The 72,089-nt window shown below is 44.7% G+C and overlaps 1 protein-coding gene and 1 long non-coding RNA gene across 3 annotated transcripts; both read left to right on the top strand.

Moving 5' to 3' along the window:
* The first annotated feature begins 19,244 nt into the window (after window positions 1-19,244).
* LOC145541155 (histone-lysine N-methyltransferase PRDM9-like) lies at window positions 19,245-31,372 on the top strand. 2 transcript variants are annotated; one of them, XM_081576857.1, is made up of 7 exons: window positions 19,245-19,398; window positions 20,345-20,442; window positions 20,849-20,972; window positions 21,280-21,390; window positions 26,743-26,792; window positions 28,538-28,697; window positions 30,049-31,372. In XM_081576857.1, the coding sequence occupies exons 2-7, from the start codon at window positions 20,368-20,370 to the stop codon at window positions 30,915-30,917; spliced, it is 1,389 nt and encodes a 462-aa protein (XP_081432983.1). In that variant the 5' UTR covers window positions 19,245-19,398; window positions 20,345-20,367; the 3' UTR covers window positions 30,918-31,372. The 2 variants fall into 2 exon arrangements, with proteins under 2 accessions (XP_081432983.1, XP_081432979.1); XM_081576853.1 differs by lacking the exon at window positions 19,245-19,398 and having other exon boundaries at window positions 20,351-20,442; window positions 28,541-28,697; window positions 30,049-31,369.
* A 9,066-nt stretch (window positions 31,373-40,438) lies between these two features.
* Window positions 40,439-47,272, top strand: LOC145541181 (uncharacterized). The gene is made up of 2 exons (XR_014078848.1): window positions 40,439-45,151; window positions 45,681-47,272. It is a non-coding gene; the product is annotated as an uncharacterized LOC145541181 (long non-coding RNA).
* Window positions 47,273-72,089: the final 24,817 nt, after the last annotated feature.

Raw genomic sequence — 72,089 nt, 5'->3', positions numbered from 1 at the left:
TGTAGCTAACAGGACTGGAACTACTGTATCAGTCATCGACTGGAACAAGCACTGGATTTGATAAATGACAAGTAGTGGAAGCCAGGTTTCTTACCCCTGGAGTGGGAAGTTACAGGTGGACAAAGGGAGAAGGTTACAATACCTGTGTCATAACAGGTCAGGTGGGAGACATAATTATAAACTATCTTTAGCCTAATACAGAAACACATAGCTCCCTGTGAAAATCTTCATAACTGTGTGTATGCATAGTCTGGGATACATGCATATGTATTTTCATGCATTGTCTTCTGAGAATAGTAAGTTCCCACATACAAGTTTTTATTACCATTCTCTAATAAAAAGGAATAAGGATTCTTTAAATATGTGGCTGATACTAGGACTGAGACAGTAAATATGTAAAGCAAGATAATCTTAAAATATGAGAAAGAAGCACCAAAAAACCCCATGAAAGCTGAATTATGTAAAATAAAAACAGGAGAGCATGGAAAAAGCTCTTAATAGCCAAAGCAAGAATAAACTAAGCAGTCTAATAACGTAATGCTAGATTATAACCAAACGTTTAAAATAATTTTCATGTGTCCAAACTGGTTTAAAAAAAAAGTTACATAGGTTTTATGAGTAGTGTTGAATAAATATCTCTGTGCAGAGAGATTCTAACAACTGATGCAGATGCTCAGCGTCCATCAAGCGTGTGAGGCTAACTCCCCTCCTCAAGTGTGGGTCCCACATCATGACTTCCTCCGTCATACGGTGCACAGGACGGACATGGGGAAAACCGACAATAAAGACAAATAACAAAGGTGGCAAAAATGTACAGAAAGTGGAACTCCAACTTTACTTGTGGAGATGTAAAATGGTGCAATCGATGTGTATAAAACTTCAGCATTTTCTCAAAAATATAGAAATATAATTATCATATGTTTTGGAAGCTCCACTCCTAGACATACGTACAAAGAATTTAAAACAGGTGTTCAAATATAAAGTTGTACACCAATATTCATAGCAGCACTGTTCTCAACAGACCAAGGTAAAAACAATGAAAATGTCCACCAACAGGTGAATGAATAGGCAAAATAAGGTAGATCCATCCATAAGATGCCATATAAAGGAATATAGTAAAATAGAGCCACAGCTGCAGAAAACAGTAGGGGGCTCCTCAAAAACAAACACAGAGTTAACATAGAATCCATCAATTCCGGTCCAGGGAATACACCCAAAATATTTAAAACCAAGAACTGGAACAGATAACTGTATCCCATATTCACAGAAGCGTTATTCACAGTAGCCAAAAGGTGGAAGCAACACAAGCGTTCCACAGATGAATGGATAAGCACAGTGTAGTAGATACACAATGGAACATGATTCAACCTTTACAAACAAGACAATTCTCACACATGCTCTAATGTGAATGAACCTTCAAGTCATTATGTGAAGTTGAAACAAAGCCGACACAAAAGGAAAAGTGTTCTATGATTCCACCAGTACGAGATATCCATATAAGACAGATTCCAAGTAGAATAAGGTAGCCAGGGATTGAGGGTGCTGAGTGTTTAATGGTCACAGTGTCACTTCGGGAAAAGGAAAAGATTCTGGAGATAAATGGTGAGGATATTTTTACAACGTGAGTGCAGTTAATGCTATAGAAGTGCATACTGAAAATGACTCAAATGATAAATATTATATGTTTGTAATCCCAATGAAAAAATCATACAGGTTACAACATGGAAAAGCACTGAAAACATCCTCAGTGAAAGACGCCACACAGAAAAAGCCACGCAGATCACAGTCATCTTGTCACTTTAAATCTACGGAAGTTTTTAACATGAGGGAAAGCCCCAGTGGTGGTCCCAGAAAAAGAAAACTGCCTTAGAATGGAGAAAGACATTTGCACAAAGTTTGGGCAGCTGATGCAAGTTGAAGTGGTCCTATGGATAGGATTGTAATGTGGACACCATAACTATCCCCCATTTTGGGGTTATGGGCTGGTTCCCTGGGAAAGTGACCCTGTTTTGGGTAAAACACATTGCATTTTTCAGTGTGAATATGGAAAATTTTGTACCACTATTTAAACTTGACACTTTTGAAATTTTACTAGAAAGTAAATTACTTTTCAGTACAACCATGTAAGTCACATGGCAGAAAATCAGAGATGGCATCAAACATTGTAATAGAGTCCAAGACTTAACCAGACCAAATTCAACTAAAGTAGTGATGCTAACTGCCTTGTAGTAGTCCACATGGTATTAAAAGTCACCATAGGAAGAGTAGCCACCATGCCTTGGGTGCTGTGGATGGCCCTGATGGAACTGAAACTATGAGATGTCTGAATTCTAGTTTTCCATGTAACACCACACCAAAGCAACTGTCAGAACTATAAAGTGAATTCAGGGACTTCCCTGGCAGTCCAGTGGTGAAGGTTCTGCATATCCACTGCAGGGGATACGGGTTTGATCCTTGGTCAGGAAACTAAGGTCCAACATGCTGAGTTGCATGGCCAAAAAATAAACCAGTAGAACTGCAAGATCATGTGTGATTCTCTACACTAATAATAAACTATCAGAAAGAGAAATTAAGAAAATAATCCCCTGTACAATTGCATCCCCCTAAAACTAGAAATTTAACCAAGGACTTGAAAGAGCTACAAGCTAAAAACTGCAAGAGACAGTGCTCAGTTAAACTGAACAGATATGAAAAGATACCCCATGCTCATGGGTGACAATACTGTTAAAATCTCCATTCTAACCAAAGTAACGTACACATTCATGCAATCACTACCAACATCTCATTGACATTTTTCACAGAAACAACAACAATGTTAACATCCGTGTGGAACCACAAAGGACCCAGAAGAGCCAAAGTGACCCTGAGGAAGGAGAACAGGCTGGCAGCATTTCCATCCTTGACTTCAATCTACATTACGCACCTAAAGGCACCACAGGATGTGTGGAACTGTATCAGAAACAGGCACAGATACCAGAGAGCTCAGAAATAAATTGATTACCAATTTATTTTACAATTGCATCAAACATTGCAATAGAGTCCAAGACTTGTAAATTGTAATCAATTTACAAGGAAGGAGCTAAGAACATATACCCAGGAAAGGACACTCCTCTCAATAAACCATGCTGGGAAAAACGGACACCACACACCAAGGAACAACACTGGACACCATTCTATACCACAGACAAAAACTGACTAAAAACCCACAGCTTTCCACATCGAGCCCTAACTGTCCTGGGTCCTCTGAAGACAGACACTCAGCAACAGCCACACACAGAAAGTTTCTTCCCAATTTTCCTCACCCTTTCCTTCAGCAGCACCACCTCCCTTCAGGTCCTGAGGAAACCAGGCTCCTGTCAGCCTGAACTGAAGCCCACAATGTCCCAAAGCCAAAGCTCTAATGGGTTCTGAGGGGCCAGACTCCCATCACCCTGGATTGAACCCCAAAATGTATCAAAGCTCAAAACCCAATGGGTCCAGAGAAGACCAGACTCCTGTCAGCTTAAGCTGAACCCCGCAACATCCCAAAGCCGAAGCCCTAGTGGGTCCTCAGTGGCCAGACTCCTGTCTCCCTGAACTGAACCCCACAAAGTCCCAGAGCTGAAGCACCAGTAGGTCCTGAGGAGACCAGACTTCCATCAGCCTGAACTAACCCCACAATGTCCCAAAGCCAAAGCCATAATGGGTCCTGAGGGGCCAGACTCCCATCACCCTGGATTGAACCCCCAAGTGTATCAAAGCTGAAACCCCAGTGGTCCCTGAGGAGACCAGACTCCCATCAGCTTGAACTGAACACCACAATGTCCCAAAGCTGAAGCCCCAGTGGTCCTCAGTGGCCAGACTTCCTCCAGCCTGAAATGAACCCCACAAAGTCCCAAAGCTGAAACCCCAGTGGGTCCTGAGGAAACCAGACTCCTGTCTCCCTGAACTGAACTCCAAAAAGTCCCAAAGTTGAAGCACCAGCAGGTCCTGAGGAGACCAGACACCTATTTAGCCTGAATTAACCCCACAATGTCCCAAAGCCGAAACACCAATGGGTTCTGAGGAGACCCAACTCCCGTTAGCCTGAAGTGAACCCCACAATGTCCCAAAGACAAAACCTGAGCAGGTCTTGAAGAGACCAGACTCCCTGTCTTCCTGAACTGAATCCCACAACGTCCCAAAGCTGAAACCCCAGTGAGTCCTGAGGAGACCAGACTGCCTTCAGCCTGAACTGAACCCCACAACGTCCCAAAGCTGAAACCCCAATGAGTCCTGAGGAGACCAGACTCCTGTCAGCCTCCACAGGCAGCCAGGTGCTCAGTCAGAGCGGGAATTTCGCTTGGGGAGGGAGTGGGTCAGGGAAGCGGGCTCCTCGCTCCCTGCCAGCCAATGAGAATGCAGATCAAGCCTCCCTCACTCGCGCAGGCACAGCTAAGTGGAGACTCCGCCCCTCAGGGCAGTTCTGCCAGGTCCATTAAACTATGGAAATTCAAACTGAAATATTGCCAATATCCAAAACTTCTCCAAAATAGTTAAGGAATAATTAACTTGAAACTGTATATCGCCAGCCCAAGTTTGATGCATGATACAGGGTGCTCAGGGCTGGTGCACCGGGATGACCCGAAGGGATGGGATGGGGAGGGAGGTGGGAGGGGGGTTCTGGAAGGGGAAAACATGTACACCCATGGTGGATTCATGTCAACGTATGGCAAAACAAATACAATATTGTGAAGTTAAAAAATAAAAAATAATTTTTAAAAAAAGAAAAAAAAAAAGACCTGAACAGACACCTAGGCAAAAAAGTTATACAGATAGTACAAAACAGAAACACGCTCAACATCATACACCATTAGGGAATTACAAATTAAAGTCACGAGCTATCACACTAACATATTAGGACTGCTAAACTCTAAATATATGACAATACCAACTGCTGGAGGCTGAGGACTAGCAGGAACGCTCCCTCACTGCTGGTGGGATGCATGCACAGCCACCTTGTAACACAGTTGGGCAGTTTTCTCCAAAGCTAAACAAACCTCACCTTGGGATCCAACAATCATACTTCCAGTATTTAGGAAACTGCTTTGAAAAATCCATGCCCAAATGCAAACAAAGATGAACTTAGGCACAGCAGCACTATCCATAATAGTTAAAAGCTTGAAGTAATCAGGGTATCCTTCAATAGATGAATGCATAATCAAATTGGGGTATATCCATGTCAAAGCAAGTAGAACATGCCACCCCAAAATATGCCTCTCTGCTGTGAGGATTGCTTAAGTCCACTTCCATGAAAAAAAAAAGAGGAGTCTCTGGAAAATATATAGCAATTGCCATTTTGTGATGGACATTTGCAACAGAGAAATCTCTGCATTTAAGGGTTGTCCCTGTTTGCACCAGAAATAAAAGGATAATTGAAACTCAAGTAACTTATCAATGAAGAGGTCTCAACTTAAATCTATAAACAATCATACCCTTCTTTACTGTGTTTTGTATAATTACCTTCCATAATAGGCTTCTCATATTCTTCAGGGTCTTCTGTTTTTAGCTGAAGATGGTATTTAAGGTGATGACTTTGGACATTTCAGGGAGTGACTCAGGTTTCTTTGTTAGCTCCCCTGTATACAGAAGCTATTTGTTGTTTTAGTCACTAAGTCGTGTTTGCCTCTTTGCGACCCCACGGACTGTAGCCCGCCAGGCTCCTCTGTCCATAGGATTCCCCAGGCAAGAATACTGCAGTGGGTTGCCATTTCCTTCTCCAGGGGATATTCCCAACACAGGGGTCAAACCCAAGTCTTCTATATTACAGGCAGATTCTTTACCACTAAGCCACCAGGGAAGCATAGAGGAGGTATGCTTCTGTTTTTTCTCCTGGTAATTTATCTTTTGTTACAGAAGGGCAGAGTGAAAATTGTTTTTCCTCCCATACCCATGCAATGGAGTATTACTTATCAGTTGTAAGGAATGAACCACCAAACCTTGAAAAGCATGGTTAAATCTCACGTGCATATCACTCAGTGAAAGAATACAGTCTGGAGAGAGAGCACACAGTATGACCTCATTTATGACATTCTAGGAAAAGCAAAGCTACATAGATAATAAGCAGATCATGTGCTGAAGGGGGTTGAAGTATTCCCCGTGATGCTTTAGAATGGACACCTGTCACTGCATTTGTCTACACTCATCGATTTGTATAGCCCAAGGGATCAAACAATCTATTCAAGTACAGTTATTTAGAGTGTAAGAGAGTCACAGGACAGAATACACAATGCAACAAAACCTAAGCACATTAGAAATGCACAAAAAAGATATCTCACTGTAGGAGATGGGGCAAAATGTGTTGACTTTGGAAATGAATGAAATCTATATACAAAAGGCAAAATGGCCTGCACATAAACACTGGGCTTCATTTTATAGAGATCTTTCCAGAGTGCAGTAGCTAGCAGTTCTGAGCCCACTGTACATGAAATCTGAAGAGGAGAAAAGAGCTGACAAATGCAAATGGTGGGGGCCAGGCTCCTCACTGCAGGATTGGGAAGTTACAGATAAGCAAAGAACAAGAGGATGAAGCTGAGCCGCTGACCACCACTCCTTATGGCTCTGAGTTGTGTCCAACGGGACCACCATCACCTGCACGTAGGTGCTATAAGCCACCTGCCCCCTCTTGGCCTTTCCCCTTCCTCCCTGTGATGATTCCAGTGACATTTCCAGCCTGCACCCCTCTTCCAGGCCAGGTGCATCTGTCCATCCATGGCCTCCCCATCTCATCCTGGGGGCTAACAGGCCCCTCGAGGACTGCGGTCCTGCTGCTGCCCACAGCCAGGAGGCAGCCCCAACTTCTCCAGCTGCTGAGCCCAGACACCTGGTGTAACCAAGCAGGAGCCTATGGGGCCCTCCCAGGACAGACCCCATCCCGTATCCTCTGCTGCAGCTCCTCTCTGAAGTATGGAGATAGTAGTATCTGAGGTACATTCAGGGAGTTGTTTTACAGCTGCCAGAAGCCCCACTGAGTGGAAGAAGTTAACTACTTGATGAGCATGAACACATCACCCCCAGAGTGTCCAGTACCTGAGGATTTGTGAGGTTAGCCTCCTGTTACCTCACCAACCAGAGAACTGTGCACCAGCCAATCACATACTCTGTGACCCTCCTCCCTCATGTGGCCTGTAAAACTGCTTTCCTGAAACCCTTCAGGGACTTCAGGGTTTAGAGCACGAGCTACCTGTCTCCACGTATCGGTGCCTTTACAATTAATGCTGCACTTCCTTTACGGCAACTGGTGTCAGGCAACCGGCTTTGCTGCACTCGGGTGTGTGGACCCCAGTTTGGTTCAGGAACACGGAGCCTCCCAGGTTCCCAGTTCCTTGTGCCCCGGGGACTGTCAGCTCCTTCTCCAGGGCGTACGGCCAACCCCCACACTAATTCCCCTCTGCACCCTCAGCCTTGGCCCAAGCCTAATCTCTCCACCAGGCCCTGACAAAGCTCCCTGCCCTCACGGTGCGTCTCACATCCCACCCAACACGGTCTTTTGAAGCCTGAGCAAGACCATGCCCCCTCCTCCCTGTGATTCCCCTCACCTGATGAAGCCAGGCCTTGATCCGTTCCAGGTGATCCAGGATCCTCATTCTCTCCAGATCCCACCTGTGTGGCCGCTGTCTGTGCCCGTCTATATGGGCCTGTGTGATCTCCTAAAATAAGGGTTATTTTATATACAGATAATGGGGTGAGTGGTGGCCCCAAAACATATGTCCCCCCAGAAACGAGAACAGGGCCATATCTGGGAAAAGGGTCTTTGTAGATGTAGTTAAGGATCTCAAGGTAAGATCATCTAGGGTTAGGGTGACCTTCAATCCAACTGACAAAGTCCTTATAAGAGATGAAACAGGACACAGATGAGAAGCCTCATGAAGATGGAGGCAGAGATGGGAGGGAGGGGGCCACAAGCCCCGGGACCCCTGGAGCCCCAAAGCTGGAAAAGGCAGGAAGGACCCTATCCTGGAGCCTCTGGAGGGACCTCAGCCCTGCGCTACCTTGCTCTCAGGTGTCTGGTCTCCAGGACTGGGGGAGGATGAACTCCTGTTATTTTAAATCACCCAACATGTGGTCGTCTGTTAGAGAAGCCACAGAGAACTCACACAGGCCCTGCTCTGTGGGATCCTAGAAGTGTGGGTCTCACTAAAGGAAGATGGAGGCTGGATTACAGAACCCTTAGAGTCAGCACTGGGCCCTCAGAAATGCTAAAGCAATGGCTGGGCCCCAAAATGTTGAGGGGTCAAGTCTGAACCCTGTCCCTAGGGTTACTGGCTGCACATGCCTTCCCAGATTCTTACACCTGTATGTGGCATAGTAAGTATCTAGTCCTGACTGAGGACATTTAATGTCACTGTTGACATTGCTCATTAAGAACCCACCAGTTACACAGGTGAAAACCCAATTAGGACGCTTGCTACACCAATGAGCAATTCTGAACATGGTCGGGGGTGGGGACTTACGTGCAGACAGCAGCCCTTCCACTCTCCCACCCCTCCTCCACACTCCCAACCCCCTCCTCTTCCCTCCCAACCTCCCACTCCTACTCCCACAAGGAGGGTCCTCAATGGGAAGCTGGGGGACCACGCAGAGGCATCTTGAAGTAAATGCTGCCTGATCCCTAGGCTAGCTGCTCCTGAACATTCTCCACCCATCCCAGTTAAAATACTCGAATATGTGCAAAGAAAATTAGAGATACCAAGGGAACATTTCATGCAAAGATGGGCTCAATAAAGGACAGAAATGGTATGGCTCTAATGGAAGCAGAATATATTAAAAAGAGGTGGCAAGAATACACAGAACTATACAAAAAAGATCTTAATGACCCAGATAACCATGATGATTTGATCACTCACCTAGAGCCAGACATCCTAGAGTGTGAAGTCAACTGGGCCTTAGGAAGCATCAATATGAACAAAGCTAGTGAAGGTGATGGAACTCCAGCTGAGCTATTTGAAATCCTGAAAGATGATGTTGCTAAACTGCTGCATTCAATATGCCAGGAAATTTGGAAAACTTAGCAGTGGCCACAGGACTGGAAAAGGTCAGTTTTCATTTCAATCCCAAAAAAGGGCAATGCCAAAGAATGTTCAAACTACCACACAGCTGCACTGATTTCACATGCTAGCAAAGTAATGCTCAAAATTCTCCAAGCAAGGCTTCAACAGTCCATGAACCAAGAACTCCTAGATGTTCAAGCTGGATTTAGAAAAGTCCGAGGTACCAGAGATCAAATTGCCAACATCCGCTGTATCATAAAAAAGCAAGAGAATTCCAGAAAAACATCTACTTCTGCTTCATTGACTATGCTACATCCTTTGACTGTGTGAATCACAATAAACTGTGGGAAATTCTTAAGCAGATGGGAATACAAGACCACCTTATCTGCCTCTTGCAAAACTTTATCCTGGTCAAGAAGCAACAGTTAGAACTGGACATGGATCACTGGACTGATTCCAAATTGGGAAAGAAGTATGTCAAGACTGTATATTGCCACCCTGCTTATTTAACTTACATGCAGAGTACATCATGAGAAATGCCAGGCTGGATGAAGCAGAAGCTGGAATCAAGATTGCCAGGAGAAATATCAATAAACTCAGAGATGCAGATGACACCACCCTTATCGCAGAAAGTGAATAGGAACTAAAGCGCCTCTTGATGAAAGTGAAAGAGGAGAGTGAAAAAGTTGGCATAAAAGTCAACATTCAAAAAACCAAGATCATGTCATCTGGTTCCATCACTTCATGGCAAATAGATGGGGAAACAATGGAAACAGTGAGAGATTTTATTTTCTTGGGCTCCAAAATCACTGCACATGGTGACTGCAGCCATAAAGTTAAAAGATGCTTGTTTCTTGGAAGAAAAGCTATGACCAACCTAGGCAACATATTAAAAAGCAGAGACATTACTTTGCTGACCAAGGTCCATCTAGTCAAAGCTATGGTTTTTCCAGTAGTCATGTAAGGATGTGAGAATTGGGCCATAAAGCAAGCTGACTGCCAAAGAATTGATGCTTTTGAACTGTGGTGTTGGAGAAGACTCTTGAGAGTCCCTTGGACAGCAAGGAGATCAAACGAGTCATTCCTAAAGGAAATCAGTCCTGAATAGTCATTGGAAGGATTGATGCTGAAGCTGAAGCTCCAAATATTTGGCTTCTTGATGCAAAGAACTGATTCATTTGAAAAGACCCTGATGCTGGGAATGATTGAAGGTGGGAGGAGAAAGGGATGACAGAGGATGAGATGGTTGGATGGCATCACTGACTCGACGGACTTGAGTTGAGCAAGCTCTGGGAGTTGGTGATGGGCAGGGAAGCCTGGCGTGCTGCAGTCCATGGGGTCGCAAAGAGTCGGACACAACTGAGCAACTGAATTGAACTGAACTGAACTAGGGAACATTGAGTTAAAATCATGAGATATCACACCGCACTTATTAGGACTGCTAAACTCCATATACATGACAATATCCACTGCTGGAGGATGAGGAACAAGAAGTCTCCCTCACTGCTGGTGGGATGTATGTACGGACACTTTATAACACAGCTGGGCAGTGTTTTCCAAAGCCAAAACACTGGATCCAACAATCATGTGTTCAGTGTTGTCAACTGCTTTGGAAGTGTATCCCAAATTCAAACAAGGATGCAATTATGCACAGCAGCACTATTCACAATAGCTAAAAAATTGAAAAAAAAAAATCAGGATATCCTTCAGTATATGAAAGCATAAGCAAATTGGGGTGCATCCATGATAAGGTGAGTAGAATATGCCACCCCAAAATATGCCTCTCTGGCATAAGGATTATTTCAGTCTAACTTTTAAAAAAGAAAAAACAGAAATCTCAGAAAACTAAGTAGCAATTGCCCTTTTGTGAAGGACATTTACAACAGAGAACTCTACATATTTAAGGGCTATCCCTCTTTGCACCAGAAGTAGATGACAAGTAACTCTCAAGTAATTCTTATCAGTGGAGAGGTCCTGACTTAAATCTGCAACAATCATACATTTCTTTACTATGTTTGCATGATAACCTGTCATAACAGGCTTCCCCCTTTCCCCAAGGTCTTTCTTTTATTTTTCTCTGAAGATCTTACTTGAGGTGATGGCTTTGGACATTTCAGGGAGTGACTCAGGTTTCCTGGATAGTTCCCCTATATACAGGAGGTATACAAGTTGTTAAACATCTGCTTTTCTCCTGGTGATGTCTCAAACTCACTGCTTTTATACAGGAACTGGAGAACGAGGCTGGGCTCCTGAAGGCCACTCCTTCTCATCTAAGTTGCTTCTATCAGTGTTGCAGTGAAAAGGAAAAGAGAGAAATGATTTTCTTTTCTTTCCTGAGAACAAAGAAAATAAAGAGCACAGTGAGCAGGCCGGGTCCCCCCAGGTTTCCCTTCCCTGCTCCTGCTCTGTGCTCTGCAACCAAGTCTGCTTTCCTGCCCCTAACTCTGCTTGAGCTGCATCCTGCACCTATTCTCCTCTAACCCCATGCTACTTACACCCTGGAGCTTGCCTTTACCACACACCACCCCTTGTAGTTTTCCTTCTTTTTGCATTTCCCGAAGAAAGCAGCAGTGCAATGAACCAGAGACAAACAGACCTAATTACCGGACTACCTGATACCAGCTCTGATTTTTGTGGGGGTTTATTGCTGTTGTTATTTTATAATCTTATTTATTTATTTATTGTCTATTTTTTGGCTGTACTGGGTCTTTGCTGCTGCGTGGACTTTCCTCTAGTTGAGGAGAGTGTGGGCTTCTCCTTGTTGCAATGTGACGGCTTCTCATTCAAATATTGAGCCTGTGCTCAAGAGCCTGGGAGCCACAACTGCCGAGCCCATGGGCTGCAACTACAGAAGCCCACACACCCCGGAGCCTGTGCTCCACAACCAGAGAAGACACTGCAGTGAGAAGCCCTCACATCACAAGGAAGAGTAGCCCCCACTCACTGAAACTAGAGAAAACCCACGCACAGCAACAAAGACAGTGCAGCCAAAAATAGATAAATGAAATAAGTAAAATCAACATTTTTAAAAATTAAGGTAAAATAGATAATCAACAAGGACCTATTGTATAACACAGGCAACTAAACTCAGCATCTTGTAATAACTTATAAGGGGAAAGATGGCAGAGTAGAAGGACATGTGGTCATCTTCTCCTGCGAGAACTCCAAAATTGCAACTCTCTGCGGAACAACCATCAACAGGAGAATGTTGGATCCCACCAAAAAAAGATACCCCACATCCAAAGGGAAAGGAGACATCCCAGTAAGACGGTAGGAGGGGCAAAATCGCATTTAGAATCAAACCCCATGCCCGCCAGAGACACTTGGAGGGCTCAAACAAAACCTTGTGTGCACCAAGACCCAGGGGCCCCGCAGAGACTGACCAGACATGCCTTTGAGTGTTTGAGTGTCTCCTGCGGAGGCAAGGGTCAGGAGTGGGCTGCTGCATGGACAGGGGCTCTGGCTGCAGCAGACCTGGGTCCAGCAGCATGTGGCATAAGCCCTCTTGGAGGAAGTTGCTATTAGACCCATCACAGAGACACCGAGCAGATGATCTACAAACTGCAGAACAATTATACCAAAGAAATTCTCGCACTGTTAAGTAAGTTCTAGGATCCACAACAGATTTCCCAACCTGGGGATCTGGCAAAGGGACTGAGAACCTCCAGGGAATTAGACATTGGAGGCCAGTGGGATTTGATTACAAGACTTGCACAGGACTGGGAAACAGGCCCTTGGAGGGCACAAACAAAACTGTGTGTGCACCAGGAGGAAGGAGCAGGGTCCCCGCAAGTGACGGAGCCAGACTTCCCTGTGAGAGTCCAGGAGTCTCTGGTGGAAGCCTGGGTCAACACTGTGGCCTCAGGCCAAACAACAGGGAGGGAATACAGCCCCACTCATCAACAGAAAATTGGATTAAAGATTACTGAGCATGGCCCCGCCCGTCAGAACAAGACCCAGTTTCCCCCACAGTCATTGTCCCCCATCAGGAAGCTTTCACAACTCTCCTATCCTTATTCATATGAGGGCAGACAGAATGAAAACCACAATCACAGAAAACTAACCAAACTGATCGCATGGACTACAGCCTTGTTGAACTCAGTGAAACAATGAGCCATACTGTGTAGGGCCTCCCAAGACGATCGGGTCATGGTGGAGAGTTCTGACATAACATGGTCCACTGGAGAAGGGACCACTTCAGTATTGGCAAACCACTTCAGTATTCTTGCCTTGAGAACCCCATGAACAGTATGAAAAGGCAAAAAGATATGACACTGAGAGATGAACTCCCCAGGTCAGTCAGTGCCCAATATGCTACTGGAGAAGCGTGGAGAAATAACTCCAGAAAGAATGAAGAGATGGAGCAAAAGTGAAAATAGTGCCCAGATGTGTATGTGACTGGTGATGGAAGTAAAGTCCGATGCTGTAAAGAACAATATTGCATAGGAACCTGGAATGTTAGGTCCGTGATCACGGGATAATGGATGTGGTCAAATAGGAGATGGCAAGAGTGAACACTGACATTTTAGGAATCAGTGTACTAAAATGGATTGGAGTGGGCGAATTTAATTCAGATGATCATTACATCTACTGCTATGGGCAAGAATCCCTTAGAAGAAATGGAGTAGCCCTCATAGTCAACAAGAGTCCAAAATGCAGTATTTGGGTGCAGTCTCAAAAATGACAGAATGATCTCTATTCATCTCCAAGGCAAACCATTCAATATCACAGTAATCCAAGTCTATGACCCAACCACTAATCCCAGAGAAGCTGAAGTTGAATGGTTCTATGAGGACCTACAAGACCTTCTAGAATTAATGCCAAAAAAAGAGGTGCTTTTCATCATAGGGTCTGGAATGCAAAAGTAGGAAGTCAATCAGACTATACTACAAAGCTACAGTCATCAGGACAGTACGGTACTGGCCCAAAGACAGAAATATAGATCAACAGAACAAAATAGAAAGCTCAGAGATGAATCCACGCACCTATGGACACTATATCTTTGACAAAGGAGGCAAAAATATACAGTGGAGAAAAAACAATATCTCTTTAACAAGTGGTGCTGGGAAAACTGGTCAACTACCTGTAAAAGAATGAAACTAGAACACTTTCTAAGACCATACACAAAAGTAAATTCAAAATGGATTAAAGATCTAAATTTAAGACCAGAAACTCTAAAACTCCTAGAGGAAAACATAGGCAGAACACTCTCTGACATAAATCACAGCAAGATCATCTATGACACACCTCCCAGAGTAATGGAAATAAAAGCAAAAATAAACAAACAGGACCTAATTAAATTTAAAAGCCTTTGCACAATGAAGGAAACTATAAGCAAGGTGAAAGACAGAATGGGAGAAAATAATAGCAAATGAAACAACTGACAAAGAATCGATCTCCAAAATATACAAGCAGCTCATGCAGCTCAATACCAGAAAAATAAACGACCCAATCAAAAAATGGGCCAAAGAACTAAACAGACATTTCTCCAAAGAAGACATACAGATGGCTAACAAACACATGAAAAGGTGCTCAACATCACTCATTATCAGAGCAAGGCAAATCAAAACCACAGTGAGGTACCATCTCATGCCAGTCAGAATGGCTGCCGTCTACAAGTCTACAAACAATAAATGCTGGATATGGTGTGAAGTAAAGGGAACCTTCTTACACTGTTGATGGGAATGCAAACTAGTACAGCCAATATGGAGAACAGTGTGGAGATTCCTTAAAAAACTATAAATAGAACTGCCATATGACCCATCAATCCCACTGCTGGGCATACACACCAAGGAAACCAGAATTGAAAGAGACACCTGTACCCCAATGTTCATTGCAACACTGTTTACAATAGCTAGGACATGGAAGCAACCTAGATGTCCATAGGCAGATGAATGGATAAGAAAGTTGTAGTACAGATACTCAGTGGAATATTACTCAGCTATGAAAAAGAACACATTTGAGTCAGTTCCAACGAAGTGGATGAAACTGGAGCCTGTTGTGAAGTAAGTCAGAAAGAAAAACACCGATACAGTATATTAATGCACATATATGCAATTTAGAAAGATGGTAACGATGACCCTACACACAAGAGCAAAAGAGACACAGATGTAAAGAACAGACTTTTGGACTCTGTGGGAGAAGACGAGGGTGGGATGATATGACAGAATAGCATTGAAACATGTATATTACCATATGTGAAATAGATGACCTGTCCAAGCTCGATGCATGAAACAGGGCACTCAATGCTGGTGTACTGGGACAACCCAGAGGGGTGGGATGGGGAGGAAAGTGGGAGGGGGGTTTGGGACAGGGGGATACAAGTACACGGTGTACCCCCGTGGCTGACTCATGTCAACGTATGGCAAAAACCACGACAACATTGTAAAGTAATCCACCTCCAGTTAAAATAAATAAATTAATTTTTTTTTAAAAGTAGGAAGTCAAGAGATACCTGGAGTAACAGGCAAGTTTGGCCTTGGAGTACAAAATGAAGCAGGGCAAAGGTTAACAGAGTTTTGCAAAGAAAATGCACTGGTCATAGCAAACACCATTTTCCAACAACCCAAAAGAAGACTCTACACACGGACATCAAAAGATGGTCAATACCAAAATCAGATTGATTATGTTCTTTGTAGCCAAAGATAGAGAAGCTCTGTACAGTCAGCAGAAACAAGATCAGGAGCTGACTGTGGCTCATATCATGACATCCTTATTGCAAAGTTCAGACTTCAATTGCAGAAAGTAGGGAAACCCCCTAGGCCATTCAGGTATGACCTAAATCAAATCCCTTATGATTATACAGTGGAAGTGACAAATAGATTCCAGGGATTAGATCTGATAAACAGAGTCTCTGAAAAACTATGGACGGAGGTTCCTAACACTGTACAGGAGGCCATGATCAAAACCATCCACCAAAATGAAATGCAGAAAGGCAAAAGTGTTGTCTGAGGAGGCCTTACAAATAGCTGAGAAAAGAAGGGAAGCTAAAGGCAAAGGAGAAAAGGAAAAAGATATACCCATCTGAAAGCAAGGTTCCAAAGAATAGCAAAGAGATATAAGAAAAACCTCTTAAGTGAACAATGCAAAAAAAAAAAAAATAGAAACAATAGAATGGGAACGAATAGAGATCTCTTTAAGAAAATTAGAGATACCAAGGGAACATTTCATGCAAAGATGGGCACAGTAAAGGACAGAAAATGTAAGGACCACTTCTGAAGCAATAGATATTAAGAAGAGGTGGCAAGAATACACAGAACTGTACAAAAGAGATCTTAATGACCCAGATAACCACGATGGTGTTATCACTCACCTAGAGCCAGACATCCTGGAATGTGATGTCAAATGGGCCTTAGGAAGCATCACTACGAACAAAGCAAGTGGAGGTGATGGAATTCTAACTGAGCTATTTCAAGTCCTAAAGGATGATGCTCTTAAAATGCTGCACTCAATATGCTAGCAAATTTGGAAAACTCAGCAGTGGCCACAAGGACTGGAAAAGGTCAATTTTCATTCCAATCCCAAAGAAAGGCACTGCCAAAGAATGTTCAAACTATTGCACAACTGCGCTCATCTCACATGCTAGCAAAGTAATGCTCAAAATCCTCCAAGTGAGGTTTCAACATACGTGAGCCAAGAACTTTCAGATGTTCAAGCTGGATTTAGAAAAGGCAGAGGAACCAGAGATCAAATTCCCAACATCCACTGGATCATAGAAAAAGTAAGAGAGTCGAGAAAAACACCTACTTCTGCTTTATTGACCATGCCAAAGCCTTTGACTGTGTGGATCACAACAAACTGTTGGAAAATTCCCAAAAGATGGGAATACCAGACCACCTTACCTGCCTCCTGAGAAATCTGTATGAAGGTCAGGAAGCAACAGTTATAACCAGACATGGAACAACGGACTGGTTCTAAATTGAGAAAGGAGTATGTCAAGGCTATATATCGTCACCATGTTTACATAACTTATGTGCAGAGTACATCATGCGAAATGCCAGGCTGAATGGAGCACAAACTGGAATCAAGATTGCTGGGAGAAATATCAATAACCTCAGATTTGCAGATGGCACCACCCTTATGGAAGAAAGTGAAGCAGAACTAAAGAGCCTCTTGATGAAAGTGAAAGAGGAGAGTTAAAAAGCTGACTTAAAGCTTAACATTCAGAAAACAAAGATCATGGCATTCGATTCCATCACTTCATGGCAAATAGATGGGGAAACAATTGAAACAGTAACAGACTTTATTTTCTTGGTCTCCAAAATCACTGCACATGGTGACTCAAGCCATGAAATTCAAAGACTCTTGCTCCTTGAAAGAAAAGCTATGACCAACCTAGGCAGCATATTAAAAAGCAGTGAATTAAAATAAATGTAAACCGAAGTGTGATCTTTTTAAGGCACACAAAAAAAAAAAAAAGCAGTGACATTTCTTTGCCAACAAAAGTCCATCTACTCAAAGCTACGGTTTTTCCAGTAGTCATGTATGGGTGTGAGAGTTGGGCCATAAAGAAAGCTGAGTGCCAAAGAATTGATGCTTTTGAACTGTGGTGTTGGAGAAGGCTCTTGAGAGTCCCTTGGACTGCAAAGAGATCCAACCAGTCAATCCTAGAGGAAATCAGTCCTGAATATTCATTGGAAGGACTGATGCTGAAGCTGAAGCTCCAATACTTTGACCACCTGATGTGAAGAACTGACTTATTTGAAAAGACCCTTGATGCTGGGAAAGATTGAAGGTGGGAGGAGAAGAGGATGACAGAGGATGAGATGGTTGGATGGCATCACCGATTCAATGGACATGAGTAAACTCTGGGAGTTAGTAATGAACAGGGAAGCCTGGGGTATTGCAGTCCATGGGATCACAAAGAGTCAGACACAACTGAGCGACTGAACTGAACTGATTAGTGGAAAGAATATGAAGAAGAATAGCTATCTATATCTATATCAAGAATAGATATCTATATCTATACCAGACCAGCTGGAATGTAAGGGATGCTGATGGTGACTAGTTCTAACTGTCAAGACTTCAATCAACTGAAGCCTGGAGTCTGCCACAGCCCAAGACCCTTAGTGAACACGCCTGTCAAGTTAACATGTTAGTCACTTACTTGTGTCTGACTCTTTGCAATCCCATGGACCACCAGGCTTCTCTGTCCGTGGGATTCTCCAGGCAGGAATACTGGAGTGGACTGCCACGCCCTCCTCTGGCAATCTTCCCCACTTAGGGACTGAACCCAGGTCTTCTGCTATGGGCAGATTGTTTACCGTCTGAGCCACCATGAAAGCCTGAACATGCCTGTACCCATAGATTAAGCTTCCCCAAGTTTGCAATTTAGAGAGACACTGCTCTGGAAAGATCCATGGTGTTCTCCATAGTTCTGCAAGTAATACACTTTTCCTTCCCATGAGCTTTGGCTGGGTTGTATCTTCTGGCTCAACACCCACCAAGAGGTAAACTCACTTTTCTGGTAACATTTCTCTGTCCAGACTCCAAACCACCACTTGATACTAATTCTACAGTCAGTTGTCTTGCTTCCAATACATGGAAATCACGTTGTTTTTCTGTGAGCAAAGCTAGCTAAGGGCCAGAAACAGCATCCCTATTTTATCTTGTGAAGCCAGTAGGTGTCAAGCAAACTCAGCTCTGTGGATCCTTTCTCCTCCAGTTCGATGCCCCGTTTTACAGAAAACACTTGCAAAGCTTTGAGGTTTTATTTATACCTCATTTCTGAAGGCTTTTAATACCTACAGATGACTCATCAGTGCCACTTCTACTTTGAGGTTTAAAATCCTCCAAGTTTTTTCTAACATACTTATTCCATGCCTTGCGTTTAAATCTTTGACCATATGTTGTTTATCCTGTGTCTCATCAGAATTTGGTTAATTGCACCCTTTTGCCCTGAATAATGCTGTACTCATCACATGGAGTTCTTGCCAAAACTGGATTTGACAAGGTAGGGCACAAGTGGGCCTAGAAGAAAGTCCGGGAGCATGACTACAGTCTGGTGGAGCCGAGATTCCAGTTGAGGGCACTGGAAGGAAACACCGAGCCTGAGGACAACCCGCCCACTTGAGGATCCAGGCATAGGAGGCCTTGCCTGAAAACAAGCAAAAAAAACGACTAAGATGCGCCTGCGCGCTGGAGGCTTCTTGACAGACACGCCCCCAGAGTAGCCAATCCCCGAGCGGTTGGGTGGGGCCTCCATCGCGCTCCGCACCCTCCGGGCGCCTATTGGCCAGACTGCCTCGGTCGCAACGCCGATTGGTCGCTCGTGCCTGACAGGGTACAGGCCGGCTGCTCGCCCTTCACTTCGCCTCAGCGCGGGAGGACTGGACGTCGCCGAGCTACTAGCGCGCCCCAGGCCGGGTTGGGCAACGCATCAGGACAGCTGGTAGACTGTCGGGAACACACCCTGAACAAACCTCATAAACCTTTAGCCTGACGGCTTCAAATTCCAGGGTGGGAGGCCCCAAATCCCGTCAGCTTTGAGGAATTTGAGTCCTAACCTGAAGGAAGCTTGCGTCTCGTCAGCTTCAGGGACTACAAGTCCCTTCACCCACAGAAACACCGAATCTCCTAGTGCTGCGACCCTCAAATACCTAGAGTGACCCCAGTTCCCCTCAGCCTGAGGCACCCTAAAAATAGCACCGCAGAGAGACCAAATTTCCTTAACCTCTGAGACCTTGAATACCTCAGCCTGGGAGCTCTTAAAACTCTTCCTCCTCAAGACCCCAACTGCCATGCCTGTTGGAGACCTAAAGCGCCTTAATAAGAAACCCCCGATTTCCTCAGCCTCAAAGATCCCAAGTTCTCTCACCCTGCGCATTCTACATCAGCCAAAAGATCCCCAGTCCCCTCTGTCTGAAGAGCCCACTTCCTTCAGGCCGTGTGACCCAGCTCTCCTCAAGCCAAGTGACCTGTCCCTTAGACGTAGAACCCACGTTATGCCCAGATTTTTCTGAGTCTCCAGGCGGAGGTCCTCAAAACCCTTCTTGGAGAAATATTCCCTCTCCTGCACTGAAACAGAGCCCTGATTTCAGCCTGACCCCAGTCCAGCAGTTAGGGGCTTCCAGGTCTCCTCAGGACTCCCTCCGTCACCCACAGACACATCCCTCCCAGTGCCTTTCCTCGGAGGGGCTGAACTGCAGGGGAACCATAGAAACCAAATCTAGTTCACATTAGGCTGGTCTGTCATAGCTGGTCAGGATCCGTCCATCCCACCAATACCCTCACCCCGACTCTCCCCTCACCTTCCTGCCCTGGACACTCCACCTAAGGAAGACAGACCAGGCTCTGGACAGTGGTCTGGGCTATCTCAGCACCTTCTTCTTCCACAGGCACCTTGGCCTTGAGCACTCCAATGGCCATGAGGCCGAACAGGTCTCCAGAGGAGAGCACTGAGGGAGATGCCGGGAGAACAGAGTGGAAGCCCACGGTGAGAGGCAGAGGCGGCAAAGCTGGGCTCTAAGCCAGCTCTATAGGAAGGACACGGCGCTGGTCCCTGAAGGACCACAGACTGCTTGCCTGGGAAGCTGAGTGAACTTCTCTGTGACCATACACAGGATGGGAATGCCTGGTCTTGTCTGCGATGGTGGGCTGGAGTGGGACAAAACAGGACACTAGCATCATCAACTGCTCTGTGTCCAGGGAGAGTTAGGAAAATGTTCAGTGTTTGTTCAGTTAAGCAGGACACAGTTGGGAAGGAAAGTCTTCATCCCTGCCTCACAGAGACCATCCAGCAGCTTCAGGCTACTCCCTGCACAAAAGGTGGAGGAAAAGGCCCAGCTCTAAGTTCTGACTTATATTAGTAAATTACTGATGAAATCTATTATTTTCCTTAGGCCAAAGATGCTTTCAAAGACATCTCTGTATACTTCTCCAAGGACGAATGGGAAGAGATGGGAGAATGGGAAAAAATTCGATATATGAATGTGAAAAGGAACTACGAAGCACTGATTGCTATAGGTAACAGGAAGTGCTGGGTGCCTGTAAGCCTGGGAAACATGAAACAGGTCTTCACCCTCAGTGCTCACTTGGCCCTCTCTTAGGTGGCTTCATTTGCTCACAGTTGCCTTTTGTGTGGAGGCTAACCTGGAGGAAATTTTTATTGTTTTGTACCAAAGGGAGGTTGACCCTGCAGCGCAGAGCTCACCTCTTGCCTTGTTCTAGATTCTCCCAGCTCATCCTACTGATTTCCCTGACTTTGTGACACTTTCCATTGCTTCAGTGCTTTGTTCCTCCTTCTTAGAACAAATATTTTGCTTCTTTCCAGGTTTCAGAGCCACTCGACCAGCTTTCATGCATCACCGCAGGAAGGTCATGACACTGCCCCAGGTAGATGACACTGAGGATTCTGATGAAGAATGGACACCAAGGAAGCAAGGTGAGGGGCCAGGAGGTTTTAGCGGTGTCTTCCTGAAAACTACATCTCAGCTGCTAGCAAAGAAAACATAATTTTCAGCATTCTGTAGTGGTTGTGGCTGAATATTGACATAAGCCTGAATGGAGGTGAAGGTATAGGTTTTCCAGTATAATTCTCAAAAGTTTTGTTTAAAGTTTATCATCCTTTTTAAAAAGAATTATTTTTGCTAAACATTCTTAATGAATGGCAGTTAAAGAAACCTTAGAAATAAATTCACCAAAGAGATTTAATATTAACCTCATAATTGATTATTGAATTAAATCTCTTAGAAGAGGAAATGATTAACATGTTATGTCAAGATACATTATTTATGTATGTATATAACACAACACATGATCTTCTTACCCTAAGGTGAAACTAATTCTTTGTTTTAATTCTGGGAAAGGGTTTGAGAGAACTATTTATTCTCCCTGATCTTTCCCACATTTCACTGACCAGAGACAGCATCAGGTAAATAAAATGAAGTGCACTCATTATACAAAAGAAGTGAGCAGCTCATTTCCTCTTCTGCTGCTCAGTTTAGAAGAGTTAATCTTGCTAGACTGGAGAAAACAATTTAGATAGTTCTATAATTCTCCGTCTATGAATTTCTGTTCTCCCAGATTTTTAAAAATTATTTATTTAGTTTTGGCTGCACTGGATCTTCGTGGCTGTGCACAGGCTTTCTCTGGTTGCAGTGAGTGGCTTCTCATTGCAGAGCACATGCAGGCTCAGTAGTTTGTGACACTGTGCCCTCTACATCGGCAGGCAGATTCTCATCCACTATGTCACCCGGGAAGTCCCTCTGTTCCCTTAGGTTATTAAAACTAGTGAAAGGGATATGAAAAACAAACATTTGGTTGTCTGCAAAGGTTTTGACATGAAGAGAGATTCTTCATAGGGAATACATATGCCACGGTTCACCATACCTCTGCACATCTTTATTTACCTTCTTAACAATTTCTGAGTGTATGGTACACTCTTGCTAATTATGTACACATTAGTGTTAGTGGCCATAGTGTTAATCACTCCATCGTGTCCAACTCTTTGCGTACCCATGGACTGTAGCCCGCTAGGCTCCTCTGTCCATGGGATTCTCCAGGCAAGAATACTGGAATGGGTTGCCATTTCCTACTCCGGGTGATCTTCCCAACCCAGGGATCGAACCGCGTCTGTTGCATCGCCTGCATTGCAGGCGGATTCTTTACCGCTGAGCCACCGGGGATATATATACACATTGCTGTACAACAAATCTGTAGAACTTTTCCATCTTGTGTGACTGAAGCCCTAACCCACTGAGGAACAATTCTCCAATCCTTCCTCCTCATAGCCCTTGGCAACCATGTTATATTTTCTGTTTCCATGGATTTGATTAATTTAGATACCTCATAGAAGTGGAATCAGGCAATATTTGTCTTTTTTGGATTGATTCATTTTACTTAGCATATCATCAAGACCCATCCCTGATGTAGCATATGACAGAATTCTTTTTTAAGGCTTAAAAACATTCCATTGTGTGCATGTGTATATAACAGATATAAGATATATCTTATATATAATCTTTGTTTATCCACCAGTGAACATTTAGATTGCTTCCACATCTCATCAACTGGGAATAATGCTGCAATGACCATAGATGTGCACACTATTTATTGAAGATCTTGTTTTCAATTTTTTATGGAAATATACTCTTGAGTTCGAGTGCTAGATCATACAGCAGTTCTACTTTTCTGAGGAAACTCCATACTGTTTTCTATGAAGGTTGCAACATCTTACATTTCCAACAATAGTGTATAAGGGTTCTAATTTTTCCATATCCTTACCAAACTTGCTATTGTCTTCTTATTCATATTGCCCATCACAGAAGGTTTCAATTTGTATTTCCCTATTGATTAGTAATATTGAACATCTTTTCATATGTTTGTTGGCCATTTGTGTATCTTCTTTGGAGAAATGTCTATTTAATTCTGTCTCCCACTGTATTAGTCAGCTCAGACTGCCATAACAAAACAGACTGCATGCCTTTAACAACAGAAATTTGTTTTCTTACAATGCTGGAGCATGGAAGTTTGATATCAGGGTTCCATCGTGGTCAATCAGGTTCTCTTTCTGACTTATAGGAAGGCTTCATATTGGTGTATGCTTATTAACCCCTTATCAGATACATATTTTACAAATATTTTCTACCATCCTGTAGGTGGCCTTTTCACTCTATTCACTGTGTCCTTTCCTGCACAGAGGTTTTAAGATTAATGTAATCTCATTTGTCTATTTTTACTTCATTACTAATACTTGTGCACTTGGTACCATATCTAAGAAATCATTGCTGATTCAGTGTCATGAAGCTTCACCCTTGTTTTCCTCTAAGAGTCTTATCAAGTCTTGCATTTAGGTCTTTAATCCATTCTGAGTTGATTTTTCTTCATGATGTAAGATCTTCGTTATTTTGCGTATGGATATTTTGTTTCCCCAGCACCATTCGTTATAGGGATTAAACTTTCCCCATTGTCTTGACACCCTTGATGAAGATCATTAGACCATGTATCCAAGAGTGTCAGTCAGTTCAGTCTCTCAGTCGTGTCCAACTCTTTGCGACCCCATGAATCGCAGCACGCCAGACCTCCCTGTCCATCACCAACTCCCGGAGTTTACCCAAACCCATGTCCTTCGAGTCGGTGATGCCATCCAACCATCTCATCCTCTGTCGTCCCCTTCTCCTCCTGCCCTCAATCCTTCCCAGCATTAGGGTCTTTTCCAATGAGTCAACTCCTTGCATGAGGTGGCCAAAGTATTGGAGTTTCAGCTTCAACATCAGTCCTTCCAATGAACACCCAGGACTGATCTCCTTTAGGATGGACTGGTTGGATCTCCTTGCAGTCCAAGGGACTCTCAAGAGTCTTTTCCAACACCACAGTTCAAAAGCAGCAATTCTTCGGCGCTCGGCTTTCTTTATAGTCCAACTCTCACATCCATACATGACCACTGGAAAAACCATAACATTGACTAGACGGACCTTTGTTGGCAAAGTAATGTCTCTGCTTTTAAATATGCTATCTAGGTTGGCCATAACCTTCCTTCCAAGGAGTAAGCATCTTTTAATTTCATGGCTGCAATCACCATCAGCAGTGATTTTGGAGCCCCCAAATATAAAGTCTGACACTGTTTCTACTGTTTCCCCATCTATTTCCCATGAAGTGACGGGACCAGATGCCATGATCTTAGTTTTCTGAATGTTGAGCTTTAAGCCAACTTTTTCACTCTCCTCTTTCACTTTCATCAAGAGGCTCTTTAGTTCTTCTTCGCTTTCTGCTCTAAGGGTGGTGTCATCTGCATATCTGAGGTTATTGATATTTCTCCCAGCAATCTTGATTCCAACTTGTGTTTCTTCCAGCCCAGTGTTTCTCATGATGTACTCTGCATATAAGTTAAATAAGCAGGGTGACAATATACAGCCTTGACATACTCCTTTTCCTATTTGGAACCAGTCTGTAGTTCCATGTCCAGTTCTAGCTGTTGCTTCCTGACCTGCATACAGGTTTCTCAAGAGACAGGTCAGATATCTGGTATTCCCATCTCTTTCAGAATTTTCCACAGTTTATTGTGATCCACACAGTCAAAAGCTTTGGCATAGTGAATAAAGAAGAAATAGAAGTTTTTCTGGAACTCTCTCGCTTTTTCAATGATCCAGCGGATGTTGGCAATTTGATCTCTGGTTCCTCTGCCTTTTCTAAAACCAGCTTGAACATCTGGAAGTTCACGGTTCATGTATTGTTGAAGCCTGGCTTGATTTCTGTTTATTTCTGGCTGTCTATTCTGTTCCATTGATTGACATGTCTGTCTTTATGCCAATGGGCTCCCTCAGTGGCTCAGCAGGTGAAGAATCTGCCTTCAGTTCAGGAGACACAGGAGATGCAGGTTCAATCAATGGGTTAAGAAGAGACCCTGGAGACGGAAATGGCAACCCCGTCCAGTAGTCTTGTCTGAGAAATCCCCTGGACAGAGGAGCCTGGTGGACTACAGTCCCAAAGGTCACAAAGAGTCAACATGACTGAGTGACTGAGCACACACTTTATGCCAAAACTACACTCTTTTGGTTCCTGTACTTTTGTAATATGTTCTGAAATCAGAGGCCTCCAGCTTTGCTGTTCTTTCTAAGATTGTTTTGCATATTTGGGGTCCTCTGAGATTTGGTATTAACTGTAGGATGGATTTTCTATATCAGAAAAAAATTCCAGTTGGATTTTAATAGGAATTGCATTGAATCTTTAAATTGCTTTCGGTAGTATGAACAGCTTAATAATATTAAGTCTCCAAATCCATAAACATGAGATGCCTTTCTATTTACTTGTGTCAGATTCCTTTCAGCAATACTTTTGTAGTTTTCAATGTATAAGTCTTTCATCTCCTTAAGTTTACTCCCAATTATTTCATTCTTTTTGATGCTATTATAAATAAGATTATTGGGACTTCTCTGGTGGTCCGGAGGCTAAGACTCCACACTCCCAATGCAGAGAACTTGGGTTCAGTCCCTGGTCAGGGAACTAGATCCCACATGGTGCAAGAAGACCTGGCACAAATAAATAAATAAAAATAAATATTTTTAAAAATTTAAATTTAGATCTTGAATATAGTTTTTAAAAAATCAAAAATAAATAGGATTGTTTTCTTATGTTCCTTTTTGGAATGGTCATTGTTCATGCATGGAAAGATATTTGAATGTTGATTTTGTACTGTGTGCAACTTTCTCTGCGGGTTTTTTTTGTGTGTGGAATTTTAAAGATTTTTCTATACATAAAATCATGTCCTCTGTGAACAGACATAATTTTACTTCTTTCTTTCCAAATTGAAGCCTTTTGTTTCCTTTTCTAACCTAATGCCCTGGCTAGAACTTCTAACATTATGGTGAATAGAAATGCTGAGAATGGGCACCCTTGCCTTTTTTTCTGGATCTTAGAGAAGTTTTCAGCTTTTCACTGATGACTATGATGTTAGAGGTATTCTCTTCATATATGACCTTTATTATATTCCAGTCACTTCCTTCTATTTCTACTTTGTTGAGTATTTTTGTCATGAAAGGCTAGTAAATTTATTAGATACTTTATGGACATCAGATGAGGCACAGATGAAGTTTCATATATTTTTTTAATTTTAAGAAAATTATGTAATGCTCCCAGTGGAAGCATAGGAGTTGATGATACAGAAATCATTTTCCATTCCTCCTTTGGTAATCCTTGTCCTTGTCACTCTCTGGCTCAGAATTATGTGTCCTCAATTAGAATGCCCAGAGTTTGGAAACATTTACCAACCGAAACACTGATTCTCATCATTTTTTAGGTAAACCTTCTAGGATGGCCTTCAGAGTGGGGCACAGTAAACACCAGAAGGTGAGTATTTCCCAAATCCTGTTGCCAAAATATACTCCTCATGAACCCAGTCACAGGTGAGGATAGGAGAAAACACAGAGCTCCTGGAGCCTGCTGCCTTCCTGTCCTGAGTCTTTAGCACGGTGTCTGATATCATCACCATCTTTACAGTTAGTAAGAACAGCAACAATAGTAGGCTGTCCTATTGTTTCATTATTTTCACAATATTTAAGACTTTAAGCATTTTATGTGAATAAACTTACTTAAACCTTAAAACAATCCTACAGTACCTATACGTAGGTATATAGCTATCACCATTATCGATCACAAAACTGAGGTAAAAAAAATGATTTATTATATGCCTGAGATCACAGTATCACTGGTAGTGCAATCTAATCCAAAGCACGTTTTCTAAACTCCTTACAAAATGATTACAACTTACATAGTTTTATGAAGTTTATTCATACATCTTTATATCATTCATCTGAGAGATGTTTTCAACCTCAGTTCTTTTGTGCTGTGCTAGGGAGGGATATGCTAAGACATCTGACTAAGGGAAGCTTAAGGACATGCTGGGCAGCTTGTAGAGTGGACAGTCCAGGATGATGAAGGTGACAGGATCCCTACCTCAGAGCCTCCCACTCCAATAAGAGGAAGCAACTCGCAACCCTGACAAGCTTCAGGTTTATGACTGAAAAGCAACAAATAAGAAAATAACTGAAAGACTTTCACATAGGTTACCCACTTTTGAGTAGAAACTCATCATCTGGGCATCACTTCAAATGCTCGTTCTTGCAGGAGGAAGTCACAAGTCCTGCCCCTGAGCTCTGATTAGGCAACTCTCCTGTTTGGGATCATTTGTTTAGCCTGCCCAGTGTTGTAAGCTGTGAGAGCCTGGCCCATACCCGTTAATTCTCAGAAGACCAGGCCCAGCTCAAAGCCCCCGAGGGCCCCCTGAATGTTTTGTGAATGAGTGACTCCACATTTAAACATTCACCTAGGAGTGAGAAGGTCAAAGAATGCTAAACATAGTATCTGTGAGCTAGACTTCAAATATAGAGGCAGTTGAAGGGATAAATTGATGGCAGGGATGTACGCTCACATTCATACTGTACTAAATAGCTCACACAACGATTTGTTGAAATGTTATTAAATTTCATGTCCACTGTAACATTAAGAATTAGCATGTATACCAATTTATGGATCAGGAAACTGAGGAGAACAAGCTAGTCATACAGTCTTGTTCAAGCAGAATTGATAAGGCTAGCTACTTTAATTCCAAACGTTGTCTCTAGGACATGGTAACCTGCAACTTTCAGCTCGTTTTCTTTATTGTCTAAATGTGTTTCTGCCGATCATCTTTTCTCTTCTCAATCTCACTCCTTTGTCACCTTATTTTCCAGATGTGTTTTGTTCCCTCTGTAATTTCCCATACTTCCTCATCCATCAAAGGTCCACTAATTAATAGAAAACCCCTTGGATTTCTCTATGAGCACTTACCCTCTTCTTTCCCTGACCTCCAGCTATTCTCCCTGCCTTGCTCTCACTTTTATGCAGAAAGTTGAAGGGAAAGAACCTTAAGATATGAATTCTAGTTTTGTTTCACTACCCACTTAGGTCCTTATTTTACACTCCTGTGTTCAGAAGCCCCCCTCCACCAGGTATTTCCAAGAATTGTCAAAGTATTAACTAAAGTCATGCATGTGACAACACTTCATAAAGTCCTAAAGAACTAAAGAAATGCATGTTGTCTTTTACTCACGTAGAAGGGAATGTCCAAGGCACCATTAAGTAAGAAATCTAGTTTGAAGGAATTGCCGGGAGCAGCAAAATTGCTGAAGACAAGTGGCTCCAAGCAGGCTCAGAAACCGGTGCCCCCTCCCAGAAAAACAAGGACCACTGGACAGCACCCCAGACAAAAAGTCGGTAAGAGAAAATTTGGGGAGTTCCTCTAATTAGTTCTCTAATCCCTGTAGAAAAGCTAATAAGTATGGCCTGGGTGTGTGGCGTGGACTTTGGGTAGGCTTGGGTTTAAGCTGGACTGATCTGAGACATGAAGTTAGCAATGGGGCCTTGGGAAAATCTTATACATTTTCTGAGGTCCTGATTGCTCCTCTGTAAAGTGAAGATAAGGATACATAACTCATACAGTGTTTGAAAGCATTACATTAAATGCAAAAGTGCTGACACTTTTTTGAACTAAAAGTAGTTCAGGAAATCCAGCTGTGATGATAGGGACCATGCTTTGTTAGTGTTTATGCCCAGACCTCTGCTCAATGCCTTACGTGTCATGTCAACGCCTTAACATATATTTTCTGAGTAGATGTGTCAGTGAACTATTTCCTAAGTAAGAAGGTTGGGAAGTTAAACCTACTAACGGGAAGTTCAGGAAGCTTACAATGAACTGGGCATCTGTGGTCAGTGTGGAGCCTCAGTCTCCTGAACCAGTAGTTAAAGGGAGAGGAAACAAAGGATAGAGAAGGGACTTCCTGGCGGTTAAGTGGTTCAGACTCCACGCTGCCACTGCAGGAGGCGGGGGTTCCATTCCGGGTCGGGGAACTAAGATCCCACAAACCATGCAGCGTGGCCAAGAAATAAATAATGTAACCTTAAAACATAAAATTACAAAAGTAAAAGTTTGAAAAATACGTGTAAAAATACATGTAAACAAGTTTTAACAAAGTATATAGATGGACATGTAGGAGATCTCACACTTTGTGATAAAACAGGGACTAACTCTCCAGACCCCACCAGCCTTTCTTAGCTTCTGTTCTCCATCTTCGAACTCAGAAGAAAGGAGACTGGAGATTTACTCACACCTGCTCTAACCACCCCCTGTGCTGCCTCCCATATGCAGAGAGCTCCAGGCCAGGCACCCCTAACTTAACAGACCCTTTCCCCTCACAGGGAGCTGCTCAGGAGATTCCACTTAAGTCATCAGTCTTATCTCTCAGTAGGGTAAAGTACCTGTGGCCACTGTAACATGACTTTTCAGATACTTACACGCAGAGAAAGGTCCCTGCAGATCCACCTCTATCAGGAGAGATGCTGCTTCTGATGCTGCTGGAAGGTCCCTAGTCTGGGTGATATATGGAAAAGGCCCTTGACACAAGCTTCCTAGATTTCTCTAGAGGTAGAGAATAAGAATGGAATGGAAAAGTGGACTGTAAAGACACACTTGATGGGAGACAAATCGTGCGCTGTCAACACTTAGATGATTAGTGGGCAGGCCTTACCATGGCAAACCAGCTACCTGACCAAAAGCTTCCTCTTTCAGCAGAACCGAGGCCCAAGATCCACCCACGTGCCTCCTGCTCTCTGGCCTTCTCCAGTCAGAAATGCCTCAGCCAGCACATCCAACACAATCACCCCTCTCAGACACTCCTGAGACCGTTTGAAAGAGACCACCTCCAAGCTGAGGATCCCTGCCCAGGCAATCAAAATCAGCAGCAGCGATATTCTGATACACACAGCCAGAGTGACAAACCTGAGGGTCGCGAGGCCAAAGAAAGGCCCCAACCTTTGCTGAAAAGCATAAGTCTGAAGAGGATTTCAAGGGCCTCTTCCTACTCACCCAGAGGACAAATAGGGGGTTCTGGGGTGCATGAGAGAATGACAGAAGAGCCCAGCACAAGCCAGAAACTGAATCCAGAGGACACAGGCAAATTATTCTTGGGGGCAGGGGTCTCAGGGATTATGAGAGTCAAGTACGGAGAGTGTGGGCAGGTCTCCACGGATAGGTCAAGTCTCATCACACATGAGAGGACACACACAGGGGAGAAGCCCCATGTTTGCGGGGAGTGTGGGCGAAGCTTCAGTCGGAAGTCCAATCTCATCAGACACCAGAGGACACACACAGGGGAGAAGCCCTATGTGTGCGGGGAGTGTGGGCGAAGTTTCAGTTGGAAGTCAGTCCTCATCACACACCAGAGGACACGCACAGGGGAGAAGCTCTATGTGTGCGGGGAGTGTGGGCAAAGCTTCAGTGATAAGTCAGTCCTCATCACACACCAGAGGACACACACAGGGGAGAAGCCCTATGTTTGTGGGGAGTGTGGGCGAAGCTTCCATTGGAAGTCCCTCCTCATCAGACACCAGAGGACACACACAGGGGAGAAGCCCTATATTTGCAGGGAGTGTGAGTGAGTCATGACCAACAAACCACATCTTAGCCACAGGAGGATTACTGCAGCCACCCCACGCCTCAGCACTAAGGGGGCCTCAGAGGAGGTCTCTGACCCGTTACTGTCCCCAAGAGTATGAGGAGAGACTTCCCAGGTGGTCCAGTGGCCGAGACTCCAATGCAGAGACCCATGTTCAATACCTGATTGGGGAACTGGCTCCCACATGCTGCAACTAAGACACAGCACAGCCAAATAAATAAATATGTAAATAAATATTTGAAAGAAAGAGTGTGATAAGCACAGAATTAGTTGATTAAATAGACCTTTATGACACTTTCACTTTATGACACTTTCATGACAGGAAAGGAGGTAGATAAACAGCAGAGGGTTTCTTAAGTGTTCTGGAGATGTTCATGCCAATTGCCTTCTTGGTTTTTTGTACTCCTCTTCTAATAAATTTTGTCTCCAAACAAATCTGAAGCCCAGACTACGTACTTATTCCCCGCGTAGTACTGAGAGCAGTGGGGTCCAGTGGTAGCTGAACCCCTGGGAAGGCATAATTCTGGAGCCAACTCAGTTAGGCCACTGGACAGTCGGTTCCTGGGTCCAGGGAGAGGAATCTAGGGTTTGAGACAGACTCACCAGAGAAGAGAACTCCCTGGCCTCCTGGGAAGTGTGGCCTCTCCTCCTTATAGGCCTCGACTCTCCTTTGGCCTCTCCTGGTTGCCCTCTGGTTTCCTCTGACTTCTGTAGCCTCAAAGTGAAGGCCTTGTGCACCTGAGTGTGTGCGTGTGTGTGCACCTGGCTCAGCCTGGGCCATCTGGTCTTTGCCGCTCCCTCAGAGTCATCACAGCATCTGGACCCCAGATTCGACCACAGGGGTCCAGTTCTCAGCCCTGCCCTCAGCAGCTGTGCGACCTGGGGCAAGATGCCCAGCCTCTCTGTGTCTCTATTCTTATCTGTGATACACAGTGGAGGCAGCAGCATTTTAGTCTGATGCATGAGCACAGGGAGAATCTGGCAGAGGCTGGCTGAGGATGCAAGCCCCACCTTTGCTGTTCTTTGTGTTTTTTTCTTTAATCTTTTCTTATTTTTTAATTGAAGGATAATTGCTTTACAGAATTTTGTTTTCTGCATGTCCTTCAGCCCCCACACCTTCCAGGTCTTCAGAGCTAGACGAGGAAGGGGCCGTTTAGGCACTTGGCTGCCCTGAGGAGTGGGTGTGAGGTCAGGGGTGCTAAGGGAGGGCGACCTCCCTTCCCACTACTGCCGTTCCTGCTGGGCTGGGCAGCCCCAGAGCCCCTCCACGGACAGGCAGTGCCGACAGTCGTCCGCCCTGCCAAGAGCAGAGCCTGGAGCCGCGTGTGCAGGAAGTCCCTGTCCGGCCCCCATCCCACCCCCACACGGAGGGTCCTCGAAGCCCACACAGCGGCTTCTCTATGCACGGGCCTCGTACCTGTACCTGTGTCCACGTGCTCTGGTCAACACTGTCGCGACCTTGAAATTCTTAACTATGGAATAGCTCATCCTTACACATCCCTTTTATGAGTGAAGTCTGATGGACCCCAGGGTGTGCTGTGAGCAGAGCAGATACGCACACACGGGTCCCAGGGGTGACCAGGCTGCACGAGGGGACAAGGTGGACACAAAGGCCCCCCGGTGAGTGAAGGTGGGGACCCCATCAGGAAGCCACGCTTGCTTTGACCCAGAACTGAGTTCCGACAGAGAGTGGAGACAATGGCGTTCTAAAGAGTCGACCACACCCTCCCCTCTGTGAATGACCTCTGCCCTGGCCTGATCCTTCCAGGATGGGTTCAGGAGGCTGAAGTTCGCCCGGTCACCAGAAGACACCAAGGGGAGAGTGGGCCGTGGGACGGGGGGCGGAGGGTGCAAACTCCAGGACTGGGGGCAACAGCCCTCAGTTCCCTCCCTGTGCCAGGCTTCTGAAGTATCTCTACATGAACCATGTCAGTAATAACCACCCACTAGTATTTTCTCGTTTCTTTCATGCTTTCTTAAAGGAACACGTTTGTCTGTGGCTTGATTTCCCTACAGGAATGGAAGCCGTATAGAGTCCCCATCTTCTGCGGCTTTAGGCAGGGGCCGCGGGAGGGAGAGTTAAGGGTGGTACAGGCAGAGGGGCTTCAACTGAAATACGGTGGGGACCGAGCAACTTGCAGGGGCTTCTTACCTGTACCTCCCACCGGAGCTGCGCCTGGAATCCCCTTGGAGCCTGAGCAATTCATAGCTTCTCCCTCCCCTCTGCTCCCCTCCCTTCCCCTCAAAAAGCTGACTCCTGGGCCAGCCCACAACACCCCCAAATCCCCCATCATCCACAGCCCCGCACAGGCCCTCCCTCACAGAAGTGGCACGACCTGCATGGTGGTGGGGACAGTGTGTGACCACAGAGCTTTGGGTCTCAGCTGACCTTGAGCAATGGGACTGGTGCTTTACACAGCCTCCCAGCCCAGGGAGCTGACAGCAGCCCCAAGCCACGATCTGAGTGGGGGGGGTGGGGTGGGGATGTGAGCTGTCTGAGGTCCCATCCTGTCCCCATGACAGTGGCCAGGCCTCACCTGACACCGTGACTGCCCTGCACGGGCACACAGGACAGCAGCAGTCACGGGGACGGACAGCCAGCTGCCTCCGCCGCAGGCTCCACTCTGACTGCAGCGGCCCCACGGCTGTACCAGCCCCACCTGCGAGCCGCTCTGCTTGGCTGCCAGGGCTCGGGGAGCCTGCGTGAGTCGGTGAAGGCAGAGCTCCAGAGGCCAAGCCTGTCTTCAGCCGCCAGACCCACCCTGATTGCCAGACTCATGAGCCCAACTGGGATCTGAAGCCTTTGGGAGAATGACACCACAGATGCTGACTTCAGAGCTCAGACTCCTGAAAACTTACTAAACAGGTTGCTTTTAGTCTTTTTTTAAAGCAGGAAGGGGGAAGCATAATGACTTCCTTGGTGGTGCAGTGGTTAAAATCCACCTGCCAATGCAGGAGACACGGGTTCAATCCCTGATCTGGGAAGACCCCACCTGCCATGGAGCAACTAAGCCCATGCACAACTACTGCAGCCATGAAATTAAAAGACACTTTCTCCTTGGAAGAAAAGTATGACCAACCTAGACAGCATATTAAAAAGCAGAGACATTACTTTGCCAACAAAGGTCCATCTAGTCAAGGCTATGGTTTTTCCAGTAGTCATGTGTGGATGTGAGAGTTGGACTGAAAAGCAAGCTGAGCGCCGAAAAATTGATGCTTTTGAACTGTGGTGTTGGAGGAGACTCTTGAGAGTCCCGTGGTCTTCAAGGCGATCGAACCAGTCATTCTGAAAGGAAATCAGTCCTGAATATTTCTTGGAAGGACTGATGCTGAAGCTGAAATTCCAATCCTTTGGCCACCTGATGCGAAGAGCTGACTCATTTGAAAAGACCCTGATGCTGGGAAAGATTGGAGGCGGGAGGAGAAGGGGACGACAGAGGATGAGATGGTTGGATGGCATCACTGACTCAATGGACATGAGTTTGAGTAAACTCGGGAGTTGGTGATAGACAGGGAGGCCTGGTGTGCTGCAGTCCATGGGGTCGCGAAGAGTCTGACACGATTGAGCGACTGAACTGAACTGATTCTTCAATATCTTATTCAGAAAATCAAAAGACAAGCCACAATCTGGGAGAGAAGTATTTGCAAAACTCATATCTGATGAAGGATTTGGACTCAAAATAGACAAAGACCTCTTGAACAACCCCATAAAAAATGAGTAAAGATCTGAACAGACACCCAGCCAAAAAAAGATATACAGATAGTCAAAAACAAAAACATGTTCAACGTCATACACCATTAGGGAATTACAAATTAAAATCATGAGATATCACATCACACATATTATTAGGACTGCTAAACTCTAAATATATGACAATACCAATTACTGGAGGCTGAGGATCAGCAGGAATGCCCCCTCACTGCTGGTGGGACTCATGCACAGCCACTTTGTAACATTTGTTGGGCAGTTTTCTCCAAAGCTAAACAAACCTCACCTTGGGATCCAACAATCGCTATTTCCAGTATTTAAGAAACTGCTTTGAAAAATCCATGCCCAAATGCAAACAAAGATGAACTTCTGCACAGCAGCACTATTCATAATAGTTAAAAACTTGAAGGCAAGTAGAGCAGGCCACCCCAAAATAAGCCTCTCTGGTGTGAGGATTATTCACGTCGGCTTCAAGGGAAAAAAAGAGGACTCTCAGTCAACTAAGTAGCAATTGCCTTTTGTGAAGGACATTTACAACAGAGAAATCTCTGCATTTAAGGGTTGCCCCTGTTTGCACCAGAAATAGAAGGATAATTGAAGAAATCTTTGGGGCCTAGAAAAGAAAACAACAGTCTCAAAGGCCCTTGCTGAATCATCTAACTTCGGAGAAAACAAAACAGGACTTTAGGTCCCACCCTGATGCTCCAGGCTGGTTGCATCTATCTGAGACTTCTCACCCCCTGTTCAGAAACCTTCAACAAACCCCCTATAAATGTGGAGTCCCCCTGATCTCTTTTGGCACTTAGCCTGATCGTTAGGCCGACTCTCACCCCTCCTTGCCTGAATAAAGGTAACCTACTTCCATTGAGGTCATCTTTCCTTTTCTGCCTTGCCCGAACTATATCCTACAATAATTAACTCAAGTAACTTATCAATGGAAAGGTCCCATCTTAAATCTACCAACATCATCCTTCTTTACTGTGTCTTGCATGATAACCTTCCATAACTGGCTCCTCCCATTCCCCAAGGTCTTACTTCTGTCTTCAGCTGAAGATGGTATTTAAGGTGATGGCTTAGGACATTTCAGGGAGTGACTCAGTTTTCTTTGGTAGCTCCCCTGTATACAGTAGGCATTTGTTGTTTTAGCTAAGTCATGTTCAACTCTGGGATCCCATGGACTGTAGCCCCGCAGGCTCCTCTGTCTATGGGATTCTCCAGGCAAGAATATTGGAGTGGTTTGCCAACTTCTTCTCCAGGTGATCTTCACAACCCAGGGATCAAACCCGTCTCTCCTGTTTTGCAGGCGGATTCTTTACCACTAAGCCACCAGAGAAGCATAGAGGAGGTATGCTTGTTTTTTCTCCTGGTGATTTGTCTTTTATTGTGGAAGGGCAGAATGAACATTGTTTTTCCTTCCATACACATGCAATGGAGTATTACTCAGCAGTAGAAAGGAATGAACCACCAACCCTCAAAAGGCGTGGTTAAATCTCACGTGCATATTACTCAGTGAAAGAACGCAGTCTGAAGAGACAGTGCCCAGCATGACCTCATTGATGAGGGATGGGCTCGGTTTGGTGGGTCCTCCTGTTTCCTGGATCTCAGAGGGAGCAGCCTCCAGGGGGCCATGGAGCAGATATGTGCAGTTCTGCTGCAGATAAGAAATTCAAACTGAAATATCTTATGATTTCTCCAAAATAGTTACAGAACAATCAACTGGAAACCATATGAAATGAAATGACTGTAAACACAAACTGTAAAACTTACACCAAATTCACTCATATTTATTAACAGATATTTAAAATGCAAAACAATCAAAATTACATGTATATATATAAGAAAATATACATGACCTTGGCTTTGGTCTGCAGATCATGAGCTTTGAGTTTTAACACAGAAAACACCAATATACAAAAGAAAAAAATATTGTGGACTTTATAAAATTAAAGATCTCTCCCCTGAAAGACCTTATGCAGAAAGTCTAAAGACAAGCCACAAACTGGGAGAAAAACATTTGCAAACACATATCTAATAAAGGATTTGGACCTAAACTAGACAAAGACCTCTAAAAGAGCCCCAGTTTAAAAAAAAAAATGGGTAAGGATCTAACAGAAACACCTGGCCAAAGGAGATATGCAAATGCTAAATATCATAGAAAAATTATACAAAAGTATCATACTACTAGGGAATAACAATTAAAATCATGAGATAACACACCGCACCTATTAGCACTGCTGAGCTCCGAATATATGACAGTAGCGATTGCTGGAGTGTGAGGAACAACAGAAGCTCTCCTTCATTGCTGGTGGTGTTGCAGGAAGGGGGACCCCTTCCAGGCCCCGAAATTGGGCTCTTGTCTAACACTCGGAAATGAATTGTCTGAGGAGACACACGTGCTGACAAAGAAAGAGATTTTATTGGGAAGGGCGCCCGGGTGGAGAGCAGTAGGGGAGGGGAACCCAGGTTTTATGGTGATGGGATTAGTTTCCGGGTTGTCTTTAGCCAATCATTCTGACTCAGAGTCCTGCCTCGTGGTGCTGAAGGAGGAAAGTAGGCCGAACAGATTCCATCTTGAAAATCAGTCTCCATCTTGAAACCACTGTGAACTTTGGACTATATGCCTGGGTGTTCACCTGATAGACACTAAATTATGTGCCCAGTATCCATGGAGACGACGTATCAATTAGAAAACCGACCCCCGGATAAAAGGCCTTCAGGACTCGTACCAAGATATCCCGTCACCAAGGGAGTGTACTAATTTACCCCAAAGCAAAACAAATTATCTGTACAATACCTATTGATATATGTTACCCTGTTTATCTCTCCTTTACACTATCCAACTAGTCTGGATAGTGTAAAGGAGAGATACAATCAAGGCTAGCTAGCACGTATACTTATGGTATATAATGTTGTCACAAAAACTGGTCGGGGTCCTTCGCTAAGAGGAGACTCTGCCTTGGACCCACCCATGTAATAAATTGCTCTCCACTATTTGCGTTGTCCTTCTGAGTGAGTTTGCTTCCCGGAGAGCGTGGCTACAACAGTGCACACCCTGTTCAGCCAAGATGGATGACAGCGAGGATTCTGGGAGGTGATCAGACATATGGTGTCTCCTTTTGACCTTTTCCGAACTCTTTAGGTTGGTGGTGGCTTATGAGTTCCATGTTCCTTACCAGGACCTCCAGTCATAAAACAACTCATGCAAATGGTTACCATGGTGCCTGGGCAGGGTGGGCGGTCTCAGTCAGTGTGCTTCCCCTAACAGTGGGATGCCTGTACAGCCACTGTGTAAGACAGCTGGGCAGTTTTTTTCCAAAGCTAAACAAGTCTCACCTTGGGATGCTCAGTATTTAGTCAACTGCTTTGAAAACCTATCTCCAAATTCAAACAAGGATGAAATTATGCACAGCAGCACTATTCATAATAGCTAAAAACTTGAACAAATAAGGATATCCTTCAACAGATGAATGCACAAGCGAAGTGGGATACACCCATGTCAAGGCAAACAGAATATGCCACCCCAAGATATGCCTTTCCGGCATAAGGAATATTTCAGTCTCATTTAAAACAAAAACCGGGATCTCAGAAAACTGTATGGAGATTCCTCGGCTGTGAAGGACATTTACAATAGAGAAATTTCCGTATTTAGGGGCTGTCCCTCATTGCACCAGAAATAGAAGGATGATTAAACCTCAAGTAGCTCTTTTCAATGGAGGAGCCCTGACTTAAATCTGCAAACAATCACACACTTCCTTACTGTGTTTTGCCTGATAACCTGCCAAAACTGGCTTCCCCTCCCCCAAAGACTTTCTCCTATTGTTTTTATCTGAAGATAGTATTTTAAATAATGCCCTTGGACGTTACAGGGAGTACCTCACTTTTTCTGGGTAGCTCTTGTATATACAGGAAGTATGTGCTTAGTCGCTCAGTCATGTCCGACTCTTTGTGACCCCATGGACTGTAACCCGCCAGGCTCCTCCGTCCAGGGGGGTTCTCCAGGCAAGAATACTGGAGTGCGTTGCTGTGCCCTCCTCCAGGGGATCTTCCCAACCCAGAGATCGAACCCAGGTCTCTCGCATCGCAGGTGGATTCTTTACCATCGGAGCCACCAGGAAAACCCATATAAGAGGTATACAGGTTATTAAACTCCTGTTTTCCTCCTGGTAATCTGTTTTTTCTTTTTTACAGGGGAAGTCTCTACCAAGAATCTGGAAGGGTAGAAGGAAAATTGTTTTTCTCTACAAGCATATGCAATGGAACCCTGCTCAGCAATAGAAAGGAATGAGCCATCAACTCATACACTGTTAGTGAAAGAATCCAGTCTAAAGAAGCTGCACACACCATTGAACTCAAAGAGGCAGCAGTTGTAACCAGGAAGGGTTAATTTTGAATTTACACTGGATCTGCTTCTATGACTTTAACCCTTTTTTATTATAATAAATATACATAATGGCCTGCCTCTGGGAGATAATCTGAGCCCCCTATGAAGGACTGTAAGGAAGTGAGACTAACATATCCCCCTGCCTGAGGCTTGCCATTCTAGGAGACATCTGCAAGGATTGAAATGTCTTTTTGCTTTGTTTCCTCACCTCCCTCCATTTCTAATCCATAAAAGAGCCTGGCCACCAGACCCTGACAAGATGGATATTTTGAGGCACTAGTCTGCCGTCTTCTCGGTCAGCTGGCTCCCCAATTAAAGTCTCTTCCTTGCCTCAACACCTCGTCTCTTGGATTCATTGGCCTGTTGTGCGACGAGCATAGTGAGCTTGGACTTGGTAACACAGTGAGCAGGGCATGAAGCAGGATCTTAATTCCCTGCCCAGGAACTGAACCTGGCCAGCCTTGATGAAAACCAGGAATCCTAGACACCAGAGCAGCAAGGGCTACACGCTAGAAGATATTTTCCCTTGATTCTTTGTTCCAGGGGAAAATGCATTTATCCCGGAGGCAGAAACTGTAAATGCAAGTATAAATTTCATTATCATAGACATAGCGTAACAACAAGTGGGAGAGCACATAGAGAAACAGTTTGTTTAGTTGAGACACAAGCAAGGCAGAGACGCACATCTGGAGAGAAAGTGTGTGGGCAGCCCCCCCGGGGAGGAGCAGCGCAGTAAAGAGGTGGTTGAGTCATTCACACAGGTTGGATCTTCCCGGTCTTTGTCTTCCTTCAGCCAGTTATCTGGTTTCTTTTTCAACCTGATCTAAGCTGGGACCGTCCCCTTGGTGTGCACACAGCCCTCAGCCAAGATGGATCTCGAATGAAGGCTTCTGGGAGGTGCAAGACTCATTATAGCCTGGCATTGTCCCCAGACTTTTAACCCACAAAGAGCCTTCCTGTGCATGTGGAGTGTCTCCTTTGTCCCAAAAGAGGGGGAGCAGCAATTCCTGAACCCTTTTCTCACACAAGGTTTTGCCCCCTGTTTGTCCTTGCCTTGACTATTACCTTGACTATTGCCATGACTGTTAATTTAAGGTGTTTCCAAGAGACAAACCCTGGCTATTTACCCTGTTTCTGTTGTTACTGCCATTTCAGAGGGCAAACAGGAGGCTGATTGTAAATGCCTTAAATGGAGTCCAGCTATCTCTTGTCTCAGGAAATGCTAACGGTTGTGAGTATCCAGCTGAAGCCCACTTCTTCATGCCCCATGAAATGCAAACAGGAGGCCAGTTGCTAGTGTCTAACCTGGAGCCCAGATATCTCCTACATCATTATGACCCTATTTATGACATCCTGGATGAGGCAAAGCTACACAGATAAGAAGAAGATCATGGAGAGGGGGTTTAAAGGATTCCATGTGATACTTTAGAATGGATACCTGTCACTATGCATTTGTCTGAGCCTGCAGATGTGTATAGCCCAAGGGGTCGATTATAATCTATTTGATTTTAGTTATTTTGGGTGTAGGAGTGGAACACACAATGGGACACCGCATCTAACTGTAGTAGAACTACATAGAAAAACCTCACTGTGCGGGATGAGGCAAAAGGCGCTGACAACTGTGGGAATGAGCAGACTCTGTAGACTAAAGGCAAAACGGAGCTTTCATAAACAGTGGGCTTGATTTTACAGAGGTCTCTCCAGGGTGTGGCAGCTGAGAATGCTCAAACCTCTGAACATGTCCTCTGGAAAGGAGCAGCACACAGAGAAACGGCGGAGGGTGGGCACCAGGTTCCTCACTGTGGGACTGACAGCTACACATAAAGGGAGAGAGGGCCTCTGCCCTGGTGACCCTGCATCTGTGCTTCCTGGGAGGATGACGTGGGGAGCCGACTGGCCGGGGAAACGCACAGACCTCTGCACTGGGAAGGCCCTGCACACGTAGGAACCTCACGCCCCGTGGTTCCCCCATACTCGCTGGAAACACTCAGCCCTCCATGATCTGCGAGGTGCAGATTTTAAGACATTTTGGCCCCAGGCAAGTATAGGAGTGTGAGGGTCTTCCTTACCCCTAAGCTGTCCCAGAAGCCAGGCCCTGGAGCCTGGAGCCAGGATGGGGATGCCTGGGCCTCTAACCAGCTGCTGGTGGGGAGGAGGAGCCAGTCCTGAGGGCAAGAGCTCCCTGTCGTCTGTGAGCCCCGGGGCCCTGATGGGACTCATCCCCAGTGCGGACACGGGCGGGGCCGGCAGTGGTTCTATTTTCCCAGGGACCCTTGGATGAAAAGGCTTCCCGGGTGGCTCAGTGGTAAAGAAGGAGACAATGCAGGAGACACAGGAGAAGGAGATTCGATCCCTGGGCTGGGAAGATTCTCTGGAGGACGAAATGGCAGCCCACTCCAGTATTCTTGCCTGAAAAATTCCAAGGGCAGAGGAGCCTGGCGGGCTACAGTCCCCAGGGTCAGACATGACTGAGCATGGTCACACGCCCTTTGATGAAACCATGCAACACTGGGCTCAGAAGTCTCCTGACAGGGTTTCAGACTCTGACACAGGGGTTTCATAGGAACAGAGAAAGAAGCTGAGCTCCTGACAGGCAGCCCTTTTGGCTCTGAGTTGATTCCACCAGGACTGCACCACAGTCACCCGCGTGGAGTCTGCTATGACCCACATGCCCCGGCCCAGCCTCTCCTTTTCCTGCAACGATTCCAGTGACATTTCCAGCCTAGACCCTCTCCCAGACCAGGTGCATCTGTCCAGCCACCGCATCCCCGTCTCACAAGAGGCCTCACAGAGGACTGTGATCCCGCTGCTCCCACACCCAGGAGGCAGCCCGACCTCCCCTGGTTGCTGAGCCCAGACGCCCAGGGCCTCCCAGTCTCCCACTTGCTTGTGTCCCAGTGACTGCCAGTTCCCCCTCCAGAGCCTATGGCCAGTCCCCACACTGATTTCCCTCTAGGGCCATAACCTTGGCTCAAGCCTGATCCCTCCATCAGGCCCTAACAAATCTCCCTGCCCACAAGGTGAATCTTACACCCCATCTCAACATGGTCCTTCTGAAGCATAAACTGTGGAACCACATGCTGCGGTCATAGGGCAATATTTCCAGAATTAGCGAAGCTCCATGGCAACCACCGTCATGGGCCATTCTGTTTGTCATTCGTCATTCTGTCCCTTGGACTTCCCTGGTGGCTCAGACGGTAAACTGTCTGTTTACAATGCAGGAGACCCAAGTTCAATCCCTGGGTCAGGAAGATCTCCTGGAGAAGGAAATGGCAACCCACTCCAATATTCTCGCCTGGAAAATTCCATGGACAGAGGAGCCTGGTAGGCTACAGTCTATGGGGTCGCGAAGAGTCGGACACAACTGAGCGACTTCACTTCACTTTTCACTTTACATGCTGTCCCTAAACAGCAAGTTCCAACCTCCATATTAGGCAAGGTGGGCAATCAAAAGACCCCCAACCAATGAGAACACCATCCCATCTCATAGGAACTTTCTTTGTCCTGAGACTATAACAATTGCCTCAAGCCCATGAAAGAGATCAGCTCTTCTGGTCGGTCAGGAAGTCTGCCCACTGTCTCATCAGCGGCCCTCCCTACCTTAGTCCTCTGTTCTCAGCAAATTCTCTCTAAAAGACTGTCTGCTCTGCCTGTGTGTCTCTCTGTCTCTCTCCCTGCCATGTAAGGACACAGTGTTGTACATATTATCCTTTGTTTATCCTCACAACACTCCCTTCACCTTGTAGTTACATATCAGAAAGGCCACAGAGTCACTGAACTGCTAGACTCAATTACTGGGCTATTGACACCAGCCTAGGACTGTTTTTGACAAGATCCTAACACCTCTGTTCCTCATCACTAAGTCCTGACTGCAAGCCCTCGTCTTATATAAGCCCCTGGACTCCTCATAGGAGGGGGCGCAGTTCTCGAAGCATGGTCCTACGGGGTTCCCCTCTCCACTGGCTGGAAATTTCTTTTAGGAAGTTCTATGTTCTGTAACTTCAGAGTTAAATTATTATGCCTTCAAAGATTGTATAAGACATTCACCACAGACCTTTTTCAATTTATAAATCGAGCCAAAGCAAAATTTCTATTTTTAAATAAGAGGTTCTGGGATCGCCAGAGTAGGGTAAAGCTGAGGAAGTCAGGCCCTTTTTGCCTCAGTTCAGTTCAGTTCAGTCACTCAGTCATGTCTGACTTTTTGCAACCCCATGGACTGCAGCACACCAGGCCTCCCTGTCCATCACCAACTCCTGGAGCTTACTCAAACTCAAGTCCATTGAGTCTGTGATGCCATCCAACCATCTCATCCTCTGTCATCCCCTTCTCCTCCTGCCTTCAATCCTTCCCAGCATCAGGGTCTTTCTCAGTGAGTCAGTATTCCCATTAGGTGGCCAAAGTATTGGAGCTTCAACTTCAGCATCAGTCCTTCCAATGAATATTCAGAGCTGATTTCCTTTAGGACGGACTGGTTAGATCTCCTTCCAGTCCAAGGGACTCTGAAGAGTCTTGTCCAACGCCACAGTTCAAAAGCATCAATTCCACAGCGCTCAGTTTTTTTATGGTCCAACTCTCACGTCCATACATGACTACTGGAAAAACCATAGCTTTGACTAGACAGACCTTTGTCGGCAAAGTATGTCTCTTCTTTTTAATATGCTGTCTAGGTTGGTCATAGCTTTTCTTCCAAGGAGGAAGCGTCTTTTAATTTCATGGCTGCAGTGACCAACTGCAGTGATTTTGGAGCTCAAGGGAAAAAAAAAACACTCTCACTGTTTCCATTGATTCCTCATCTATTTGCCAGGAAGTGATGGGACCGAATGCCTAGATCTTTGTTTTTTGAATGTTGAGTTTTAAGCTAGCTTTTTCATTCTCCTCTTTCACTTTCATCAAGACGCTATTTAGTTCTTCGCTTTCTGCCATCAGGGTACTGTCATCTGCGTAACTGAGGTTATTCAGGCGGCCTCTCCCTCCCCCCGTGCTGGGAAGCCCAGGTCCAGCCTCCTGCCTGAGGATGCAGCCTTCTAGCGCCTAAGAACCCCCAGCAGTGCACTGTGGACCCTGAAGGAACCCGTCTGAAAGGGCCGTTTGTGAGATGCTGTAGGGGGAAAGGAGTGAGACTCAGGCCCTATCTTTTTTGCTCAGGCACATCCCACTCATTTATTGCTCAGCCCAGGAAGCCAGCTGGCCCTAAGGCTCTGCTTGCCCCCAGGATCCAAAGGTGGGCATGGGAAAGTGCTGCCACCTTGTGGCCATTTTCTGTAATTACAACACGACCACAGGCACCTCAGCTCCATCCACAAGGCCTGGGCTTCCCTTCCAGCCAGCTGCCCCCAAGGAATGGCAGCTGATGTTCAGGAAGCCAACTGCCAAAGGAAAATCGCCCTCACACCCTTTAAGGAGAAGAAAGAAAAAAAAAAACAGAAAGCACAGACGCACTCAACATCCCCCACCAAACAAGGCGCTCAGCATCCCTGATTACTGCAGGAATGCCAATCAAAAGGACAATGGGAAGTCACATTGCAACACTCACAAATGCCAACATGGCAAGGCTATAGGCAATCAACAAGGCAGAGAGTCTGGAGGAAGAAGGACCGCCCTGGACTGTGGCTGGGAGTGCCCATTGACAGCAGCCGCTAGAAGGGAGACAGCAGACTCTGAACGCCTGAAAGAAACACTCTCAAGCCAGGCCTTATGTCATTCCTGCACCTTGGCCTGTATCCTGAGAGCTCCATCGATCAAAAGGCACATGCACCCCAATAGACCGCCACCACTGCTTCCTTCAGGAGCCTAGATGTGCAACCTGCAAAATCCCCAACGAGAGACTGAAGCTTAAAGAAAACGTACACAGATCTGGTAGACGGTTTCTCCCTCACAGAAAAAAAAGATATGGAAAGTAGGGAACTCCAACCCTGGGAGACACGGATGGATGGCCCAGGAAGGATCAGAGGCCAAGAGTAGTCAGTCAGGCAGAGGAAGAACTGGGTATATGAGGTCTAGTCTAGGCCAAGTGAGGACAGACAGAGAAGGCGACAAACTGACATCCCAGAAAGAGACCCTGAGAATTCAAAGTCAAAAAAAGGATTTCGGAAAGAAAGAAACAGCACGGCCTGGAACAAATTAGTGGGTAAGTACCCAAAGCGAAAGCAGATCTGTACCTGTAATGAATCACCCACGTGGGCTGTACCCTTTCGTCCACCCGTCCATCCAGACATACAACTCTGTAGCTCTAAGAGATGATCCGTATCAGTTATCTGTTATCTTCCTGCTTTCCATTGGCAAAAAAAATAAGGGGGTATCTGAGGTAGAAAAGGCATGAAGACCTGATGCTCACCACTCTGCTCGACCCCCTAAGGCAGATAGTCCCACCAAAACCATAGAGAAAACCCATAGATGACTTCATACCTGAATCAGGCGACTGTGCAGTGACAATCGTCACAGCAGGTCAATTGGACTATGCTGCGGGTAGTATTGGTATGATGTTAAAGAAAAGGGAAGGAAAGCAATGTCTACTGTATGACGTTCGACCTCCCTAACTTGGGACATTACCGCATCCCTGGAGGCCGAGCAGGCTTCAGTCCCATTGCTGAAATGGGGTGGGGTCAAAACAGTCTGGCAGAGAACAATTTTTAATGGTTTAGTGTGTGCTGTGTCAGGCTGGGACAAGATTACATTGTGGGATCGAGGCCGCTAGAAATTTCAAGGCAAAATTAAGCCAGACTTCACCTCTGCTGGTCCTGGGGATCTTAGCTCAAGCCTCCTTCCTGACAACGCTGCCTCCTGGCATAGAAGCACCCTCAGTAGTGTACTGTGGACCTGGAAAAGATGAGTCTGGATTGGGTGTTTGTGTGATGCTTTATGGGGAAATAGTAGTGAGACTCAAGGACTTTTCTGTTTGTTCAGGTAGAATCCAGATAGATAGTTCAGGTAGAATCCAAAACACAGAAAACTAATTAAACTGATCACAACAACCACAGCCTTGTCTAACTCAAAGAAACTATGAGCCATGCCATGTAGGGCCACCCGAGACAGACGGGTCATGGTGGAGAATTCTGGCAAAATGTAGTCCACTGGAGAAGGGAATGGCAAACCACTTCAGTATTCTTGCCTTGAGAAACCCATGAACAGTACAAAAAGGCAAAAAGATAGGACACTGAAAGATAAACTCCCCAGGTCAGTATGTGCCCAACATTCTACTGGAGAAGAGGAGACAAATAGCTCCAGAAATAGCTCCAGGAAGAATGAAGAGATGGAGCCAAAGTGAAAACAATGCCCAGTTGTGGATGTGACTGGTAATGGAAGTAAAGTCCCATGCTATAAAGAGCAATACTGAATAGGAAGCTGGAATGTTAGGTCCATGAATCAAGGTAAATTAGAAGTGGTCAAACAGGGGATGGCAAGAGTGAACATCAACATTTTAGGAATCAGTGAACTAAAATGGATTGTAATGGGCGAATTTCACTCAGATGACCATTATATCTACTACTGTGGGCAAGAATCCCTTAGAAGAAATGAAGTAGCCCTCATAGTCAACAGAATAGTTGGAAATGCAGTACTTGGGTGCAGTCTCAAAAATGACAGAATGATTTCTGTTCGTTTCCAAGACAAACCATTCAATATCACAGTTCCAAGTCTAGGCCCCAACCAGTAATGCTGAAGAAGCTGAAATTGAATTATTCTGTGAAGACCAACAAGATGTTCTAGAACTCACACCCAGAAAAGATGTCCTTTTCATAATACGGGACTGGAATGCAAAAGTAGGAAGTCAAGAGATACCTGGAGGAACAGGCAAAATTGGCCTGGGAGTACAAAATGAAAAGGGCAAAGGCTAACAGAGTTCTGCCAAGAGACCACACTGGTCATAGCAAATACCCTCTTCCAACAACACAAGAGAAGACTCTACACACGGACATCACCAGATGGTCAATACCGAAATCTGAATATATTCTTTGAGTCAAAGATGGAGAAGCTCTATACAGTCAGCAAAAAACAAGACTGGGAGCTGACTGTGGCTCCTATCATGAACTCCTTATTGCCAAATTGAGACTTGAATGAAAGAAAGTAGGGAAAATCATTAGACCATTCAGGTATGACCTAAATCAAATCCCTTACAATTCTACAGTGGAAGTGAGAAATAGATTCAAGGGATTAGATCTGATAGAGTGTCTGAAGAACTATGGATGGAGGTTTGTGACATTGTACAGGAGACAGGGATCAAGATCTTCCCCAAGAAAAAGAAATACAAAAAGGCAAAATGGTTGTCTGAGGAGGCCTTACAAATAGCTGTGAAAAGAAGAGAAGTGAAAGGAAAAGGAGAAAAGAAAAGATATACCCATTTGAATGCAGAGTTCCAAAGAAGAGCAAGCAGAGATAAGAAAGCCTTCCTCAGGGATCAATGCAAAGAAATAGAAGAAAACAATAGAATGGGAAAGACTAGAGATCTCTTCAAGAAAATTAGAGACACCAAGGGAATATGTCATGCAAAGATGGGCTCAATAAAGGACCGAAATGGTATGGACCTCAGAGAAGCAGAAGATATTAAGAAGAGGTGGCAAGAATACACAGAAGAATTATACAAAAAAGATCTCCATGACCCAGATAACCACGACGGTGTGATCACTCACCTAGAGCCAGACATCCTGGAATGTGAAGTCAAGTGGGCCTTAGGAAGCATTGCTACAAAAAGCTAGTGGAGGTGATAGAATTCCAGTTGAGCTATTTCAAATCCTAAAAGATGATGCTTTGAAAGTGCTGCACTCCATATGCCAGCAAATTTGGAAAACTCAGCAGTGGCCACAAGACTGGAAAAGGTCAATTTTCATTCCAATCCCAAATAAGGGCAATGCCAAAGAATGCTCAAGCTACCACACAATTGCACTCATCTCACATGCTAGCAAAGTAACGCTCAAAATTCTCCACGCCAGGCTTCAACAGTACCTGAACCATGAACTTCCAGATGTTCAAGCTCAATTTAGAAAGGCAGAGGAATCAGAGATGACATTGCCAACATCCATTGGATCATAGAAAAATCAAGAGAATTCCAGAAAAACATCTCCTTTATTGATTACGCCAAAGCCTTTGACTGTGCAGATCACACCAAACTGTGGAAAATTCTTCCAGAGATGGGAATCCCAGACCATCTGAACTGCCTCCTGAGAAATCTGTATGCAAGTCAAGAAGCAACAGTTAGAACCAGACGTGGAACAATAGACTGGCTCCAAATGGGGAAAGGAGTACGTCAAGGCTGTACATTATCACCCTGCTTATTTAACTATATGCAGAGTACATCGTGTGAAATGCTGGGCTGGATGAAGCACAAGCTGGAACCAAGATTGCCAGGAGAAATATCAATAACCTCAGATACACAGATGACACCACCCTTTTGGCAGACAGTGAGGAGGAACTAAAGAGCCTCCTGATGAAAGTGAAAGAGGAGAGTGAAAAAGCTGTCTTAAAACTCAACATTCAATAAACAAAGATCATGGCATCTGGTCCCATCACTTCATGGCAAATAGATGGGCAAACAATGGAAAAATAACAGACTTTATTTTGGGGGGCTCAAAAAATCACTGCAAATGGTGACTGCAACCATGAAATTATAAGATGCATGATCCTTGAAAGAAAAGTTATGACCAACCTAGACAGCATATTAAAAAACAGAGACAATATTTTGCTGACAAAGGTCCGTCTAGTCAAATCTATAGTTTTTCCAGTAGTCATGTATGGATGTGAGAGTTGGACCATAAAGAAAGCTGAATGCCAAAGAATTGATGCTTTTGAACTGTGGTGTTGGAGAAGACTCTTGAGAGTCCCTTGGACTGCAAGGAGATCCAACCAGTCCATCCTAAAGGAAATCAGTCCTGAATATTCTTTAGAAGGACTGATACTGAAGCTGAAACTCCAATACTTTGGTAACATGATGCGAAGAACTGACACATTGGGAAAGACCCTGATGCTGGGAGAGATTGAGGGCAGGAGGAGAAGGGGATGACAGAGGGTGAGATGGTTGGATGGCATCACCAACTCAATGGACATGAGTTTGAGCAAGCTCTTGGCATTGGTGATGGACAAGGAAGCCTGGCATGCTGCGGTCCATGGAGTCACAAAGAGTCGGACACGACTGAGCAACTGAATAGGAAGATGTGCTGCATGTATACGGTAGACTATTTCTCACTCATATAAAACTGCTGCTGAAGTTAGAGAATAACACTGGTAGTCACAGGGATGGAGCTTGAAGGATCATACACTAAGGCGGAGGTAGAACATGGTGTATGAGGTATTGTCCAGGTAAACTAAAAAATAGATGTGCAAGTCAACAAATTTCCAATTCTGAAAGAGACTCTGAGAATTCAAATCAAACAAATGGTTCCACGAAAAAATTGAAGTGAAGGGAGGGATGCATTAGGAGGTCCATACCTAAATTGACAAGAAATCAATATATGTAACAAGTAATCCACAAGGAAAATCCTCTGCCTTCCTTCCTTCATTCCTTCCTTCAACATATACACAGAAATCTTTGTCTCTAAGAGATAATTCATAAAATTTATCCCCTATCCTCCTGTTCATATTCACAGAAAAGTGTATCTGATATAAATAACTCACAAGGACCTGATGCTCACCACCCTGCTCTACCTTCTAAGGCATAAAAAAGGGGTGGGGGGAAGTAGAGATTTCATAGAAAACTTGCATTCCAGTCCCTATGATGAAAAAGGACATCTTTTTTTGGTGTTAGTTCTGGGAGGTCTTGTAGGTCTTCATAGGCTCAGTATTTCAGCTTCTTCAGCATTAGAGGTTGGGGCATAGACTTGGATTACTTTGATATTGAATGAATTGCCTTGGAAATGAACAGAGATCATTCTGTTGTTTTTGAGACTGCAGCCAAGTACTCCATTTCACATTCTTTTGTTGACTATCAAGGCTATTCCATTTCTTCTAAGGGATTCTTGTCCACAGTAGTGGATACAATGGTCATCTGAATTAAATTCACTCATTCCCACCCATCTTAGTTCACTTATTCCTCAAATGTCAGTGTTCACTCTTGCCATCTCCTTCTTGACCACATCTAATTTACCTGGATTTATAGACCTAACATTCCAGGTTCGTATGCAATATTGCTCTTTACAGCATCGGACTTTACTTCCTCCCCCAGACACACCCACAACTGTTTCTGTTTTGACTTAGCCTTTTCATTCTTTCTGGATTTATTTCTTCACTCTTCTCCAGTAGCACATTGGGCACCTACCAACTAGGGGAGTTCATTTTTCAGTGTCATATCTTTTTGTCTTTTCATACTGTGTAGCTGAATATTAAATGCCAGCTGAATTGCTAGGCAGTTAATATTCAGGAAGATCCAGGTTTTTGTAGTTGTTCAGTTGCTAAGTCATGTCTGACTCTTTGTGACCCCATGGACTGCAGCACGCTAGGCTTCCCTGTCCCTCACTATCTCTGGGAGTTTGCTCAAACTCATGTCTGTCGAGTGGGTAAAGCCATCCAACCATCTCATCCTCTGCTGCCCCTTCTCCTCCCATCCTCAATCTTTTCTAGCATCAGGGTCTTTCCCAATGAGTCGACTCTTCGCCTCAGGTGGCCAAAAGATTGGAGCTTCAGCTTCAGTCCTTCCACTTCCAATGAATCTTCAGGGTTGATTCCACAAGAACTTTCTCTCCAACACATACAAATTATTAGTACACCTCAGCCAAAAAAAAAGAAAAACTCAACAAAAATATCAGCCAGAGGTCTAAATGCATGTTTCTCTAAAGAAGTCATAGAGATGGTCATAAAGCACATGAAAGATGCTCAGCATCACTAGTTCTTTGAGAAAGGCAAATCAAATGTACAATGAGGCATCACCTCACATTGGTCAGAATGGCCACATCAAATACCTACAACAATAAATTTTGCAGAGGGTGTGGAGAGAAAGAAACCCTCCAACACTGTTGGTGGGAAAGTAAATTGGTACACCAATCAGGGAGAACATTATGGCAGTTCTTTTAAAAACTAAACATAGAAGTACCCAGTGACCCAGAAATCCAACACCTAGAAGGAGATCAAGGAAAAAAAGCAACATTTTAAAAGACACCAGCACTCCACAGATCACGGCAGCGCCGGGTCAACAGTCAACACAGGGGAGCGACTTCAGTGAGCAAAGACAGACAGATGGACACAGAGAATGAGGTACATACCCACTGGGTACAACAGTCCGGACAGGGGATTGACTTCAGTGAGCAAGGACAGACAGACGGACACAGAGAATGAGGTACATACACAGCCAAGACAGGGGGGCAACTTAAGTGAACAAGGACAGACAGACGGACACAGAGAATGAGGTACGTATACACTGGGTACAACAGACAAGACAGGGGGCAACTTACGTGAGCAAGGACAGACAGGCGGACACAGAAAATGAGGGGGCAACTGAAGTGAACAAGGACAGACAGACGGACACAGAGAAAAAGCCAAGACAGGGGAGCAACTTAAGTTTATATGTGTATATGAGGCACATATACACAATGCAATATTGCTCAGACATAAAGAAGGATGAAATAACGCCAGTTCCAGTTACAGGGAAGAAACTAGAGGTGATCAAACTAAGTCAAGTAACTGAGAAAGGGGAAGTCAGATGATAGAGAGTATCACTTCTGTGGAATGTAAAAATGGATACAAATGAACGTCATTACAAAAGGCAAACAGTTTCACAGACTCAGAAATGTATGGAAAGGTGGCAAACTGGAAAGGTGGCAGGGGGTGGGGGAGTAATTAGCTGGCACAGACCAAGATTTACATGTCAAAACGGGTGCAGTTGTTGTTGTTCAGTTGCTCAGTCGTGTCCGACTCTTTGCAACCCCGTGGACTGTAGCCGGCCAGGCTCCTTTGTCTATGGGAGTCTCTAGGCAAGAATACTGGAGTGGTTTGCCATTTCCTTCTCCAGGGGATCTTCCCAACCCAGGGATCAAACCCAAGTCTCCCTCACTGCAGGCGGATTCTTTACCAGCTGAACCACAAGGGAAGCACAGGTCCACAGAAAATCACCCTCCAAAATGACACATGCCCCTTGATTTTCAGGGCAGCACTATTTCAATAGGCAAGACATGGAATCCACCAAAAGGTCCACCGACAGAATAATGAAGACTAGGGGGTACATCTATACACTGGAATACTACTCAACCATAAAATAGAATGAAATAAGGATGCTGTCAGCAGCATGGATGGACTAAGAAATCATCACAGTAAGTGAGAGAACTCAGAGAGAAAGACAAATATCGTGAGATATCACTTACAGGTGCAATCTATAAGTTCATACCAATGACTTAATGTACAAAACAGACTTCACAGCCTGAGAAAATCAAACTATGATTATCAAAAGAAAGTTAGAAAGAAGGGATAATTAAGAATTTAGGATTAACTATACACACTAATATCTAACAAATTAATAATCAAATAGGATCTAGGGAATAGAACAGGGAACTCTACTGAACAGACTGTAATCATCTATACGAGGAAAAAAATGGAAAAAGAATAGATACGCTTCTATGTAAAATCAAATTAAGTTCCTGTACCACTAAAACTAACAAAACAATGGAAATCAACTTGACTCCAATAGAAAATAAAAATTAAATTACCTGAAATCCATCTAGGGAACCCCAGACAGTGGTGACCCTGTGATACGAGGGTCGCCTATCACATATATGTGATATGCTATGACATTAATACGACACCACCAAAGGTTTTCACTCAGCAGAACACAGAGCAGCAACCCATTCAAAGATGCCTGACCTTATGTGAATGTCCCAAGATGAAGAGGAGAAAAAGGACCACAGGTTAACTAGGATAAGATCCTCAATTCAGATGTTGGGAACCTCCGAGGGGCAAGAGCAGACACAGGGTCTCCAAGTACGGGATCTGGACCCACATGGATGGGGTGAGACCCACACAATCCCCAGCCCCTGCATCTGGGGTCGCATGACTCTTGGTTAGGACACCAGGTCTCTACTGGCTGGGCCCCTAAGGTGGAAACGAGTGGGTTCCTGGAACCTCCTGGGATGGTAGAAAGAAGCGTAGGGTCTCCCCTCCCCACACTTGTCCCAGGGAAGTCCTCCTCTCCCGCCCTTCGGTTCTGTCTGATACTGTTTTTACAGCTGTCACGATAATGTTGAACACACTACCTTGGTTCCAGCAGGCTCGGTCCTTCATTTTCCCACTGAGGTGTTGAGAAAACAATCAGGCGCGGGGCTAGGAGATGAGGGGCAGGTCTGGTCTCTGCTGAGCAGGGACGGCCGACCGGAAGGCGATCACATGAGCAACCTCACCTGCTGCCCGTTGGTTTTCTGCCTCATCCCAGTACCCTGGAATCAATTTACCAGGTGAAACCTGCCTTCCTACTCAAACTGAATGTGCTGGGAAATGGGACTAATTACCAGGTAGGCCACCTGAGGTGTCTCTGTGAGCCCCAGGGCAGGTGAACCTGGCAGGAGGAAAGACTAAGAGCCCTACTGCAGCCCTGACCCCTTGGAGGGCCACGGAACCCCACTCAGAGGAGGGCACGTTACCCAGAGGAGCCCACCTCAGCTCCAGACCCCAGGCCTCTGAGCACTGACATTCAGACACAGGCACGGAGTTTTCCAGGACAGAGGACAGGCCCAGTCTGCACCCAGGTCTCCACGTCCTAGTGCACACAGAACACGGTCGGTATCAATATTATCACACTATTCCAACAGGCAAGACATGGACTCATTGTAGAAAGCACGCAGTCTTGTCTAAACATAATCAGTGCAGAAGGGATTGAAAAGTCAAGGTGTTCGTCATTCAGACATGTCTGACTGTTTGTGACCACATGGGCGGTAGCCCTCCAGCCTCCTCTGTCCATGGGATTCTCCAGGCAAAAATACTGGAGTCGGTTGCCATACCCTTCTCCAGGGGATATTCCTGATCCAGAGATCAAACCCAGGTCTCCTGCGCTGCATGCAGATTCTTTACCATCTCAGCCACCAGGGAAGCCCCTAGACAAGACTTAGGGAGGTCTAAATCTACCATGTAAACAGAATGTGGTCAGGTTTAAACTAGCATAAAGTTGCTCTCCCTGGAGGCACAAGTCACACACATGCAAGGTCTCTCATCATTGGACAGGGGCCTCACCCTCATGTGGGAACTAGCAAGTAAGTTTCTTAAAGAAAAAAATCATCACTGGGCTCCACATGTCACCCACATCAGGAAACTGAAAGAACCTTTGTCGTTAAACACTTCAACAGGCAAAACCAAACCGTTACCAGTATCTTTGGGCACATAGGGGTCAGGATCCAGGGGAGATCCAGGGATTTCTTAGAGTTGAGCCCAGGGTCCTGTACAGACAGACAGAAAGTGCCCTGATTCCATCATCCAAGGCTTCCAGCAGGAGGCAGCCACACTGGAAGCCTTCTAGAAAAGGATATTCTTTATCAGAATAAAATTGTTGAAATTGAAAGTATATTAGTTATTATTTGCCAACCTAAAATATTCTTAAAAGCCTGGCCCCCAGATCTTTGCGGTTCCCACTGGTTCCTTTGTGTTCGGATTGTCAGGGTAGAAACAATCCATCGTTTCAAATTAGTTTCTTCTAATTCTGTTTATTTGCTATTATATGAAGGAAAGGTCACACTTGAAAAAATACATAAGAAAATTCCTGCAAAAAATTGAGTCAAGGAGCCCATAAACTGAATGAATTCTGCCTTCTAACAGCTTCAATTTCAAAGACTGAGGGCAGAAGAAGAGGGAACGACAGAGGACAAGATGGTTGGATGGCATCACCGACCTAATGGACATGAGTTTGAGCAAACTCTGGCAGATGGTGAAGGACAGGGGAGCCCAGCGTGCTGAAATCTATGGGGTCACAAAGAGTTGGACATGACTGAGTGACAGAACAGCAACAAGCTTCAATTTTCTGCCTGGAGAAATCTGATAAAATAGGCATCCTGATTTTTTCACTTCTCTGTTCAAACTCTGCTGAAATGAAATTGATATTCATATCAACATGTAAAAATTTCTGAGTTTTGAGATGTCACACCAAGGTAAGAGGTGCCGGTGAAAATAGAACGCTACTGGTAGGCAAAACATTCTTAAAGCTTTGTTTCAAATTGGATTTAAATACAACACTACATGGTTACATGAAGTATGAACCAAGAGTCTAAATGTAGTAGGCAATATGTAAAAGCAAATTTGATACCCCATATGTGACAGTAAAAGCTACTGGTTTTTGCAGTAGTCATGTACGGATGTGAGAGTAGGACCACAAAGAAGGCAGAGCACTGAAGAACTGATGCTTTCGAACTGTGGTGCTGGAGAAGACTCTTGAGAGTCCCTTGGACTGCAAGGAGATCAAACCAGTTAATCCTAAAGGAAATCAGTCCTGAATATTCATAGGAAGGACTGATGCTGAAACCAAAGCTCCCATCCTTTGGCCACCTGATGTGAAGAGCCGACCCGCTGGCAAAGACCCTGATGCTGGGAAAGACTGAAGGCAAATGGAGAAGGGGACGACAGAGGAATAGATGGTTGGATGGCATCATCAATTCAATGGACAGCAGTTTGAGCAATCTCCAGGAGATGGTGAAGGACAGTGATTCCTGGAGTGCTGCAGTTCATGGGGTCACAAAGAGTCAGACTCAAGTCAACAACTGAACAGCAACAACAACGTGAGAGTAAATGTTGCTTGTCAGATCTGCAGCTGGTATGCACAAATTGGTTTAGAACACTCTCAAACATGGATTGTCTCTAAGTCTGATTAAGTGTGTCACAAGGGCATGAATCAAAAGGTGATGTATTCATTCCAGGATGGAATAGAACGTTACTTTGAAGAGTCTGTAAAACTTACACCGAGTCTGTAATCCACTCAAGATGTCAAATAATAAAACATTTACCTGAAATGTAAAGCCTCTTGGAAAGTTGTGTTCCAAACATTTCATAGATTTCTTTTCATAATCATTTTTCACAGTGATAACACTTTAACTCCTCGGTTGCTGATGTTGTTACCAAGATAAACTTGTCCTCATGGGTGTGGAAGATAAATTTGATCCATTGTGATTGTTCTCTGGTCAAATGACTCTCGCAATTTCTAATTACGTTCTACATTCACAATATTTTTTTTTTATATCCATCAAAGTCTACTTCTCAGATCTTCATGTACACCAAATAGTAGATACCTTGTGAGTTCAGATTATATTAAACACTCTTTCCATAGCTTTTCCCATGTCAACTGAATCAGAACAAGGTGAAGCAGGGAGAAGAGTTGAAATTTTCCATGATTTCTAAGGCCTCTAAAAAAAACATTAGACAGAAATCCTAGCCTTTACTGGTCTATACGAAAGAATCACAATGTGCCTTTTTCGTGAAATTGCAACAATTGACTAGAGTTGCAATAAGTTGGAATTATGCTTGGAATGATTTGAGTTGAAACAGTTTGGATGTGGGCATGTGAAGATATATAGAGGATGATACATACTTAAGGAGATATCAACAAGTATGAATCCATAAATTGATGAGGTATACTTTGTAAACAAAGATGACACATTGAACTTGGTTTCACTATCTGACCCTTCCAGAATTTGTCATCATCTACTGACTCCCCTGTGGACTTGGTTTATTGCCATCAGATTAAAACTAGTTACAGGAATCGTGGTTAGCTTTGTTCTCTTTGTTTGAAATTGTTTGTTTCTCTCTCCTAGGATGCTCTTATAAATGCCACTATCTGTGTCTCTTATGTTGTCTATAAGGTTGTCTCTTGCATTTTCCACTGTGTAACCATCTTCCATGGTTATATACATGTCTGTGTATATAAATATCTATGTCTATATGTATCTATAATAGATATTTATATCTGTATGTGGCGTGCTGCGATTCATGGGGTCGCAAAGAGTCGGACACAACTGAGCGACTGAACTGAACTGAACATAGACATTTATGTCTATATGTACATAGATATTTATATGTCTATGTATATAGATATTTATGTTTCTGTGTATCTAGGTATTTATATATCTATATATCTATGCATATAGACATTTATATATCTATGTACCTAGACATATCACTATCAGTCTGGACATTTATGTATCTATGTACCTAGACATTTATAACTATGTACACTTGTGTATACACAAATAGATGTTTTACCAGTGTAACAGGGCCTGGCGAAAAGGGAACGCTCCTACAAAAAGAGTCAGACATGACTAGGCGACTGAACAACAAAATAGAAAATATACTCGGTTCACCTGCCACCAACAACACATAGTATATCACTGTTACTACAATATAAAATAAAGGTTCATTAAAAAAAAAAAAAAAGAATGCCCAAGGGGACGTCCCTGCAGTTCAGTGGTTAAGATTCTGTGCTTCCAATGCAGAGGGCGAAGGTTCGATCCTTGGGCAGGGAACTAAAGATCCCACAAGCCGCATGGCATGGCCAATAAATAAATAAAATTATTAAAATAAATAAATAAGAATGTTCAGGAACAACACACAAGCTTTTCGGTGTTTCTTCAGGTACATTCCGTATTAAATTACAGTCCTGAGTTAAAACTCGAAAGCTTTCATATCCAAGGTAATCACAACTGGGCATGAAAGAATCCTGCCGCCTTGTGGTCATTCCCTGCAAAAGCAACCTTAAGAGTTTTGCTTATGAGTACCTCTTTATTCGGAGAAGGCAATGGCAGCCCACTCCAGTACTCTTGCCTGGAAAATCCCATGGACGGAGGAGCCTGGTAGGCTGCAGTCCGTGGGGTCGCAAAGAGTCAGACACGACTGAGCGACTTCACTTTCACTTTTCACTTTCATGCATTGGAGAAGGAAATGGCAACCCACTCCAGTGTTCTTGCCTGGAGAATCCCAGGGATGGGGGAGCCTGGTGGGCTGCTGTCTATGGGGTCGCACAGAGTCGGACACGACTGAAGCGACTTAGCAGCAGCAGCAACCTCTTTATTGTTCAGTCCCCAAGTCGTGACCCACACTTTCCTCTCTAGGACGTGACGCCGCCTCTCACTGATCCGTGAGGTCTTACTCTCTAGGACCTGACGCCGCCTCTCACTGACCCTTGACGCCTTTCCTCTCTAGGACCTGACGCCGCCTCTTATTGCTCCCTGACGCCTTTCCTCTCTAGGACGTGACGCCGTCTCTCACTGGTCCGTGACGTCGTTCCTCTCTAGGACCTGACACCACCTCTCACTGATCCCTGAGGTCGTCCTCTCTAGGACCTGACACCGTCTCTCAATGATCCCTGACGCCTTTCCTCTCTAGGACGTGACGCCGTCTCTCAATGATCCCCGAGGTCGTCCTCTCTAGGAACTGACGCCTCCTCTCACTGCTCTCTGACGTCTTTCCTCTCTAGGACCTGACGCTACCTCTCACCGGTCCGTGACGTCTTTCCTCTCTAGGACGTGACGCCGTCTCTCAATGCTCCATGACGTCTTTCTGTAACGTCTTTCCTCTCTAGGACCTGACGCCGTCTCTCAATGCTCCATGACGTCCTTCTGTGACGTCTTTCCTCTCTAGGACCAGACGCTGCCTCTCACTGATTCCCTGGGGTCGTCCTCTCTAGGATCTGACGCCATCTCTCAATGATCCATGACGTATTGCCTCTCTAGGCCGTGACGCCGCCTCTCACTGATCCCTGATGCCTTTCCTCTCTAGGACCTGACGCCGTCTCTCAATGCTCCATGACGTCCTTCTGTGACGTCTTTCTTCTCTAGGACCAGACGCTGCCTCTCACTGATCCCTGGGGTCGTCCTCTCTAGGATCTGACGCCATCTCTCAATGATCCATGACGTATTGCCTCTCTAGGCCGTGACACCGCCTCTCACTGATCCCTGATGCCTTTCCTCTCTAGGACCTGACGCCGTCTCTCAATGCTCCATGACGTCTTTCTGTGACGTCTTTCCTCTCTAGGACGTGACGCCGCCTCTCACTGATCCCTGACGCCTTTCCTCTCTAGGACGTGACGCTGCCTGTCACTGATCCCTGAGGTCGTCCTCTCTAGGAGCCTGACCACCTCTCACTGATCCCTGAGGTCGTCCTCTCTAGGACGTGACGCCGCCTCTCACAGCTCCCTGACGTCTTTCCTCTCTAGGACCTGACGCTGCCTCTCACTGCTCCCTGACGTCTTTCCTCTCTAGGACCTGACGCTGCCTCTCACTGCTCCCTGACGTCTTTCCTCTCTAGGACTTGATGCAGCCTGTGACCGGCCGTGACTCTTTTCCTCTCTCTATGCCCTGAGACGCCTACTTCAGGTCTTCTCCACAGACCCCGTGCACTGCCACTCGTCCACTTAGGACTCACCACCCCAGGTCCGCTTGACTGCTCCCCTCAGGGTCCTCTCCGCGGACACCCCCCCCCCCGCCCGAGATTCTCTCCGTAGGTCCTCACACACCAGGTTTTTCCACTAGTCATGTATGGATGTGAGAGTTGGACTGTAACGAAAGCTGAGCACCAAAGAATTGATTCTTTTGAACTGTGGTGTTGGAGAAGACTCTTGAGAGTCCCTTGGACTGCAAGGAGATCCAACCAGTCCATCCTAAAGGAGATCAGTCCTGAATATTCATTGGAAGGACAGATGCTAAAGCTGAAATTCCAACACATTAGCCATCTGATGCGAAGAACTGACTCATTTGGAAAAAACCCCGATACTGGGAAAGATTGAAGGCAGGAGAAGGGGACGACAGAGGATGAGATGGTTGATGGCATCACTGACTCGATGGACATTAGTTTGAGCCAGCTCTAGGAGTTGCTGATGGACAGGGAAGCTTGGTGTGCTGCAGTCCATGGGGTTGTAAACAGTTGGTTCCCACTGAACTGAACTGAACTTGCACCATTTCAAGAAGTGACTCCATTTTCCCAGGTATCTTTCAAGTATACACGAATGCATGGCATATATGAAACTGTTTTTCTCCAGTTCATCTCCCTTTCATTATAAGGATCTCAATGAAGAACATCGAAGGGTAGAGAGAAAATTATCTTTCCTCTCATATAATGCAGTACAATAGTATTCAGAGATACAAAGGAATGAATCACCAACCCATTTATTAAAAAAGCATGAATCTAACACTTACATTACTAAGTGAAGAAATCCAGCCTCAAGTGCTACACACTGTACAAACTTATAAGACATTCTAGAAAAGGCAAAACAGACATGATAGTTTATGGAATATGTGGTTGAAATATTTCATATGGTATCGTAGTGATGAAGACCTGCCACTATGCATTTGTCTAAGCACATATATTTTTGTTTTTAGTATGCAACAAGTAAATTATTACCTATTCAAACTTATTTATTTATAGTATGGGAGTGTCAAAGACTGGAATGCAGAATTTAACAAAGAATCTAACTGACTGAGAAATGTATGAAAAACTTCAGGACTTCCCTGGTGGTCCAGTGGTTAAGACTCCACGTTGCCAATGCAGGAAAGGTGGGTTCAATTCCTGGTCAGGGACCTAAAATCCCACACGCCATATAGCACAGCCAAGCAATTTTCTTAAAAAAGAAGAAAAAGAAAAAACCCACTCTTAGTGGTACGACAAAATGAGCTGACCTAAGTTCAATGTGGAAATGAATGGACTCTGCAGGCCAAAGGCAAAATGAACCATGCACAAACAACGGACTCTGTAAGTTCTTTCCTATGGGAGGTGTAGCTAACAGGCAAAGTGTACCATGCACAAACAATGGACTCTGTAAGTTCTTTCCTGTGGGAGGGTGTAGCTAACAGGACTGGAACTACTGTATCAGTCATCGAACGGAACAGGCACTGGACTTGGTAAATGACAAGTAGTGGGAGCCAGGTTTCTTACCCCTGGAGTGGGAAGTTACAGGCAGACAAAGGGAGAAGGTTACAATACCTGTGTCATAACAGATCAGGAGACATAATAATTATAAACTATCTTTAGCCTAATACAGAAACACATAGCTCCCTGTGAAAATCTTCATAACTGTGTGTATGCACAGTCTGGGATACATGCATATGTATTTTCGTGCATTGTCTTCTGAGAATAGTAAGTTCCCACATGCAAGTTTTTATTACCATTCTCTAATAAAAAGGAATAAGGGTTCTTTAAATATGTGGCTGATACTAGGACTGAGACAGTAAATATGTAAAGCAAGATAATCTTAAAATATGAGAAAGAAGCACCAAAAAACCCCATGAAAGCTGAATTATGTAAAATAAAAACAGGAGAGCTTGGAAAAAGCTCTCAATAGCCAAAGCAAGAATAAACTAAGCAATCTAATAATGTAATTCTGGATTATACCAAAAGTTTTAAATAATTTTCATGTGTCCAAACTGGTTTAAAAAAAAAGTTACATAGCTTTTATGAGTAGTGATGAATAAAAATCTCTATGCAGAAAGATTCTAAACAATTGATACAGACACTCAGCTGTCCATCAAGTATGTGAAGCTAACTCCCTTCTCCTCCTGAATTATGACTTCCTCCTTAATAAGGCACACAGGATGGACATGGGGAAAATCAACAATAAAGACAAATATCAAAGGTTGGCAAAAATGTACAGAAATTGAAACTCCAACTTTACTTGTGGAGATGTAAAATGGTAAAATCAGTGTGTGTAAAACTTCAGCATTTTCTCAAAAATATAGAAATGTAATTATGTTTTGGAAGCTCCACCCCTAGATATACATACAAGGAATTTAAAACAGGTGTTCAAATATAAAGTTGTACACCAATATTCATAGCAGCACTGTTTTCAACAGCCCAAGGTAAAAACAATGAAAATGTCCACCAACAGATGAATGAACAGGCAAAATAAGTTAGATCCATCCATAAGATGCATTCCTCTGCCATATAAAGGAATATAGTAAAATAGAGCCACAGCTGCAGAAAACAGTAGGGGGCTCCTCAAAAACAAACACAGAGTTAACATAGAATCCATCAATTCCAGTCCAGGGAATACACCCAACATATTTAAAACCAAGAACTGGAACAGATATCATATCCCATATTCACAGAAGCATTAGTCACAGTAGCCAAAAGGTGGAAGCAACACAAGCGTTCCACAGATGAATGGATGAGCACAGTGTAGTAGATACACAACGGAACATGATTCAACCTTTACAAACAAGACAACTCTCACACATGCTCTAACGTGAATGAAACTTCAAGTCATTATGTGAAGTTGAAACAAGGCTGACACAAAGGGAAAAATGTGCTATGATTCCACCAGTACGAGATATCCATATAAGACAAATTCCAAGTAGAATAAGGTAGCCAGGGATTGAGGGTGGTGATTGTTTAATGGTTACAGTGTCACTTTGGGAAAAGGAAAAGATTCTGGAGATAAATGGTGAGGATATTTTTACAATGTGAGTGCAGTTAATGCTATAGAAGTGTACACTTAAAATTACTCAAATGATAAATATTATATGTTTGTAATCACAATTAAAAATGATACAGGTTACAACATGGGAAAGCACTGAAAACATCCTCAGTGAAAGAAGCCACACAGAAAAAGCCACGCAGATCATAGTCATCTTGTCACTTTAAATCCACGGAAGTTTTTAACATGAGGGAAAGCCCCAGTGGTGGTCCCAGAAAAAGAAAACTGCCTTAGAATGGAGAAAGACATTTGCACAAAGTTTGGGCAGCTGATGCAAGTTGAAGCGGTCCTATGGATAGGATTGTAATGTGGACACCATAACTATCCCCCATTTTGGGGTTATGGGCTGGTTCCCTGGGAAAGTGACCCTGTTTTGGGTAAAACACATTGCATTTTTTGGTGTGATTATAGAAAACTTTGTACCACTATTTAAAATTGACACTTTTGAAATTTTACTATAAAGTAAATTACTTTTCAGCACAACCATGTAAGTCACATGCTAGAAAATCAGAGATGGCATCAAACATTGCAATAGAGTCCAAGACTTAACCAGACCAAATTCAACTAAAGTAGTGATGCTAACTGCCTTGTAGTAGTCCACATGGTATTAAAGGTCACCGTAGGAAGAGTAGCCACCATGCCTTGGGTGCTGCGGATGGCCCTGATGGAACTGAAACTATGAGATGTCTGAATTCTAGTTTTCCATGTAACGCTACACCAAAGCAACTGTCAGAACTATAAAATGAATTCAGGGACTTCCCTAGCAGTCCAGTGGTGAAGATTCTGCACATCCAATGCAGGGGATAGGGGTTTGATCCTTTGTCAGGGAACTAAGATCCAACATGCTGAGTTGCATGGCCAAAAAATAAATCAGTAGAACTGCAAGATCGTGTGTGATTCTCTACACTAATAGTGAACTATCAGAAAGAGAAATTAAGAAAATAATCCCCTGTACAATTGCATCCCCCCAAAACTAGAAATTTAACCAAGGACTTGAAAGATCTGCAAGCTAAAAACTGCAAGACACAGTGCTCAATTAAACTGAACAGATATGAAAAGATATCCCATGCTCATGGGTGACAATACTGTTAAAATCTCCATTCTAACCAAAGTAACGTACACATTCATGCAATCACTACCAACATCTCATTGACATTTTTCACAGAAACAGAAACAATGTTAACATCTGTGTGGAACCACAAAGGACCCAGAAGAGCCAAAGTGACCCCGAGAAAGGAGAACAGGCTGGCAGCACCTCCATCCCCGACTTCAATCTACATTACGCACCTAAAGGCACCACAAGACGTGTGGGACTGTATCAGAAACAGGCACAGATACCAGAGAGCCCAGAAATAAATCTACAGGTTCATGGTAATCAATTTACAAGGAAGGAGCTAAGAACACACACCCAGGAAAGGACAGTCCCCTCAATAAACTATGCTGGGAAAAACGTACACCGCACACCAAGGAACAACACTGGACACCATTCTATACCACCGACAAAAACTGACTAAAACCCCACAACTTTCCACATCAAGCCCTAACTGTCCTGGGTCCTCTGAAGACAGACACTCAGCAACAGCCACACACAGAAAGTTTCTTCCCTATTTTCCTCACCTTTTTCTTCAGCGGCACCACCTCCCTGCAGGTCCTGAGGAAACCAGACTCCTGTCAGACTCAACTGAACCCCACAATGTACCAAAGACGATGCCCCAGCAGGTCCTGAGGAAACCAGGCTCCTGTCAGCCTGAACTGAACACCACAATGTCCCAAAGCCAAAGCCCTAATGGGTCCTGAGGAGCCAGATTCCCATCACCCTGGATTGAACCCCAAAATGTATCAAAGCTCAAAACTCAATGGGTCCAGAGAAGACCAGACTCCTGTCAGCTTAAGCTGAACCCCACAACGTCCCAAAGCCAAAGCCCTAGTGGGTCCTCAGTGGCCAGACTCCCGTCTCCCTGAACTGAGCCCCACAATGTCCCAAAGCTGAAATCCCAGTGGCTCCTGAAACGACCAGACTCCTGTCAGCCTGAACTGAACCCCACAAAGTCCCAGAGCTGAAGCACCAGCAGGTCCTGAGGAGACCAGACACCCATTCAGCCTGAAATAACCCCACAATGCCCCAAAGCTGAAACACCAATGGGTCCTGAGGAGACCCACCTCCTGTCAGCCTGAAGTGACCCCGACAATGCCCCAAAGCCAAAACCCGAGCAGGTCCTGAGGAGGCCAGACTCCCTGTCTTCCTGAACTGAATCCCACAATGTCCCAAAGCTGAAGCCCCAATGGGTCCTGAGGAGAACTCACTCTTGTCAGCAGCCACACGCAGCCAGGTGCTCAGTCAGAGCGGGAGTTCCGCTTGGGGTGGGAGTGGGTTAGGGAGGCGGGCTCCTCGCTCCCTGACAGCCAATGAAAGCTGCAGGTCAAGCCTCCCTCACTCGCGCAGGCACAGCTGAGTGGAGACTCCGCCCCTCTGGGCAGTTCTGCCAGGTCCATTAAACTACGGAAATTCAAACTGAAGTATTGCCAATATCCAAAACTTCTCCCAAATAGTTAAGGAATAATTAACTTGACACTGTATAGAATGAAATGTTGTCACCCAATTCACTCAAATTTATTAACAGACATTTAAATTTTGAAACTATCAAAATTGTGGACATAAACATAGAAAATCTACATGACCCTGGGTTTGGCCTGTATATCATGAGCTTTGAGTTTTAACACACAAGCTGTCAGTCCTCAGAAGAAAAATATTGTGGACTTTAGAGAAATAAAGATGTCTATTCTGAAAGACCTCATTCAGAAAATCAAAAGACAAGCCACAAACTGGGAGAAAAATATTTGCAAAATTCATATCTGATACAGGATTTGGACACAAAATAGACAAAGACCTCTTGAACAACCCTATAAACCATAAGTAAAGATCTGAACAGACACCCAGCCAAAAAAAAGTTATACAGATAGTACAAAACAGAAACACGCTCAACATCATATACCATTAGGGAATTACAAATTAAAGTCACGAGCTATCACACTACACACATTAGGACTGCTAAACTCTAAATATATGACAATACCAACTGCTGGAGGCTGAGGACTAGCAGGAACGCTCCCTCACTGCTGGTGGGACGCATGCACAGCCACCTTGTAACACAGTTGAGCAGTTTTCTCCAAAGCTAAACAAACCTCACCTTGGGATCCAACAAGCGTACTTCCAGTATTTAGGAAACTGCTTTGAAAAAATCCATGCCCAAATGCAAACAAAGATGAACTTAGGCACAGCAGCACTATCCATAATAGTTAAAAGGTTGAAGTAATCAGGGTATCCTTCAATAGATGAATGCATAATCAAATTGGGGTATATCCATGTCAAAGCAAGTAGAACATGCCACCCCAAAATATGCCTCTCTGCTGTGAGGATTGCTTAAGTCCACTTCCATGAAAAAAAAAAAAAAAAGAGGAATCTCCAGAAAATATATAGCAATTGCCGTTTTGTGATGGACATTTGCAACAGAGAAATCTCTGCATTTAAGGGTTGTCCCTGTTTGCACCAGAAATAAAAGGATAATTAAAACTCAAGTAACTTATCAATGGAGAGGTCCTGACTTAAATCTACAAACAATCATACCCTTCTTTACTGTGTTTTGTATAATTACCTACCATAACGGGCTTCTCCCATTCTTCAGGGTCTTCTGTTTTTAGCTGAAGATGGTATTTAATGTGATGACTTTGGACATTTCAGGGAGTGATTCTGGTTTCTTTGGTAGCTTCCCTGTATACAGAAGCTATTTGTTGTTTTAGTCACTAAGTCGTGTTCGCCTCTTTGCGACCCCATGGACTGTAGCCCGCCAGGCTCCTCTGTCCATGGGATTCTCCAGGCAAGAATACTGGAGTGGGTTGCCATTTCCTTCTCCAGGGGATCTTCCCAACACAGGGGTCAAACCCAAGTCTCCTGTATTACAGGCAGATTCTTTACCACAAAGCCACCAGGGAAGCATAGAGGAGGTATGCTTCTATTTTTTCTCCTGGTAATTTGTCTTTTATTATGGAAGGGCAGAGTGAAAATTGTTTTTCCTCCCATACCCATGCAATGGAGTATTACTCATCAGTAGTAAGGAATGAACCACCAAACACTGAAAAGCATGGTTAAATCTCACGTGCATATCACTCAGTGAAAGAATACAGTCTGGAGAGACAGCACACAGTATGACCTCATTTATGACATTCTAGGAAAAGCAAAGCTACATAGATGATAAGAAGATCATCTGCTGAAGGGGGTTGAAGTATTCCCTGTGATGCTTTAGGATTGACACCTGTCACTATGCATTTGTCTACGCTCATCAATTTGTGTAGCCCAAGGGATAAAACAATCTATTCAAGTATAGTTATTCAGACTGTAGGAGAGTCGCAGGACAGAATACACAATGAACAAAACCTAAGCACATTAGAAATGCATGAAAAAGATATCTCACTGTAGGAGATGGGGCAAAATGTGTTGACTTTGGAAGCAAATGAAAGCTATACACAAAAGGCAAAATGGCCTGCACATAAACACTGGGCTTCATTTTATAGAGATCTTTCCAGAGTGCAGTAGCTAGCAATTCTGAGCCCACTGTACATGTAATCTGAAGAGGAGAAAAGAGCTGACAAATGCAAATGGTGGGGCCCAGGCTCCTCGCTGCAGGAGTGGGAAGTTACAGATAAGCAAAGAACAAGAGGATGAAGCTGAGCCCCTGACCACCACTCCTTATGGCTCTGAGTTGTGTCCAACGGGACCACCATCACCTGCATGTAGGTGCTGTAACCCACCTGCCCCCTCCTGGCCTCTCCCCTTCCTCCCTGCGATGATTCCAGCGACATTTCCAGCCTGCACCCCTCTTCCAGGCCAGGTGCATCTGTCCATCCACGGTCTCCTCATCTCATCCTGGGGGCTAACAGGCCCCTCGAGGACTGCAGTCCTGCTGCTGCCCACAGCCAGGAGGCAGCCCCAACTTTTCCAGCTGCTGAGCCCAGACACCTGGTGTAACCAAGCAGGAGCCTATGGGGCCCTCCCAGGACAGACCCCGTCCCATATCCTCTGCTGCAGCTCCTCTCTGAAGTATGGAGATAACAGTATCTGAGGCACACTCAGGGAGTTGTTTTACAGCTGCCAGAAGCCCCACTGAGTGGAAGAAGTTAACTACTTGATGAGCATGAACACGTCAACCCCAGAGTGTCCAGTGCCTGGGGATTTGTGAGGTTAGCCGCCTGTTACCTCACAAACCAGAGAACCGTGCACCAGCCAATCACATACTCTGTGACCCCCCTCCCTCATGTGGCCTGTAAAACTGCTTTCCTGAAACCCTCAGGGACTTCGGGGTTTAGAGCACGAGTTACCTGTCTCCACGTATCGGTGCCTTTACAATTAATGCTGCACTTTCCTTTACTGCACTCAGGTGTGTGGACTCAAGTTTGGTTCAGGAACACGGAGCCTCCCAGGTTCCCAGTTCCTTGTGCCCCGGGGACTGTCAGCTCCTTCTCCAGGGCGTACGGCCAACCCCCACACTAATTCCCCTCTGCACCCTCAGCCTTGGCCCAAGCCTAATCTCTCCACCAGGCCCTGACAAAGCTCCCTGCCCTCACGGTGCATCTCACATCCCACCCAACACGGTCTTTTGAAGCCTGAACAAGACCATGCCCCCTCCTCCCTGTGATTCCCCTCACCTGATGAAGCCAGGCCTTGATCCGTTCCAGGTGACTCCAGGATCCTCATTCTCTCCAGACCTCACCTGTGTGGCCGCTGTCTGTGCCCGTCTACATGGGCCTGTGTGATCTCCTAAAATAAGGGTTATTTTATATACAGATAATGGGGTGAATGGTGGCCCCAAAAGATGTCCCCCTAGAACACAGGAACAGGGCCACACCTGGGAAAAGGGTCTTTGTAGATGTAGTTAAGGATCTCAAGGTAAGGTCATCTAGGGTTAGGGTGACCTTCAATCCAACTGACAGAGTCCTTATAAGAGATGAAAGAGGACACAGACGAGAAGCCTCGTGAAGATGGAGGCAGAGATGGGAGGGAGGGGGCCACAAGCCCCGGGACCCCTGGAGCCCCAAAGCTGGAAAAGGCAGGAAGGACCCTATCCTGGAGCCTCTGGAGGGACCTCAGCCCTGCGCCACCTTGATCTCAGGTGTCTGGTCTCCAAGACTGGGGGAGGATGAACTCCTGCTGTTTTAAATCACCCAACATGTGGTTGTCTGTTAGAGAAGCCACAGAGAACTCACACAGGCCCTGCTCTGTGGGATCCTAGAAGTGTGGGTCTCACTAAAGGAAGATGGAGGCTGGATTACAGAACCCTTAGAGTCAGCACTGGGCCCTCAGAAATGCTAAAGCAGTGGCTGGGCCCCAAAATGTTGAGGGGTCAAGTCTGAACACTGTCCCTAGGGGTACTGGCTGCACATGCCTCCCCAGGTTCTTACACCTGTATGTGGCGTAGTAAGTATCTAGTCCTGACTGAGGACATTTAATGTCATTGTTCACATTGCTCATTAAGAACCCACCAGTTACACAGGTGAAAACCCAATTAGGACGCTTGCTACACCAATGAGCAATTCTGAACATGGTCGGGGGTGGGGACTTATGTGCAGACAGCAGCCCTTCCACTCTCCCACCCCTCCTCCACACTCCCAACCCCCTCCTCTTCCCTCCCAACCTCCCACTCCTACTCCTACAAGGAGGGTCCTCAATGGAAAGCTGGGGGACCACGCAGAGGCATCTTGAAGTAAATGCTGCCTGATCCCTAGGCTAGCTGCTCCTGAACATTCTCCACCCATCCCAGTTAAAATACTCGAATATGTGCAAAGAAAATTAGAGATACCAAGGGAACATTTCATGCAAAGATGGGCTCAATAAAGGACAGAAATGGTATGGCTCTAATGGAAGCAGAATATATTAAAAAGAGGTGGCAAGAATACACAGAACTATACAAAAAAGATCTTAATGACCCAGATAACAATGATGATTTGACCACTCACCTAGAGCCAGACATCCTAGAGTGTGAAGTCAACTGGGCCTTAGGAAGCATCAATATGAACAAAGCTAGTGAAGGTGATGGAACTCCAGCTGAGCTATTTGAAATCCTGAAAGATGATGTTGCTAAACTGCTATATTCAATATGCCAGGAAATTTGGAAAACTTAGCAGTGGCCACAGGACTGGAAAAGGTCAGTTTTCATTTCAATCCCAAAAAAGGGCAATGCCAAAGAATGTTCAAACTACCACACAGCTGCACTGATTTCACATGCTAGCAAAGTAATGCTCAAAATTCTCCAAGCAAGGCTTCAACAGTCCATGAACCAAGAACTCCTAGATGTTCAAGCTGGATTTAGAAAAGTCCGAGGTACCAGAGATCAAATTGCCAACATCCACTGTATCATAAAAAAGCAAGAGAATTCCAGAAAAACATCTAATTCTGCTTCATTGACTATGCTACATCCTTTGACTGTGTGAATCACAATAAACTGTGGGAAATTCTTAAGCAGATGGGAATACAAGACCACCTTATCTGCCTCCTGCAAAACTTTATCCTGGTCAAGAAGCAACAGTTAGAACTGGACATGGATCACTGGACTGATTCCAAATTGGGAAAGAAGTATGTCAAGACTGTATATTGCCACCCTGCTTATTTAACTTACATGCAGAGTACATCATGAGAAATGCCAGGCTGGATGAAGCAGAAGCTGGAATCAAGACTGCCAGGAGAAATATCAATAAACTCAGAGATGCAGATGACACCACCCTTATGGCAGAAAGTGAATAGGAACTAAAGCGCCTCTTGATGAAAGTGAAAGAGGAGAGTGAAAATGTAGGCTTAAAAGTCAACATTCAAAAAACTAAGATCATGTCATCTGGTTCCATCACTTCATGGCAAATAGATGGGGAAACAATGGAAACAGTGAGAGACTTTATTTTCTTGGGCTCCAAAATCACTGCACATGGTGACTGCAGCCATAAAGTTAAAAGATGCTTGTTCCTTGGAAGAAAAGCTATGACCAACCTAGGCAATGTATTAAAAAGCAGAGACATTACTTTGCTGACCAAGGTCCATCTAGTCAAAGCTATGGTTTTTCCAGTAGTCATGTAAGGATGTGAGAGTTGGGCCATAAAGCAAGCTGACTGCCAAAGAATTGATGCTTTTGAACTGTGGTGTTGGAGAAGACTCTTGAGAGTCCCTTGGATGGCAAGGAGATCAAACGAGTCATTCCTAAAGGAAATCAGTCCTGAATAGTCATTGGAAGGATTGATGCTGAAGCTGAAGCTCCAAATATTTGGCTTCTTGATGCAAAGAACTGATTCATTTGAAAAGACCCTGATGCTGGGAATGATTGAAGGTGGGAGGAGAAAGGGATGACAGAGGATGAGATGGTTGGATGGCATCACTGACTCGACGGACTTGAGTTGAGCAAGCTCTGGGAGTTGGTGATGGGCAGGGAAGCCTGGCGTGCTGCAGTCCATGGGGTCGCAAAGAGTCGGACACAACTGAGCAACTGAATTGAACTGAACTGAACTAGGGAACATTGAGTTAAAATCATGAGATATCACACCGCACTTATTAGGACTGCTAAACTCCATATACATGACAATATCCACTGCTGGAGGATGAGGAACAAGAAGTCTCCCTCACTGCTGGTGGGATGTATGTACGGACACTTTATAACACAGCTGGGCAGTGTTTTCCAAAGCCAAAACACTGGATCCAACAATCATGTGTTCAGTGTTGTCAACTGCTTTGGAAGTGTATCCCAAATTCAAACAAGGATGCAATTATGCACAGCAGCACTATTCACAATAGCTAAAAAATTGAAAAAAAAATCAGGATATCCTTCAATATATGAAAGCATAAGCAAATTGGGGTGCATCCATGATAAGATGAGTAGAATATGCCACCCCAAAATATGCCTCTCTGGCATAAGGATTATTTCAGTCTAACTTTTAAAAAAGAAAAAACAGAAATCTCAGAAAACTAAGTAGCAATTGCCCTTTTGTGAAGGACATTTACAACAGAGAACTCTACATATTTAAGGGCTATCCCTCTTTGCACCAGAAGTAGATGACAAGTAACTCTCAAGTAATTCTTATCAGTGGAGAGGTCCTGACTTAAATCTGCAACAATCATACATTTCTTTACTATGTTTGCATGATAACCTGTCATAACAGGCTTCCCCCTTTCCCCAAGGTCTTTCTTTTATTTTTCTCTGAAGATCTTACTTGAGGTGATGGCTTTGGACATTTCAGGGAGTGACTCAGGTTTCCTGGATAGTTCCCCTATATACAGGAGGTATACAAGTTGTTAAACATCTGCTTTTCTCCTGGTGATGTCTCAAACTCACTGGTTTTATACAGGAACTGGAGAACGAGGCTGGGCTCCTGAAGGCTACACCTTCTCATCTAAGTTGCTTCTATCAGTGTTGCAGTGAAAAGGAAAAGAGAGAAATGATTTTCTTTTCTTTCCTGAGAACAAAGAAGATAAAGAGCACAGTGAGCAGGCCGGGTCTCCTCAGGTTTCCCTTTCCTGCCCCTGCTCTGTGCTCTGCAACCAAGTCTGCTTTTCTGCCCCTAACTCTGCTTGAGCTGCATCCTGCACCTATTCTCCTCTAACCCCATGCTACTTACACCTTGGAGCTTGCCTTTGCCACAGACCACCCCTTGTAGTTTTCCTTCTTTTTGCATTTCCGAAAGAAAGCAGCAGTGC

This window comes from Giraffa tippelskirchi, chromosome 1, assembly GCF_054371585.1.
Source record: "Giraffa tippelskirchi isolate mGirTip1 chromosome 1, T2T-mGirTip1v1.2.pri, whole genome shotgun sequence".
Classification (NCBI taxonomy): domain Eukaryota; kingdom Metazoa; phylum Chordata; class Mammalia; order Artiodactyla; family Giraffidae; genus Giraffa; species Giraffa tippelskirchi.
This window is presented reverse-complemented; position numbering and strand designations above follow the sequence as displayed.

Excerpts from the sequence above, each read along its gene's own strand:
- LOC145541155 (XM_081576857.1), top strand. The coding sequence starts at position 20,368 with ATGGCCATGAGGCCGAACAGGTCTCCAGAGGAGAGCACTGAGGGAGAT. Across the intron at positions 20,973-21,279 it reads CGAAGCACTGATTGCTATAG|GTTTCAGAGCCACTCGACCA; the intron begins GTAACAGGAAGT and ends GCTTCTTTCCAG. Across the intron at positions 28,698-30,048 it reads GCACCCCAGACAAAAAGTCG|CAGAACCGAGGCCCAAGATC; the intron begins GTAAGAGAAAAT and ends TTCCTCTTTCAG.